Below are 70,972 nucleotides of genomic sequence, written 5' to 3' on the forward strand. Positions count from 1 at the left end.
TAAAGATGTGAAAGAGCGGAGGGCCAATGAGCTCATCCCTGCAGGAATCAACTGGAAACACACCCGCTCCGGGGGGTATTTCCTATGTGCAGTTATATTGTGAAATCTGGCTTTTAGCCAGCTTGTAACCCATTTCACGTGTGGCATGTTCGTGGCACATTAATCTCAATTTTTAATCAAAATATGACCTTGGCCAAGTCACTTACATACCCGGAGCGTTAGGGCTGCATCTGTTTTAGGGGATTAAGGTGTTGTTGCCTGGTAGGGTATTGTAAGGAAAAAAATGTTAACAATGGTAAGTTGCTCACAGGCTGGGGTGAGAGACAAAACTGGGATTGCTAGTGCTGCCGAATGAGAAGATGCTTCATCACTGCAGCTAGGTCGATACTAGCCCCTTCTTTTTTGACAGGGGCATGGTAATGAGCGAGGTCGGAAGATGCTAATGAGGAACTGCTATGAATATGCAGCTTCTCATTAGCATAATGGTGGCTGTGGCAATTCGAAACTGCTGCTTTCGAATTGGGTGCCACCCATGTAGATGGGGGCCTTCCGAAAGGACCCCTCAGTCTCCAAAAGCTCCTTATGCCTAAAACCAAATAGGAAGAAGGGGCTTTCAAAGACTGGGGGCGTGATTTCGAAAGGCTTCTGTCTACACAGGCAGCACACGATTCAAAAGTGGCACTTGCAAATTGCCACAGCCGCCATTATGCTAATGAGAAGCTGCATATTCACGGAAGTGCCTCATTAGCATCTTCTGACCTCACTCATTACCATGCCCCTGTTGACAAGAAGGGGCTAGTGTAGACATGGCCTAAGAGTAATAAATATCCTCTGTCCAGGCTGTCCTGGAAACCAAGTGCTTGAGCAGCCATCCAGGAGAGAATCAGGTGACCGGCAGAGCACCCACAGCTTCTCATAGCCAGCAGCGTGTGTTTCTACTGGCGGTGCGCATTGTCATATGCCTCAGTGCACATAACAAAATTTATTCTCCACGTGGATAGCTAAAAAAAATAGAGGGACCATTTCCTGTGACGCAAAGGTCTCTTTTGACAAAGGCTTGTGTGTCCTTTCCCTTGGGTTCAGATGCTTCAAAGAGGTAACAATCTCTGTGTTACATTAGGAGCCTCTGGAAATTTAGACCTGTCTCTTGCATATGACCGAATTCTGCCCTCCATCACCCTGGTGTTAGCCTAAAGCAGCTTTGCTAATGGTATGGGAGTTACCCAGAAGCTGTACCTCTGTCCTCCCCGCCTCACCCCAGCCCCCATGCAGTTGTTTTCTGAGCCTGTATTTCAACACCACTTGATTGTGGGAGCTGCTTTGTGTTCCAGCCAAAGCTGTAAAAACATCACCCAGCTGAGAAAATGAGGGAAGACAAATATCACAGACAAGTGCCTTATTATAGTGTGTGAACAGCTTCCAAAAGAACTCTGGACAACGTGCTCACTACCGAGAGATTAGGGGCTGTGTGCTTTTCTTACTGCAGTGATTATACATTTCTCATGGAACTGGAAGGGACCCTGAGAGGTCATCGAGTCCAGTGATGGGGAAGAGGTCTCTGGCCACTGAACCCTGGTGTTCGCTCAAAACCCCTATTCAGGACAGCCTAGAATCCCCAGGTGAAATCAAGGGGATGCAAGCATTTCAAGTTAAGCTGAGAACAATGCAGACCTCTGGAGAGAATGTGGCCACCTCCTTTAGGAGCCTCAAAGGGATCTGACTGCTTTTAAAATCTGCTCAGTCCTGGACTTGCTACCTGATTTCACACAACATCCGCTATCCAACATGGGGTGTAATGGGCAGAACTGCTGAACAGACCACGGCCCTGCCAGCTGATGCTTTGGCATACTAGAGCTAAAGGAAATCACAGGGGCTGGTTAGAGCGGAGAACTGGGACTGTAGCTAATACCACCACAAGGTGTGCACAGAATGACCATTTTACTCCTGGTTTCTTTCCCATTTATTATACCCTACCCAAGCTCTGTTTTAAAAGAGAAAGTTATTAAGGCAAGTGTGCTTATGGATGGGCCTGGGAATCATGTAAATCCCTGACAGCCAGAGCTTTATCTTCAGGAAGCACACAGGCACATGCAGCTGCTGAAACATAAGTGACAATGGAAACAATAGATCTCCTCTGCCACAGGCTTCCTGTGGGACTTTGTGCCAGTCACTTAGCCTGTCTGGGCCTCAGTAGTCCCAGCTGTATGGTGGGGATAACAGCACTGAGAGAGTAGGGAATTTAAAGATTTGGAGGCACTTTAAGATCTGCTGATGAAAAACAAAATATAAAAGCCTTAGTCCTTAGCAATACGGGGCCTTCCATTGGACGGTCTCCAGGAGGGCACTTGGCTTGCCTAGCAAACTGTACCCCAACACCTCCCATGCGAGGCTGCTTGTTATTATTACTCTTTTGCAACAGGGTTGGGGGAACCCAAGGCACAGAAAATTGAAAGCCAAAGTCAGTGGGAGCTCAGTCCACCTGGATTCCAAACCTCAGAGACCCCTAAAGTCAGGCACCATGTGTCTGTATATATCTTTCCCCAGACCACCCAGGGAGCCCCCAGCGCTGCTAGGAACTGAACCCAGGAGTCCCACCATGCCAGCCCCTCCTGTAAATCTCATCACCCCCCCAGGGCCTCAATCTTTTTGTCTTCTAAAAAACTCCTGGCGTAGCCGCCTTCCCTCTCCAAGGTGTCTTCCAGACACAGAGATGCAAATATTTATCCATACTTGGAATTGCAAAGTGAAGGCTGACTAAGCCTTCCCAGACACTCAACCTGTCCTGCGGACACCTGGCTGGAATTAATCAGCAGAGGCAAACACTGAGGGTGACTGAAGGCCTTATTAGCCTTTCACATTGAATGCCAAGGTCACTGCAGTGTTTAACTGAGGCACCTTTTTAAAAGGTTTCTGTTATCGGTAGCTGGGAATCCCTGAGTAAGGAACACTTTCCCTGCATAAGCACATCAGCCAGTGGCCAGTAATATGCACTGCTCCTCTGAGGTCTGGAAGACGCACCATGCCAGAGTTACCTATGATAATTCACAGTAATGATCATTATATAAAACACTCTGGCCCGATTCAGGAAAGGCCTCGTGCACGTGCTCTGAATGGCACATTGCAAGAGATCCTGAGGCTTTCCCACAAGAAGTGACACGTTACAGAAGACCTGATGTGGGAGGAGGTCCATAATCACAGACCAAAGCACAAATTTTCCCGTGTGGCTCAATGGGGAATAAAACAAAAACCTTAGTGGCCATATATGGGTGGCTACAAATGGCTGGGACTGACCATTAAGGAAAGAGTGACTAGAACAGCGAAAGCCAGAGCGAGTTTGAAGGCGATGGAGGAGATCTGGAAAAGCAAAGCGATTAGCGCAGGAACAAAGCGGAGCATCTTGAAAACATGTGTATTCAGCAGCATGTTGTACGGATGTGAGACGTGGGTGATAATGAAAGATTCGAAGAGAAGGCTATGAGAATAGGGTGGATGCAGAAGGTCACCAAGGAGGAATTATACAGAAAGATACAGGCAACAGAGAACCTACGGCAGAAGGTTATACAACACGGGTTATAGCTAGTCAGGCATATTTGTGGAATGAATGACTAACAAAAAATCAAGACCATGGTGTTTGGCAGAATGGACGGTTCGAATAGGAGAGGCAGAACCTACTGAGAATGGGTAGATGCTATAGTAGATTGGTGCAGAGCTGGTGTACAGAGACTAAGCCACTCTGCACCGGACAGGGAAAGATGGAAGGACATAGTGAGGGAGGCATCAGACACCAATGGGCACTGAGCCCACGGTTGTTGTTGATGATGATGTTGATCAGACTTTGGAGAGTAGAGGATCCCTGCCACAAAGATATCATGTGCCTGCAGCAGCTCAAGGAACGCCCATCTCCTTCAGCCTCCTAGATCCAAGAGAGGAGGGATGGCCTGGAACTCCTGAGAGAACCCACCACAGGGAATCTGGACACTGATCAAACAGCATGGCAAAGAGGCAGGAGTTCCACCCAGAAGAGAGGGTGGTGGGGGGGCCTTCCAGGACCAGGAAGGTGGTGAGGCCTGGAGCTTTTCTAGATGACCTGTCCAGAGGCCACAAGGGGCTCAGTCCTAGCAAACATTGCATGTGACCCTCGGGAAGAAGTGGTGCTGGGGAAGTTCCCAGGGTCTGTTACAAGCCAAGACAGGAAAGGCAGAAAAGGTGGCAGACACACCCCTGTAAAAGGGAACCTGGCATCAGAGGGCATCTGTAGGGGAAGGTGCCACATCAAAAGGGCAGTTCAGTGCTACTGATAGCAATTCGGGAGCTTCTGAGTAGCGAATGGTCAGGGCCATCCTTTTGAATTCGGGTGCCCTATGCAGCCCAAGCACTGGGAGTGGGGAGCAACTTTTGGGGGGTGGGTGGGTGGGGGGTTGGCTGTGCTCAAGGCTGGGGGGGCAGCAGCTGTGGGGCAAGAACAGGACAGGGAGGCTGGTGGAGCACCAGGCAAAAGGAGGAGCGGTGCAGCCTGCCAGAGCTGCAGGCTGGGAGGCGTAGCTGAGAGTGCGGGGGTAGATCGGGTCCACTGGAGCTGTGGGGCAGTCAGAGCAGAGCTGGGGGCGGGGGGATTGGGCCACTGGGACTGGGAAGCAGAGCGAGAGGCTGGGAGATTGGATCACTGGGGCTAAGAGGTGGAGAGGAAACCAGGGGATGGGGCTGGCTGAGGCAGGACTGTGCTCTGGCCATGCTAGGCACATGCAGGTTCAGCGTAGGTACCCCCGATTCGGGGCCAAGTGGAGCCCCAAAGTTTGCAGTGCCCGACAGAGCTGCGTGCTCCGTGTGCGCCAAGGGAAGGCCCTGCAATTAGTGTAGGCTGAAACCAGCCGATTTTCATGTAGACTTCAATAAGAGCAGTGCTCTGCCCTCAGGCCTACCAATGGGGGACAGACGCACAGGGGCAAGGGGCTCCGGCTGCTGCCACTGCCGAAGCAAAAACAGTGGCAGCCGGTGCTCTGGGCCCCTTTGAAATGCTGCACCAGTGCTGCTCAGCATGGCTGTAAAGCCGGGGAGTGGGGCTGCACCATGCTACCTGCTCTTGGCCCTGCCAATTCCAGGGCACAGAGCCAGACCCCCCCTCCCACCTTGCCCCCAGGCCTGCAATGGTTGTCAGCCCCACCAGCTGCCCTGCTCCGATTCCTGTCCACTGCCCAGAATGGATTAATTCTTCAGCTTTAACTCGTGTTAGTGGTGTGGGGAGGCCCTCGGTAGAAGACACAACATTTGAAATGTCAGTGGGACCCTCCCTTTCGAGTCACGCCTTTGGGCCTTCCGGGGCACCAGCCACATTTTAGCCCATGAGCATTGCTCAGAGTGTGGTGAGCAGCTGCTTGTTTCTTAGTCCCCGTTGGACAACTCCTGGCAGATGCTAGTGAAAAATCCAAGGAGCAAGCTTTATTGGGATGACTTGGAAGCATGTCTGCATCAAGTGAGAGACAGAATACCCTGGATTCTCATTGGGAAGAAGAAGGAATTATGAAATCATAAATGGGCAAGAGGTAGTAATGGCCATGACTTAAGACCACACAACCAGGGAGGTCATTGCTGGGTCTGAGAGGTTGGAATAGACTTATTCCACATTTTTCTTTAGTTGCAACATCTCTAACCAATTTCTCTATACCTTGGTGTGTCCTCCCAGATCTGACTTTGCACTCACCCAGCACTTTAGAGTCCAGAGCCTTATGGAGAACTCCAGGCAGTGTGAAGAATGAAGTCCATTATTTATTTATGAATTATTGATTGCATGCATGCTCTACAAATAGTGACCATTACTGAGTAGGAATCAAATCTGCCCCTAAACCTTCCAAAGCCCTTTCCATTTAGTACGTGAGCCCTTATCCTTGTGCAAGGGTATCACCTCGTTACATCAGGGCTTCACAGCCTGGGGAGTAAATTAGGCTTCTTCTGGGCTGGTTGAAAAATAAGGGACCTCTCTGGCTGAGCATGTGTAGGCAGCCATGGAATATAATCACAGCCTGTACTTCCCCTTGGAGACCCCATCTTGCAGCCATCAGCTGTTTGGCTGAGGAGAAGCGGTCGGGATATCTTTCATGTTAGGGTGGGAGGGGTCATTTGAGTGTTTCTAGCTCTGTCACGTGTACTCTCACCTGGCTTTTGTTACCACAGTGTCTGAACTCCTCACCATTTCTTACACCAGCCTGGTGACTAACACACCAGCCTGGTGACGTCCTACTAGCTCCATTTTACAAAGGGATCACTGAGGATCTCACAGAAATTCCTTCATGGAGCATGGAACTGGCTGCCTCACTCTGAAGCTAATGCTCTACCCGCGAGATCCTATTTTCCCTCAGATCCCACCTCTTCACTCTGTTCCTCCCTCCAGGGCTCAGCAAAAACCCACAGTGTCACACCAGGGCCAGGGACTAGAGCCCAAGGCTGGGGAAGCAGTAGGAGGCAGCGTATGGAGAACAGGAAAGCCAAGGAAAAGGATGGAGAACTGGAAGGGGCTGGGGTGATGGGCTGGATGAAAGAGGGCAGAAGCTAAAATGGAGGAAGGGGGGAAAGAAGAATAAATTGCTTCTGGGGGGGTTGTGGAATCTCCATTGCTGGAGATATTTAAGAGCAGGTTAGATAGACATCTAGCATGTCTAGACCAGCAGTGTCCAATACGTTCACCACTCACCACGTGTGGCGAACAGGATGCTGTGTTGTGGCAAATAAGGCTCTGGAGCTGCAGGTGGCTCTTGGAGCCTTTAAATGCAGCTCCTTCTGGCCGTGTCTACAAGTGCACGCTACTTCGAAGTAGTGGCGCCAACTTCGAAATAGCGCCCGTCACGGCTACACGTGTTGGGCGCTATTTCGAAGTTGAAATCGACGTTAGGCGGTGAGACGTCGAACTCGCTAACCCCATGAGGGGATGGGAATAGCTCCCTACTTCGAAGTTGAACGTCGAAGTAGGGCACGTGTAGACGATCTGCATCCCGCAACATCGAAATAGCGGGGTCCGCCATGGCGGCCATCAGCTGAGGGGTTGAGAGACACTCTCTCTCCAGCCCCTGCGGGGCTCTATGGTCATCGTGTGCAGCAGCCCTTAGCCCAGGGCTTCTGGCTGCTGCTGCCACAGCTGGGGATCCATGCTGCATGCACAGGGTCTGCAACTAGTTGTCGGCTCTGTGGATCTTGTGTTGTTTAGTGAAACTGTGTTTGGGAGGGGGCCCTTTAAGGGAGTGGCTTGCTGTTGAGTCTGCCCTGTGACCCTGTCTGCAGCTGTTCCTGGCACCCTTATTTCGATGTGTGCTACTTTGGCATGTAGACGTTCCCTCGCAGCGCCTATTTCGATGTGGTGCTGCCCAACGTCGAAGTTGAACGTCGACGTTGCCAGCCCTGGAGGACGTGTAGACATTATGTCGCTACATCGAAATAAGCTATTTCGATGTAGCGTGCACGTGTAGACGTAGCCTCTGAGAGCTGCCCGTGAGGCCTGCAGTACGCCTACTCCATGCACCCCACTGCTTGGCGGGAGAAGCGCGAGACAGCAGTGACAGCGGTGGATCCAGCGGCAGTGCCGGTGAGTCGACGATATTAAATTAGAATGGGGGCAGGGGCTCTGGGAGCCTGTGGGGGCATTTCTTTAGACAGGGGAGTTCCCGGCTCTGGGGGAGGGCATTCAGTTAGAGCAGGGGGAGGGTGGTGATGGCCTGGGGAAAATATGGAAAGACAACAACCACAAGTGTGGCAATCTTTGAATAGCTATTGGACGCCATTGGTCTGGACGGTGCTGGTCCCGCCAAGAAGGCAGGGGACTGGACTTGATGACCTCTCAAGGTCCCTTCCAGTTCTACAAAAACAACAAGAAGTCCTGTGCCACCTTGTAGACAAACAGATGTTTTGGATTTTTTTTGACACAGTGGGTCTTTGCCCACCAAAGCTTGTGCTCCAAAAAAATCTGTTGACCTGGAAGTTGCCACAGGTAGAAGTCCCCATGGCTAACCCCAGAGATGACAGACAGCAGAGACAACCAGCCACTGCCGCCGGGACAGGTGATAACAACAAACAGACCCAGGAGTTCAGACCCCGAACAGCACATGTCACTCCATCCCAGGCCAGTTGTGACGGACTGAGACACCCACCTGCCAGGCACTTCTACCTACTGGGGCGACCCCTCTGAGACTTCCAGTTCTAGTGTTCCAGGATTCTATGAAGGGTAGAGGAATCGGGGTGGGATGCCAGAGGGAAGAAAGGCCTGTGGGGGGATGCAGGAAGGTAGTTGGAGGAAGGACCCTCCCAGCCTTTCTGCATCCTCCTTTTGACTTTGCCCTCCCCATGGGAGCAGAGTGCAACCAAGGCCCGGCACAACAGGATGGATGGAACGGAAGGTTTGTGCTCCTGGCTCAGGTCAGTTCAGTCTAACAAACAGCTGCCTGGTTCTCTGTCCAGGGCTGGATTAAAGAGCGTCACACGATGAGTCTCAACTCAACACAAGCGATACGAGTTGGCCCCATGACAGAACAGGCAGGCCTGGCTGGTGGGTGTCTCAGTCAGTCACAACCGGCCCGGGATGGAGTGACACGTGCTGTTTGGGATCTGAACTCCTGGGTCTATTTGTTGTTATCACCTGTCCTGGAGGCAGTGGCAGGTTGTCTCTGCTGTCTGTCATCTCCGGGGTTAGCCAGGGGCACACCTACCTTCCCCCTCAACAAGGGAGACCCATGAGGAGATGTCATGCTAACTGAACCTTTACCACTCTTCGGCCAGACACAGGGAGACCGAGACCGAGGCAAAGATGGAAGAAACCCCACCAGATCTGGGGATGGGGAAAACCCTAGGAATCCCCCATTATTGTAACAAGAACCAACAGCTAACTAGTCACTACCGACCAGGCCACAACCCAGAATGCTTTGTGGCACATGGCCTCTTCTCCCCACTCAGCCAACACCAGGGGAGACATCCATGTCTGCACGTTGGGAAGAGATGACCAGTGTGACCCCATTCCTCTTGCTGTGTATTTTCTTACTCAGAAAGGGCAAACAGGCAGCAAGCAGGGGGCAGATGGGGCTGCTGCTAAGCACCAGAGCCAAGGAAGCGGCTGGAGCTAGCCCGGTTGTTTATGAGAACTATCCAGCCATGTGATACAAATTGGGCCAGGCAGAGCCCCAGGGTCATGAGCTATTTAGCTTGATATAAACAACAGAGCCCAGGTCAGGACTGTAACCTCTCCAAAATGCCTTTGCTCCTTTGCCGTGTGCCCTTCGGAAGGATCCAAAGCTTATCAGGGGAAAATCCTCCTCTGTCCAATCTCCTCCCCCGAAAATTTCTGCACCAAAACATGAACCTTCCTCACACAGCAGGACTTACTCCCATATAAGCTGAGGGAGGAGCTCTGTGTTCCCACCCACCCCTTTTGGGGGTGCACCTGGTACCCCAGTGGCCTGCACCATGTGCCATCATTTACACCAGAGCATGGTAAATGAAAAAGAAGATTAAATCATGGCCATTTGGATAGGAGGCTGAGGGATCTGGGCTTATTTAGTTTGCAGAAGAGAAGAGTGAGAGGTAATTTGACAGCAGCCTTCAACTTCCTGAAGGGGGGCTCTAAAGAGGATGGAGAGAGGCTGTTCTCAGTAGTGATGGGTGGCAGAATGAGGATCAATGGTCTGAAGTTATTGGGGGAGATGTAGTTTGGATATTAGGAAAAACTATTTCCCCAAGAGGGTGGTGAAGCACTGGAATGTGCTACCGAGAGAGGTGGTGGAATCTCCATCCCTGGAGGTTTTTAAGTCCTGGCTGGACAAAGCCCTGGATCGGATGATTTAGTTGGATTGGTCCTGCTTTTTTAGGTAGGGGGCTGGACTTGATGACCTCCGGAGGTCTCTTCCAGCCTTAGAATTCTCTGCTAATACATTAAACCATACTTGTACTGGTGCAAATGACAGCACAAGGTGCAGGGTTATGGGAAGTCGGGACTCAAAGGGCAGGATGGTGGTAATTGGGGCCCAGGCAGAAGGACCATGAACAAGGGGTCCGGGGGTGGGCTGTTTTGAGGACACCATGTGATGTATTAAGTCCTTCACCCTGTCACTCGCTTACTATACCCTGTCAGTACGTTCCTCTTCCCTGTCACTTCTGGATATTCTAGACTAAGGCGCCCTTATCGTGGAGGGCAGATACTGCATGAGTGGGTTAAACAGCAGGGTTGCCTGAGAATGCCTCGTATGAGCCCAAACAGGGAGAGGAAATAGACCCCAGGACAGAGACACACTTCTGGTTTCAGCTGAGCTAGTCTTGGCACAGTCCTGATCCTGCCTGCCATGAGGGATCTACGAGTGGGCTTCATTGGAGGCCTCTGAACCACTGGGCACCAGTTTTCTTCAGCAATCACCGCAACCCGGCCCACCCGCTGCACGCACAACTCCAGCTTCCCTGCTGTGTCTGGTCTAAGCCGTTTCCCTGGGCCGGATTCTCTCTCCAGCCCCCATACATTGAGGGGCATCCTGTGGGACTTCTCCACCTGTCATGATTGTTAAGATGAAACTCTGCCCATCACCTCGGCATCGCACCGGAGAAATGCCACCATCAAAAATCCTCAGCCTCCTGCTTTAAAATAGTTCCTGTGATAGCAGGCACAGGGCAAGTTTGAGGGGCCCAGGTGCACCCCTGCTCCAGGAGGAATTCAGCACCAGCACTTGCTGGGTGTATCTAGACTAGAGAGTCACCTCTGATTCCAGAGCCAGAAGGGGCCATTCTGATAACCTCGTGGGGCCTCTTGCATAGCTCAGGCAAAGAACTGCTCCAGACAATTCTCTCTCACCTTAGCCTAGGAGAGGAGTCTGTAGCCTGCAGCTCCAGCGCTGCATGAGGCTCTTTAAGGATTTCTTTGTGGCTCCCGATGCTATAATTGCAAAGTAAAAAAAAAAACCTAAAAAAAGGCTCCCCTGATTATTTTCGATTTCTTGGTAAATGCCTAAAAGCCGAGCAATGAACAACTCCTATCTGAGTAGCCAAGAGTGTGTGATCTCGAAACGTTAGATAGTTCCCCCTTTAATATGTGCAGTGCGTTGTGGGATGTGTGTGTGTGTGTGTGTGTGTGTGTGTGTGTGTGTGTGTGTGCGTGCGCACGTGCACACGCTGTTCTTAAAATAGGGGTTACAAAAAGTGTGGGTTGAGATTTATTAAGGACTGTCTCGCATTCCCATGCATTGCCGCGCTTGAATTGTTGTTTGTTTTTTTTTTTGTTTTTTTTTTTACCAAATCCGGAAAAAATATCTCTTCTTGCTCTTTTGGTTGCCAACCCCTGACCTAGGACAAGACTGGGCATGGCTGCACTGCAAACTTGCCATCATGCGCCATGGGCTGGGGAGGCGCGGGGAGAGCACATGCCAAGATTCACAGCACCAATGCAAAGGGGATGGGTCAGAGCGAGCTTGCCAGCCTTTTCCAGGGACTGAAAGCAGGAATCCAGCAACTCCCACAGCCCAGCTAGCGCTGGAAAGCTGCCCTCTTTGCTTCAGGCTGTGGCCTGCATCCCGACTGCAGTGCCATCATGGGCCCCACACAGCGTTCCCTCGACTTCTTCCATTCTGAGGGGGGAATAAATTTTATTATGTGCACCAAGACATGTGCAGATGTGCACCGTCAGTACACAGACACGCCGCCAAATGCGAGTGCTCTGCTAATCAGCCTGAGCAGCAACAAAATCTCTCCTGTGGGCCTGCCCAAGCGCTCAGCTTACAGGGATCCCCCACTGAGCCAGGAGTTAAAGCAGATTCTTTGGGAGGAAGGAGCACAGAGCATGTGGGCCAGAGCCTCCAACTCTCACGAGATATCCTTGAGACCCTCTTCCAGCACCCCCTGTGCGGAAGAAGTGGGGCCCATTCAAATCCTCCTGGGGAGGTGAACTGATTCCAAGCTCCCCCATTCCTCTGCTTCAGTTCTCCAGCCAGAGCAGTGATTCAGCTTTGGGATTTTAATCTTAGTTTTACAACGGTAGGGAGCCCCCCGTACTGGGAAAAGGTCCCATTTTCTAGATTCATCTGCCTTTAAAAGAACCATCAAGATTTCAGGAAAAAACTACCAGCCTCTACTTTGAGCCTCTGTTTATGCTACAATATAAATATCTTGTGTGGTTCTCTCCAACTTTCCGCTTGGCCTTCCCAAGAAGCCGCTAAGTGGGAGGCTTCTGATAATGTCCTGGAATCACGGGGGCCGGGCAGTGGGGGACACGCTAAGGAAGTTGAGAAACGATCTGCATTTCACCAAGAAGAGACAGTCAGGGCTGTGGCATCCCCGGCCTCGGATCTCCCTCCTCGTCCCACACGCATTCTGCGGGGTTCCGCTGCGTTTTTCTCCCTAAGCCTCCCGGGAGAGGTTTTTAATAGCCGTGGGAGGTGCGGGGAACCAATCAGAAACCAACTGGAGCTTGGCCACATTCCTCGGAAGAAGCTCCTGCCTGACAACTCCCTCCAGCTCTTCCCCAGAGGCCTCACAATGTGGCAACTGCCCCGGATTCAACTCGGCACGACTTTGGCCCTGGGCAGATCCAGCCTGATTGCTTGTTGTTACTCATCAGAAACCTGAGCCTCCAGGAAATGCTCTGGAGACAAACCCCCACATGCACACACCACCTCTTTGTTCCTCGTCCCCCTCACAGCTGGGTCATGGAGCCCACCAGGGAGCGTGTGTTACATTTCCTGCTCCGGCCCAGTGCAGCTCCCAGCTGAGTCTTCACTCGTTAGCTCCAGCAGCTCACCCGTTTAGCACTGGATTCCCCCGGCTCAGTCCCTGGGAGAGCACTGACCCATGCGGGGTACAAGGAGGAGGGTTGAAGGGGCAAAGGTAGAAATGGGGAAAGGAAGGAAGAAAATGGGACTGACAGACACCTACTCATGGGCTGGCTGAGGGGGAGCGGAGGAACATCAATGGAGCCAACGCTAAAGAACAAGGATGAGAAGGGTTAAAGGTTAGAAGAAGAGGCAGCGAGTGGCTCCATTCCTATATCCATCGTCCATCCCAGGCTGCCTCAGGGGCCCCTGAAGACCCCAGCCTTTATCAAACGACACCTCCTGTGAAAGCCGGAGGCCCCCAGAACTAGGGAGCCTGACCATTTTTTAGGCTAGAGACCTCGAAGTACCAGGAACGACTTTGAGGCCCACAGACGCCTTTCACACCACTAATGGCTTTCAGCTACTGCCCCCCAGGGCTGGAAGAGGCAGGCCTGTCCTCTTAAAAACCTCCCCCCGCCTCACAGGAAAGAAACCTCCCAAGATGAAGGGGAAGATGCTGCCTCCAGGAGGCTACAGGGTTTCCCACATGTTTATTCTGTGGTTTTGAGAGCTGCCAAGGGCAAAGAGGGATGCATGGAGGTTGGTGTATATTAATTACATGCCCAACAGCAACACCCCTGTTTGTTTATTGGCATGTAACATCCTAACACATCCCATATGGTACTTTGCCAGCATCCATCCATTGCCTGCCAGGCCCTTATTAGTCAGCACCAACAACTGCTTGGGCCTGGCTATGCTGCATTACTAACACAGCCACGTTGTTTGTCCCTCTCGAATTTATGTCTGGCCACGGCAGCACATTGCTGGGGATCTGTGAACAAACTCGCTCTCCCTAGCCAGGCCTGCCTGGCACCATCCGCTGTTGGGTGAAACATGCTCACACTTTTCCCAGGCTGTTTCACCCTGCTTCTTGGGCAACAAATTCCATCTTGGGGCAGAATCCACACTGCACAGGTAGGTTGGAAGGAGGTAGTCGGGGAGGAGGGATTCGCTATATATGGTCCAAATCTTCCTGGATTAAACACCTCACAACAATCACAATGTACACAAGCTTCAGGAGGGGAATTCCTAGCCTTACATCCATCTTCTAACCAGTCACATTTCATTTAGGCCAGGCCCTTTGGAAAAAGCTGTGGTGTTCAGAGGATCGGCTCTAGCCTTGGATGCGAGAACTAGGAGCAAAGTTGGTTTTCCCAGCCTGCAAAAATTTGAGATTGAGATTTGTCTTCATCCTAAAGCAAGTCCAAAATATGAAATCTTGAAAGCTGTCATGAAATCAGGGGGGAAAAAAAAGAGATTTCAGCTGAGGTCAATTGAAACATTTCTTTCAGTTAATTTCAAAGTGTTTCATTATGGTCATGATCTTCTTTAAACTTGCAGTTGCTTTTTGTACATTTTTTTTTTTACTATAATTGTCTTAAATTACCAGGCCAAAAAAAAAACGTCATTACAAACCAGAAAACTGGAACATTTGTGTTCTGGAAATGTCCAAAGCTGGGATATTTTAAGCATTTGTTTTCGTATCAAATAACTCATCAAAACCAGCTCCTCTCTCCCCCCCACCCTCTGTTCCCCACCCTCCAGTTTTGGTTTCAATGCTTCTGTAGTTTCTGACAAAGAAGAGCTCCTGGCTAGGGGATTATTCTCCCATCTTCCCTTTGCTGCACTGAATGTGACAGCTGCTAGCAATGCTGGCGCAGACAAGAGGAAAGTGATGGAAAGAACTATTTCTTCTGCAGCAGCTTTCATCAAGCCATCAGTCAAGCTAATGGGGGTAATTGCAGAGTTGCTAGCTCATAAGACTTATGATAATATCCCCAGAGGGGGAGGGGATATATTAAGTCCCTGGGTTTCTCCTTTTTTTTTTTTTCGCCTCCAAAGTTAAAGGCATAACCCCACCTATTTTGGAATGCATGAGGCTGGTAGCATTCAACTCGCAGTGCTGCTGATTGCTGTGATGTTTACCATAAGTTGCATGAGAGCTGTTGTTTCTCTTAAAGCCTCAGCTCCAGGAATCCTGTGAACATGCAAGAATCTCAGCTTGCATTTTGAATGAAGTTTCTGTCCCTCGAGGTCACATAGAAAGGCTGGAAACATGCCCACAGTGCACCTTCCAGGCTCAAACTACAGAATCGAGCTTGGCTTCTGACTTTTCTTTGTACCTTTAGGATCAGCAATTTTGTGTTCACTTGCTGGGGCCTTTCTCAACCTCCTTTTCCGCTCTGTGCTACTCAGACCAGAGGCCCTTTGAGCTGGTTGAAAAATGCACAGTGTTTTGGTGAGATTTTGAGAAGTGTTTGTGGCTTTTGGGGGCGGGAGGTTCCCCACATTGTCCTCCAAAATTTGATTTGGTTGCTGGGCCACCTTTCCAAAGATGTTTGGTTGCTGGGCCGCTTTCCCAAAGAGGCCACTAGGAAGAGGAGCTGTTTGAGCCCGGCGGATAAGCATGCACACTTTACATTCAGAACTGTCCCCCTGCCCTCCAACTCCAGGATGCTGGTCCCAGCCCCATTTGTTTGGAGACCTATTTAAAATAACATGAAAATCCCCAGGACTCACTACTCAATGGTCCAGGCCTTAAAGCAGCAATGAGCAACCTACAACTCATCAGAGTAATGCACTCGTGGATCAGGAGATATTTTGCTGACATTGACTGTCCACAGGCAACTTCACTCCATCCTCCCCTCCTGCTGCAGCGCTCAGTGGCCGGGAAGAATGAACCACAGCCAATGAGAGCTGTGGGAAGGACTGGGCCACAAGGATGTGCTAGCTACCGCTTCCCACTTTCATTGAGCAGGAATGGCAAATTGTAGTCACTGGGAACTGCATGGGTCCTGATGTGCCTGTGCACAAAAGGTCTTGTGGATTAGCCTGTTGGCCTGGGTGCAGCCTGCCGGCCACAGGTTGCCCACCACTGCCTTCTGGGTATGTCTACGCTACAGGTGTCTGCAGCTAAGATTCATCTACAGGTTCAACCTCTTAAATCTGGAATTCTCTCATCTGGCAACATCCATCATCCGGCATGAGCGCAGATGTTGCAGGACCAGTGAGTCCCGGGGCTGCGGCAGGGCCTGTATCAGCGGAGCAGGGACTGGGGCCAGAGCAATGGCCGGCAGCCTGGCTCAGGCCAGACCTGGAGTCCCTGCTGGCCCTGCTGCAGCTGAGGGGTGGGTAGAGCCGCTGCTGGAGTGAAGAGCTGGGGTCACCCCGCCAAGACCCCACAGGAGGAGGGAGCAGAAGCCAGTGAGCCCCAGTGACTAGAGAACCAGTAGTGAGCGCTGTGGCCCCACTGGTTGGGGAACTGGTTGGGGAGCAGTTGGACTGGGAAGCTGGGGAGCCGGCAGGAAGCCAGTGAGGGAACCATAGGCCGGGAGCCAGCTGGGGAGCTGTGGGGCCAGGAGCAGCCAGGGAACTGCGGCCACAGACAGCCAGCCACAGCAGTCGGGCAGCCAGCAGGAATTCTGCAAAGTGGACAAGAGGGGAGCCCAGACGGCATTGACCACCCCTCATCTGGAAAAATCCCTCCTCCGGGACTGGTCAGGTCCCAAGGGGGCCAGACGAGAGAGGTGCCGCCTGTGCTGTATATTTTAGCGAGTTTGCGCATCAGCCTGCGTGTCCGTTTGTTCAAGAACTCCTCCCAACAGCAACAAGTAGGACCACCGGATTTGGCAGGCAGCTTCCTCTTAGCATAACCTAAAGCGAGGTCAGGGTGAGGTTGTGCCAGGACAAGGGGACGTGCCTGGAATGTGATTGCTTCTCACCGAATGGAAAGGGAGGGGAGTGGGGGGCAGGGACAGTTATACTCACCAATGAACCACAGCGGGCACCAAACACTGGGTACAGTTAGATCCCAGAATGCCCACAGCAGAGCAGCAAGCACCCCAGATCCAGGAAGCTGGTGCTAGCCAGCAGCACTGCCCCTGCCACCCCTGCTAGCCGCAGGGTAAAAATGGGGAGCGGCTCCATGCTCCCCACTGCCTGGGCTGGCCACGCTGGGCTGGCCACGCTGTCTTGAGCTCCCAGCCCCCTGCCCTGAGCAAGGACTCGAGCAATACCAAGTAAATCCTCTGGGGTGGGGGCGCTATAAAATTGCAATGTACATGTTTAGGCTCAGGTTGGAGTGTGGGCTCAGGGGTTCTGCCCACCTCACTGGGACTCAGAGCCCCGAGCCACGGCCGTCTACCACGCAACTGTCCAGCCCTGCAGTTCAAGCTTGAGTCAGCTGATGGGTGGTTTTTGCAGTATAGACTTAACTCTCAGCGAATCATCCCAGGGGCACTGGGTGAAATGCTGGTAGCTTTGATCTCCTGGTGCAGTGTGACCCCTTCAGGCCAATCTACCGCTACACAATTTTGTTCAGGAGGAGAGTTTTTTTATTTTAAGATTCCTTTCCAAACGGCTTTTGAATTAGGGCACACTGACCTCTGTTGGCTCTAGAGCAAAACCGTGCATTTGTCAGCAGTTCAGAATCCTCCTGTGATTCTGCCACTGATCCCAGGGCAAACGGAACTGCTTTAAAACCAGCAAAAATTCAATAACAGCTATTTATTATATCTCCGGCCTAAGGCCTGAATGCTGCCACTCTGTATAAGACAGAACAAAGACAACATATTTAAAAGCATCGCCACGAAAACCGAAGCTGAGTATTCACTATTGTGCCTCACTTGTACAGAACTGCAAATCCAACCTCTCTCAACAGTAATTCAAAGAGACAAAATAAACTAGCCCTAAAGCTGACATGGACCATGCCCTTAGTTTAGAGAGATCACAGTTTTAGTTGTGCAAAAAAGTCCCTAAACTCTATTTCCAGCGTATCTGAGCAGCTCACAAACTTGCTGTGAGATGGGCAGTACCACAGATGGTAAACTGAGGCACCAAGGCTCAGGATCAGATTTTTTAAAAAGGTTTTTCCTCTTCCAGTGAGAAGCCCGATGCAGAGGTTGCCAGCTGCCACCTTCCAATTTTCCCAGCCATGACAGAGCAGTTAACTCCGCCCTTCTTTAGAGAGCAGTCCAGCTGACCACATGTCTGACATAACTGGCTAACTCTATTCCTCTGCCTGCTATCTTGCCTGATAGCAGCAACACTAAGAGTAAGTTGCCCTGTAAACAGCAAGCTTTGTGTCGCCAGAAGGATGTAATTTAGGCTCCTAAATAATAATTTCCATCAATGACTACATATTGCACTTTTAACCAGTAAATCACAAAGTGCTTCACAACATCCCTTTGAGGTAGAGAAGCCCTCACAGCCCCACTTTGCAAAAATACAATAAGCTAAGTGACTTACCCAGGGCCATCCATGAAGTCTGTGGCAGAGAAGGAAATGGCATCCAAGGACTGAACGACGAAGTTCAAGACTAACACCTGAACTAGACTTTTTGTTTGGTGACCAGAATGGTGTGTGTATAGCTCTCTGAAATGCAGGACGTCCCAGGTGTGTAGATTTTTACTTTGTGGGAGATTTCGCTCTTTCAAAGTTTCCCGCAAACCAGAAAATCTTCCCAGGAATTTGTTTCAAAACTAGGGATGTGATGCGTCCAAACCAAGCAAGGCTGGGGGGATGGCAGGGAGCTTGCAAGCCAGGAAAGCCTCAATTTGAGCTAGAATCCCAGGTGCCCTTCTGCAGAGCACCACGTACAGCCAGCACTCTAATTTCTTAGGCTCCAGGTTCGATGGCAGGGAGCCTAGAAGCCCTGGCATAATGGTGTGACCTTGAGCACATCATGCAGGTTTATCTACAGGCAGGAGTTCTGCTCTAGTTATGCTGGTAGAGTTAAAGCAGTAGCACAAGCCCCCAGCGTGGACAGAGTTACACTGATATAAAGGTGTGAGCTGGTGGAATCTCCCCAGCCCCAGGGGGTTGGCAGTGGATCATTAATTAGGTATCTTGGCCCTCTGGCTAAGCTCTAGATCCCACCACACTGAGTTCACCAAGAACTTTCCACGATGAGTTGACCCCCGCAGGAGAAATACAGAAGCCAGTGAGAATGTGGGAGGACTTGCAAAAGGAATGCATCAGTGCCACTGGGTGAGCCCGGCCCTTTGAGAAGGGCAAGGCAGAACACCCAGCGCTTGCCAGCTCAATCCCACTGGGGCTAACTGTGCGCTCATCCATCTCACCAAAAATGTGCAAATCTGTGGTTTTTATGTCTGTGTATTCACATGGATTTCCTGATTCATAACGTTTTTACATTCTACAAACTTATTGTCTTACACGTAGAATCACAGAAGCATAGAGTTCTAGGGCTGGAAGGGGGTCCTTGAGTCCAGCCCCCTGCCCAAAGCAGGATCAACCCCAACTAAATCATCCCAGCCAGGACTATGTCAAGCCAGGACTTAGAAACCTCTAGGGATGGGGATTCCACCACCTCCCTAGGTAACACATTCCAGTGCTTCACTGCCCTCCTGGGGAAATTATTTTTCCTACTATCCAGCCTACACCTCTCCCTCTGTAACTTCAGACCATTGCTCCTTTTCCTGTCATCCCTCACTACTGCGAACAGCCTCCCTCCACCCTCTTTTGAGCCCCCTTTCAGGAAGTTGAAGGCTGCTATCAAATCACCCCTCACTCATCTCTTCTGCAAACTAAATAAGCCCAGATCACTCAGCCTCTCCTCATCGGTCATGTGCTCCAGCCCCTGAATCACCATGCCGAAAGGGTTGTGTTTTCATATGAACATAACCAAAATTTCCACCGCCTTGGATTACATTAGACAGGTTGGGGGACCCTGCTAACTGCAGGGACACAAAGTAGGGCCCAATGTAATAAGTTTGCTTGCTCCTGTCCTAGCGAGTAGGGGAGACAGATCAGGCTGGTGAAAGCAGCAGGTGAGCGGTGGAGTCACCTGCATACTTCCCCAGGCCAAAGAGGACTGACGGCTGTCCCCTGTAACTGTCTGCTGACTCTCTGGGCTGGGCAGCTAAAGCCAGTGTAGGCTGAAGTCTGGGTAATGATGGAGGGGTGAGTTCTAGACTCATACCTGGCAAGGAAATAGGGTAGAGAAGCCCCCGAGCTGGAAAGCAGCAGAGCCGTATCTGAAAGCCAGAGGTGTAGGGAGAGATGCTGGAGCCTGACTTGGCATCATGCCTTGGAAGAGTGACTGTGCTGGGGAAATCTGGACTACAGGTGGGAGAATGTATGTGAGAATTAAGCCCATAAAGGGCTATTTATACTTGGAAACTTGCTGGAGGTCCTTGGGACTCCAGAACCAGAGAGCAAACTGAGGAAAGCACGAGGCAGAGCAGGCATGCAGGTGATCAGCCCCAGCAAGCACCCACGAGAGGGAAATCAAGGCAGGGATTACTTTGCAGCCCTCCCCGCAACAATCAGAATCTACACCCAAAGCCTTTAGTCCCATTCTCCCAGGAGATCTTTTACTTTTCAGGCAAATCCAAAACTTCCCAGGGACGCAGCCCCCAGCCTGTGTCCAACTTTCCCCGTATCCACTACCTTCCCCCCATACACCCCCGGATGATCACTTCCTCACTTCCTCCCCGTATCCACTACCTTCCCCTTTCAGGCACTGCTGTTCTCCAGTCTTCCAGGCTAATGATACCACTACCACGAACAATCAGGGTCTGTTTATATTATAGACCCCCTGATTTATCCCACTTCCAGCAGCCACAGAAAGGATTTAATTGGAGTCAGAACCTGGATTTTTTTTTTCTTTCCTCACGTGACTGTCACACCAGTACGACTTATTGCTCTGTACGACGAGGAGCACGTTTCATCTATGTAAGGCATTAGTGTACTGCATCCACAGAAGTACATCCATGTTGAACCCCTCTAATCTGGAACTCTTTCAGCTGGCAAACTCTGTAATCCAGCATGATTTGAGTTAGCCAGACGTGCACTTATCATGGGTGCGGCCAAGTTTCTTGCAGTCCCATGAAGTTTGTTTGCAGCCATCAGTCCTGGCTCTCAGTGTTCAGGGCTGGTATTTAGCCGTAATTTGCTCCTAAATATCTTCTAAGAGCCCACTAAGCAGTGGAAGTTTGGTAATGTGCTAGAAAATATTGACCTCCCGTGGTCTGGCAAATTCCCTCATCCAGCACTGGTCAGGTCCCGACGGTGCTGGACGAGAGAGGTTGAACCGTAGTGGTATATTTAGCAAAAATCAAAGCCCTAACTGCCATTATACCAATATAAAATCAGTCCCCCCACCTGCAATGGGAATAACACTGCCCTACCTCACAGGGGTGTTGCGAGATTAGCGATTGGGAGATGCTGTGGTGATGGGAGCCAGATAAGTCCTTGAGGCAGAGAGACTGAAATTCACAAACCCCAGGTCCCCAGCTCTCACCTAGATTAAAGCCCAGAGCCTGCAAACATAGGTGCCTACAGGAAGCATTACTCACGGCCCCCTCATGGCCAGCGAGCAAAGGTAGCATCTGCATCAGCATTCACAGAATCAGGGCCTGAAATAAAGTCCAGGTGAAATTAAAACACTTAAAGTTTATTGCTCCCTTTTTATTTTGGTTTTGATTTTGATGCACAGCGATTTGAAAAGTGAATGGCTCTGTTGTCTCAGCAAAGGGATTTAAGTTATTTTGACCCTGCAAACAAGGTGGGGCTGATGAAATCCAGGATCACGCATTTTAGCAAATGACCAACTTCATGGGCGGAGGGTCTAGCAGGCAATTCACCCACTGTCACCCTGCTCCTCTGGGGACTGTACTGCAGGGCTCACCGGCTCCCTGGAGCTCCAGTCTGAGGGTGGGCTGCAGCCACACCACCTGCCAGCTGCCTGATGCTCCGGAGCCTTGCAATGCAGGGCTCGGGGCCAATGAACCTGTTGTGGGAGCCGGGGCCTTGGGCAGGAAGCGGTGGGTGCGAGTGCTTCTCCAAAACCTAGGGTCACTCGCCCCCCAGCCTGGATCCAAGGCCAAGCAAGCATAACAGAGCCCATAGCTAAGCCAGTAGATGGCATTCCTAAGCTGTGCACGAGGCTTCGATTGCCACAAAATAGTAAGAGAGGGAAATGTTCCTTGCAGAGAAGCAAAGAGGGATATGCTCCTCTTGGCTGGATGCTCCCACACCAGCCATGATCAGCAATGTCTAAGCTGGCCTGTTCTAAAATGCCCAGGTTGTCCCAGTCTGACCTGGGGAAGTAGTACTTAGGGAGTGGGTTGTGGGCCTTTAAATAGGGTGGGAGCTTCCTGGTCTTCTGCAGAAGCCACCAAAACCCATCCAGGCACTGTTGTGCATGTGTAACGGGGCCTAGTACAGCAAACTTGTGGCTACCACAGGGAGTGTTTGTGGGTGGAACCCAGCTGTGCTGTAATTAATACTGTGTAAAGAGCCAAGCTGCATCAGACAGACACCTGCTTCTCAGGTGGCCCTCACATCGCTCTTCAAGACGAGCTCCTCCTGCAAAGCCTGTCAGTCATGAGCTCCTGCAAGATGGCTGCCCCCAGGCCTCCAACTCACCCCTGCCCCTCTCCCATGGGCAGGTGAGATGCAACCCAGGGAAGCCCCCAGTCCAGCAGGACTCCAGAGCCATGCACGGTGGGGCGGGCGCCAAACCCAAGCAAAGAGCAGGAGGGGTCAGGGCATGGCAAGGAGGTAGAGAGCCTGCCCAGCTCGTCTTTGGCATCCTGCCCCAACAACATCCCACCGCTCCTAATGGAGCCGTGATAACGCTGCTCTCCTCAGACCCATGTGCAAGGGCTTGGGGGCGGGGGACCAGAGATGCTCAGCAGTTCCAGCTGTGTGTTTGGTAAGGAGAGAGGAGCAGGAGGGCCGATCTCGGACTATAAAGCTTGAATGTATGCGCTGGATGCAAGTCGCTGGGAGCCTGTCCATGAGCTGTGGGACCAGAACCACCTTCTTGTCCTGTGCCTGTATTGCTCCAGGACCCTTCAGGGATGCACATAATCAGCAGTAGTAATAATTAATCAGTGGACGTATATAGGGCAGCAGTAACGCCTGACATGCAACCCAGCAGGTCCTGGAAACCTGGGGACAGTTCCCCAAAGCAGGCTGGCACAAGCAGGGATTCTCACAGGCACCTAAAGGAATCGGACGCCTGCTTCTCACTGACAGGGCTTTGGGCACACTAGGATCTTCAGCTGGTGCCATTTCCACTTGCCACCCTCTCTGGCTGCATCTGCATGGATTTGTCTTCCACTTTCCCCCTTGCTCGGAGCTGATTCTTTTCACCTCCTCCACAGCCCTCTGGGGCTCTACACTTTCCCCAGAGCCCCCCTAGACAGCCCCACTCCAGCTCCTAGCAACAAGGAGTGCCCTTTGTCCCGGGGGCAGAGAGATGCCATGAGAAAGAGGACACACTGTTAGCCTGGTCCAGAGAACCTGCCTTTCCTGAGCCAGTGATGCTCTATATGAAACAGCTCTGCCCCACCCCTCTCTTCCTGGGCTGGATCCTGCCAGGGCCTGAAGATGCTCAGGGAGCCAGAGAAGAGGCTGTGGAGATATTTGCTGACCCCTATCCAATCAGAGGAGCAGCAGCCCTGGAAAGGAGGGTACTTTACGTTGCTAGCTCTCCCCCCCGCACACACACCCGCCCATCCCCACCCCTCCTTTCCCGGCACACAAAAGCGGTGCAATTAGCTGTCTTAAGGGAGCAGGGGCTTAGCCAGCTGAGAGCTGCAAATCATCGAATGCCTCCGCGGCAGAGCAAGCAGCGGTGGCAGCACCAGTAATAAGCGAGTACAAAGAGCTGCCGTCCATTTCTGAAGCGAAAGGCCAGCTCCTGCACTGACGACCAGCTCTGATGCAGCTCCCCGGCCCCCAGCTGCGACAGCCTTGCCCGGCGGGATTTTTATTCCAGTCCTGGGTGTCCTAAGGAGCCCCCTGCTACCGGAGGAGGAATGCCAAGCTGGCAGACAGCAGAGATCGTCTTTGTTCCCCAGTAGCAAGAGGAAATCCACAGGCGGTAAGTACAAGGCGCATCCATGCTCCCATTCCGCTGGGGATGGGGTTGACAATGGAGGCACAGGCTGTAGCTTGGGAGGGGGGTTGATTTTCTCCATGATGCTGTGAAGGGGTTGTGGCTGGAAGGGTTGCATGCCCGGGATCTGGGCCGTTGCTTGTTCCTACATGCCAGGGAATTAGCCGTGGTACAAATAGGCTCCTTTCCTGGGCAGAGCAGCTGGCAGCGCACCAGGGTAAAGAAAAATATGTAATGCAGGAGGCGCCACATGGGCAGAAGGAGAGGGGAGGAGAACGCAGTAACCCTTCACCACACAGCTCCCCGCTGGCCTCCCCCGGGCCTGGCTCCCACCTCTGACAGCATCCACAGGACATCCGAAGGCAGCGTTGCCGTAGCAACCCTTAGAGCTTCACCCCCTTGAAGCGGTAGGTAGACAGAACCTCGTCTCCTGCTCATTCATCATCATGGAGGCCCCCTTCGGGGAAGCTGAGCCTCCTTGGGCAGTGGGAGAGCGTTGGCGCTCCCCAGAGTGGGCCAGAGGAGCAGCTCTGGCTGTAGCAGAGTCACTCCAGGTTTACACGGACATAACGGAGACTGGGAACTGGCCTGGTGGGTTAAAAACATGTTCCAATTTAGCCAGTCCCCGAGTCCAGGGACATCTGATTTCTCCATTGCCCATCGGAAGGTTCGTGCGCCTTTCCTGCTGGCTGCTCTTGGTGCAAGGGTGTCACCTCAGCTATACAGCTCTGGCAGTGACCGTACAGAGATGGGCCTGGTCCCGCTCCCTTTAAATTCAGCTGCCATGGAGTACAATGGGAGTGGGATCTGACCGACCGAGGAGACCCTGGGGCCTGGCTAACGGATCTGACAGCATGTGGTCCTGATGCTCAGTGCTTGCACACTCGCAATTCCTAGTGACTTCCTCTAGTGCTTTAGGCGTGCAAGGAACCCAGGAGCAGGCCCTGGATATGATGGGCGTGATACTCACTGACCGCCGGTGTAGAGAGATCACAAAGTGAGTCAGCCACAGGCCATCTGAAATCCCCAGAGCACCCCCGTGGCTGGAATGTTGCTGAGAAGTAGCTGTGTTGCTCCTGGTTCTGCATTCACGTTCACCAGCGTGAATGAGGCGTGACTGCACTGAGGTCAGCGGAGTTGCCCTCAGACAAGCCATACAAGTGCAGCTGTGGGTTCGATGTCCGTTTTTAGAAAAACAGGACCCAGAACATGTGACAAATGCCACATGACTAATGTGTATTGCCTGAGTGAAACAGCTCCAGCATCTTCCTCCCAGAAGGCCTTGCTCCTGGGCTGGCTTACCACAGCCTTCCTTTCTGAATGCGAGGGGTTATTGGGGTTCCAGGCCAGAGTATCCCCCAGAAATTTCTCTGTGCAACACACAATGTTAACATCCACAGGAGACAGGAAAATGCAAACAGGTGCCACAGATCCCACGTTTTCGCCCCTGACGCCGGTATTGAATTTCCATTGGCCATTGTGTCGGTTAACGTCAATATTGCTAGTGTGGCAGAATACAAGCTGAGGGGTGAGTCTGTACACCCCACAACTGAGGGTACTGCTCAGCACTAGATTCTCAAGGGGTGATCCTTAGCAGTTTGGGGCCATCACATCTTATGCAGAGCCCGTGCTCCAGGCCCTGCCGACTTGCTTATGTCCAGGGGTGTCCGTATCTCCACACGCCGTGCCCACAGGCTCAATTTCTATAAAGTCACCGTGTTGGACATAGGAAGGGTGAACAGTCATGTCAGAGCTGAACACCTCACACACACCCCGACCCATGTCTGCAGCTAAGTCTTCCAAATGGCATCTGCCGTTGGAACAGATCATATCAAAACCCTGGATGCCCACATGCCTCAGTTTCCAGGGGGCTGAGAACAGGCTGCAGTTCCGGGCAGCTGGAGCATTATGCTTCACAGCCAGCTTGTTGCCAAAGCTGCTATCTCCCCTGTTCCAGACGCATGCATCCGACAAAGTGGGTCTTTGCCCACGAAACCTGATGCTCCAAAATATCTGTTAGTCTATAAGGTGCCACAGGACTTATTGTTGTGTTCCAGACCGAATCCCTTGGCAGCTGAAACCCGGTGCTGCCAGCATCTGTCCCAGGGTGCAATGGGCACCACCGAAGCCACGCTGCGGATGGAGAACGTGGATGTGAAGGAGGAGTGGCAAGATGACGACTTTCCCAGGTCTGTTCAGGCGGAGCAGCGGCTAAAGGCCAGGGCGGGTTTTACTGGGGAGCACTAGGATAACACAGCAAAGCTCCGGTGCCCCGTCGTTCCGAGAACAGGGGCTTTGCAGGGATGGCTTGAAGCCCTTTTTGAAATGAGTGGGTGGCCGTAATCTCCTGTCAGGATCGCACCCCTTGGGCACTCAGAGACCTGGGGTGGGGCCCAGCGGCCAGGGGCTCGCTAGCTAGCCATGCCTCCTGCGCCCATCCAGCCTCTCCTCAAAGCAGCTCTGCAGACCTTTCCCTGAGCAGCGCTTACTCAAGAGAGCAGCCCTCCAATGGCACGATTGAAGTCAGTGGGACTATTTGTGCCAGTAACTAGGAGTTACAGGATCAGGTCCTACCGGCTACTCCCCACCCCTCCCTGACCTCTGGCCTGTCAGAGCCAAGTAGAGCAGGACAGAGCTGCAACCACTCACTCCCGACGGGAAATTTTGCTCCTGGCCCCTAGCACACAACCCGTCTCTCCAAGCTCCAGGCTTCAGCCTCGACCCACCACCTGGCGACCCCCCTGTGTGTCGCTGGGGACACCGCTCTCCTCCAGGCTGGGATGGCAGCTGGAACGGCTGAATGGGGAGAAGCGGTGGTGCCCGACTGCTGTGAGGACACCTTTCAAGCCACCAGCTGCAGCGGAATTCCCACGGCTGGTGCTACAGCCACCCTGTGTTCCTAGGACAGTGGGCCTGCTATGCAAGTCAGGCTGCTCAGTGTGGTACCCTGGCAAGGCCAACTGCTGTAGTCAGAGGCCTCCTGTCCGCCTTTGTCGCTGGCTGATGAGCTTAGCTCTGTTCTGGCAAGGCCCAGCTGCAGGGCTAATCTGAGCCCCTCTGTCTGCAGCCGGTGGTACGCGGCTCGTGTTTGATTGCATGTCATCCTCCCCACACACAAGAACGAGACTCCATCAGGCATTTGTGTTTATTTCAGAGAGGGCTGGCTGCCAACACGGCAAAGAGCATGGGGAAGCACACCAGCCCTGAGCCAGAGACCTGCTGCAGGACTGGACAGCAGCCACCACACCCCCAAATGCTCGGCTTTCTACTACAGAGACATATAGCAGAACTAGATTCCCCTCCGGGCTCAATCCCACCCCACACCCCCACGTTGTGCTAGGTGCTGTATGAACACAGTGGCCAGTCTTCTGAGCACCAGTGCCATGCACTCACCGCTAGACCACACTGAGCAGACGTCACAAGGCTCCCTTTTTTTGGTTGCAGCAAACTCATTCTCTAATAACCACAACTTAGCACTTCTACTGTAAACTCTTTCATATCCAGCACTTTAACCAATAGTAAATTTTAGTTACGTTTTCCACAAGCACGGTATAGGGAAAGTGAATGTAAATAAATACAGCAAATACCGTTTAAGTTTACAATACTACTGTTGTTGGTAGATAAAGTACTCGGCATACATTTTAGTTTGTTTCTTAATATCTAATCTTGTTTTTCTTTAGTGTTATGCATTGCTAGGTATACCTCTCTGTTATCTGGATAAGTGATTATTCCTCTTTATACGGCTTTGGTGAGGCCACATCTGGAGTACTGTGTCCAGTTCTGGGCTTCCATTTATAGGAAGGATGTGGATACACTGGAGAGGGGCCAGCGGAGGGCGACCAAAAGAATTAGGGGGCTGAACCATATGACTTATGAAGAAAGGTTGAGGGAACTGGGACTGTTTAGTGTGCAGAAGAGAAGACTGAGGGGGGACTTGATAACAGCCTTCAGCTTACTGAAGGGAGGCTGCAAAGAGGCTGGAGAGAGGCTGTTCACAGTGGTCACGGATGGCAGAACACGGAACAACGGTCTCAAGTTGTGGTTGGAAAGGTCCAGGTTGAACATTAGGAAAAACTTTTTCACTAGGAGGATGGTGAAGCATTGGAATGGTCTCCCCAGGGAAGCAGTGGAGTCTCCATCCCTGGAGGTGTTTAAGTCTCGCCTCGACAAAGCGCTGGCAGGGCTGATCTGGTGGGTTTGGTCCTGCTTAGAGCAGGGGGCTGGACTCAGTGGCTTTTTTAGGTCTCTTCCAGCTCTATTGTTCTATGATTCTATGATCCAGACTATTTGAATATCTGGCAACCTCCCAGTCGCGGGGCTGCTGGATAGGAAAGCGTTCGCTGTACTAGGTTTCACCCCTCGATCTCAAGATGGGTTGGTACCCTGGGGTTCCATTTCACAGGACAGGAAACTAAAGAAGAAAGAGCAGAGGTGACATAACTCAGACAAGGCAAGAAATCAGCACAGGTGTCCTGAGTGTCAGCTCCCCTCCTGCTCCCTGGTCGCGCCACTAAACCATACTCCCCGCCTCTTGCAACAGGGGAAACCTTTCGTGTTCACCTGCAAGGTACACAACACCTAACTGCGCCAGTCACTTGCCCACCTGAGCGCATGGCTGGGCCGTCAGAATTTAGCTGGCGTTGGACAATTTATTTAAAGTTATTTTCACCCTCCAGACAACTCCTTTCTGGTGGCCTTTGAGCCTCATCCTGCTGCTGGGTGAAGTGCTGAGCAGTTGTAGTTGCTCAGCTGCAGTTAACCCACCTGGCCGCACCTGGGTGGGCTGCGGCTGCAAAGATCCCAGCTGAGCGAAGTGAATGTAACGCCTTGCAAAGGGCAGGGTGTGAACATCCCCTGCAGGCAGCCGGTTCATGGGGTGAATTTTCTGTTCTCTGGCAGCAAGGGGAAGGGAGCTACCTCCCTGCTGCATCACTGGGCTGATCCCTGTCCTCCAGGCTAGGAATGACCCCCTCCCTCCCTGACGGTTTAATCTCCTGGCTACAGTCTGTCTCAGCTGTTTGTGTGACTCCAGCCCTGTGATGCTGTAGTGATGCCAGAGGGAGGGTGTGGGAGCATGCTCATTGTGTCTCTAGCTTCCATCTAATCACAGCACAGAGAGGCTCAGGCTGTGTGCGCTGGAGAGCAGGGGCCTTATGTGATGAAACTGGCCATCATATGATCAGGACAGAGCAAAATGGTGGTCCATGGCCCTGAGAAAAGCAGCTGTATTCAGGAAACTCCAGAAAAGGGAAAGACTCGTAAGCTAGCTGTGTGGGAAAGGAAATCCAAAGGAGGAGGGCTGTACCCTGGGAACCAGGAGCTAGCAGGTAAGGAGGACCCCCTCCGTCCGACCTGTAGGGAGATTCCATTGCTAAATGGAAATGATCTGAAATCCCCCATCAGGATGATAAACCTCTGAGTCACAGGAAATGAGTATTCTGATACACACAAGCCAGGTGGCATTTTTCTGACGGTGCATCACCCGAGGGTCAGATCGTGATCAAATAACCAAGCAGGGGGTTGGGGGGAGAGAAGAAAGAAAGAAAAAGAAAATGAATTTGCATGTGTGTGTCTCCATCTGTTCTCTGTGGATCTTTTGCACCGATATAGGAATATTCTTATTTCATAGAATCACAGACTCATAGAATCCGAGGGCTGGAAGGGACTGCAGGAGGTCACCAAGTCCAGCCCCCTGCCCAAAGCAGGATCAACCCCAACTAAATCATCCCAGCCAGGACTTTGTCAAGCTGGGACTTAAAAATCTCTAGGGATGGAGATTCTACCACCTCTCTCGGTAGCACATTCCAGTGCTTCACTTCTCGGGGAAATAATTTTTCCTGATATCCAACCTACACCTCCCGCTCTGTAAGTCCAGACCACTGCTCCTTATTCTGCCATCCATCACTACAGAGAACAGCCTCTCTCCATCCTCTTTAGAAGCCCACTTCAGCATGCCTGCCTGCCTGTGCTGGACCTTAGAGGCAGGGCCGCTGTGCCTTTAATCAGAACTCAGACACAATATACAACAACCCAGCTCCACGGGGATTATCTCTTCATCTAAATATTTATAGCCGTTAGATAACTTGACAGGCGTGTCAGTGCAGAAGGGCGTCTCTGGAGGGCATGTAGGTCTATCCTCCTGGCTAGAATGAATCAGGTAAACCATCTACTGGGTTGCTCTAAAATTGGCCCATTCTCTGGGGCTCAGTCCCTGAGTTTCCAGTGCTTCGTACCACAGCTTCTAGCAAGCACTGGTTAGTGAAGCACCAGTTGCAGTCTGGGTTTAGACAGAGGGGTAAGGCACACAGCCTGCAGTTTGGTACAGCACGAGGAACTTCAGAATAAGGAGCATTCTCTGCCAGTGTAGCTCAGCCGGGCAGACAACATGGGGAGAATGTGGCTTAACGTGTGGGCCAGATTCTGAGCTCACTTACAGCAGTGTGGATCCACTGGCTTCCTCGAAATGAAACAGGACTTTGCACCGGTGGGAGTGAGAGCAGGATCTGGCCCTGTCACTTGCCTCTGAGAGCAAAGCTTTCCTTTACACTGGGGTTTCTGACCCTCCTGCTAGGAGCAAGGGACCTGCTAAAAATCAGAGGCTGAAACTCTTTGCCTCTGGAGCTGAGACAGTGGCATGTTTTAATTTAATTGGGGCTATGCATCTCCCAGAACTGGAAGGGGCCTCAGGAGGTCACCTAGTCCAGTCCCCTCCCTCTTGGCAGGACCAAGCACCATCCCTAACATCTATTTGCCCCAATCCCTAACTGGCCTCCTCAAGGATTGAGCTCACAATGCTGTGTTTAGCAGGCTAATACTCAAGCCACTGAGCTACCCCTCCCCCTATCCTGCATAGTACAGGGAGTGGGAGCACTGGTCCTTTACTCCCCAAGACAGGGCTGTAAACTCCTGTGTGGTGAAATGTCAAGGTAGCTAAGAAGGCTAACAGCACATTAGGGTGCATGAGGAGGAGCATTGCCAGCAGATCTAGAGAAGTTATTATTCCCCACTATTTGGCACTGGTGAGGCCTCATCTGGAGTATTGCATCCAGTTCTGGGGCCCCTGGCATAGAAAGGATGTGGATACATTGGAGCAGGTCCAACAGAGGGCAACCAAAGTGACTTAGGGGGCTGAAGCACATGACCTATGAGGAAAGGCTGAGGGACTTGGTCTTATTTAGTTTGCAGAAGAGAAGAGTGAGGGGCGATTTGATAGCAGCCTTCAGCTTCCTGAAAGGGGGGCTCCAAAGAGGATGGAGAGAGGCTGTTCTCAGTAGTGAGAGGTGGCAGAACAAGGAGCAATGGCCTCAAGTTACAGAGGGAGAGGTCTAGGTTGGATATTAGGAAAAACTATTTCCCCAGGAGGTGGTGAAGCACTGGAATGCGTTACCAAGGGGCGGGGTGGAATCTCCATCCCTAGAAGTTTTTAAGTCCTGTAAGTGTGTTCTTCACATGTAATCAAGCAGCACAGCTCATTGGATTGATCACAAAGAGCAATAATTTAGTAGCTGAAACATCAAACTTGGAATTGAACAACTCCTGATATCCCAGATTCAAATCTCCATAGGTCGGGCACAGTCCTTCATCCTTCAGAGGATGTGAACATCAGTATAATAAGGGAGAGTGAGGAAGCCTCTTGGTCCTTTTGGGGAGTAAAAGAGAGATCGCTGTAGTTTCTTTGGTTAAAATATCCACTTTCCTTGATGTGTGGCTGTTCTGTCTCTGGCTACTGCCTTACACCCCAGAAGTGGCTGCACTTCATGGGATGTAATCTGGGCGTGGGTTCATATAGATACTTCCTAAAGCACCTTGGGCTACAAAATACTGTAAAATTCATGGCAGTTGATTAGGTTGTTCCCAGGCAAACCACTCATTGATTCCAGATGAGATGGACAGAACCAAACTCAACTCTTTGGCCTGGTAGTCATGCCCCGGCTGAAAGGCAGATTAGAGAATGAACTGAGAATGGGCATATTTTCCCCCGGTGCTCTCCAGAGCACCATCAAAGACCTGCTATCCATCACTGCCTGCATGGTGTGTAGCACCACCTGCCCATATGCAGATGGTCAGCGATGAAAAGTCAGCTGAGCCATAAATTCATATGTCAGTATCAAGTTTTAGCTTATAAAGCTCCTCTGACACCGAAGCCCTAGCCACCTGAAGGCCTCTTCTAGTTCTACGGCCCTGCCCAACATCTTGGTTTAGCCAACCTAAGTCTGTTGTTCTCAGTCCTTAGATTTACACTAACCCAGTCTCAGGCGAGGTCTTTTCAATCCAGAGCCCTGTGATTTGAGTCTCTCTTTCTGAGGTCCTTCACTAGCTACTTCTTGTAGATACGTCACAAGCTAAATATGAGTCAACAGTGTGATGCTGTTGCAAAAAAAGCAAACATGATTCTGGGATGCATTAACAGGTGTGTTGTGAACAAGACACGAGAAGTCATTATTCCGCTTTACTCTGCGCTGGTTAGGCCTCAGCTGGAGTATTATATCCAGTTCTGGGCACCTCAGTTCAAAAAAGATGTGGAGAAACTAGAGAGGGTCCAGAAAAGAGCAACAAGAATGATTAAAGGTCTAGAGACTGTGACCTATGAAAAAAGGTTGAAAGAATTGGGCTTGTTTAGTTTGGAAAAGAGGAGATTGAGAGGAGACATGATAGCGGTCTTCAGGTATCTAAAGGGGAGTCATGAGGAGGAAGGCGAGAACTTGTTCTCTTAGCCTCTGAGGATAGAGCAAGAGGCAACGGGCATAAACTGCAGCAAGGGAGGTTTAGGTTGGACATTAGGAAAAAGTTCCTAACTGTCAGGATGGTCAAACAGTGGAATAAATTACCAAGGGAGGTTGTGGAATCTCCATCGCTGGAGATATTTAAGAACAGGTTAGATAGATGTCTATCAGGGATGGTTTAGATAGTACTTGGTCCTGCCATTGGGCAGGGGGCTGGACTCGATGGCCTCTCGAGGTCCCTTCCAGTCCTAGTGTTCTATGATTCTATAATTCTATGTGACAGGTCCTAACTCCTTTTCTGCTCCCCTTTGGGGCCACGCTCCAGAGCTTTTTGCATTTATGACCCATCTCCTCTTCGCTCCTGGGCACCCATTCAGAACTGACCTCTTTCGCTGGGAGGTGGGTGGGAGAAGGCATTGAGTTACGGATCATTGATTCTGTCCTGCTTGGTATTGGGGTGGGTGGCTTTTTCCACATAGATTTTCAAACGAGCGGGTACCTTGTGTTTGACTGATGGGCTTGATACATATGATGGGCCCCATATGTTCAAACACAGTCGTTACAAAGCCCAGGGAGCTGGGATGAATGGATTTTAACGGTGACATGTCCCGCTAACCGTGCTCTTTTTGCCTCTGCACCTGGGCCCCTGGACCCTCGGCTGTGGCTGATTTGCAGACCCCTCCCAGAAGAGACAGGAATGGACTCCCTGGCCACAGCGGACGAGAACACGTCCTGTAAGTATATTTGCCCTCTGTGCTTAGATAAGAGTGGAGGCAAATTCCCTTCAAGTCTGGGCAAAAAATCTTGCATGGGGGGCCGATTTCAAGATCAGAGTGAGTGTGTAGGGGGGAAAAGAGGCATTTTCCCGGGTGCTGCGTGCTCCCACTGGAAATGTAGGTGCACAGCCCCTCTGAGCTATGTCCCACCCCTGCTTCCCTGTGAGAGGGACGTCCCTTGGCCTCCATCCAGCTGGCGGCCGGCTTGGGACACGGCTGCGTCCACAGCCTCAGGGAGCCGCTGCCAAGCAGAAGGGAGATTTTGACTAGTCAGACGGTCATGGATAAGCTGAGCCATGACCGGCATAATTCACTGCGTTCATAACTGCCTTCAGACTGGACTGCTCGTTGCATTTATTTGACTTGAGTTTTGCCATTCACCTGGGCTCCCCCAGAACAGAGCAGATCCAGCGGTTACACCCACTCTATGAGCAGACAGAATATTACCAGTAAGTAGCATTTGTTTAATGGGGAGACCAGGGTCAGTCCTGGATTCCAGTGCTTTTTCTGATCAGCTTTTTCAGCCAGCTCCCCGCCCTTCCCTCCAGCCAATCCCATGGCTGGGGCTGCCAAGGTGCCGGTACTCAGTACTGGCAAGTAGCAACACAAAAGAGTGCTGCTGGTTACTATCTATTATCTGCAGCGCTGTGGCAGTTAGGAGCCCTGACCTGAGCTGGGACTGGGTGCCGTACGGTGTGGTAGGCGCTGCACAGACATAAAACAAAAAGAGGGTTGGTTCAGTGGCCCCAAACATCTTTGTTCCTTCACTGTATTTTAGCAGATTAGTTTATCCTCTAAGGAGAATTTGTTCTGTTCAGCCCAGAGCTTTGGTCTCTGCAGCTTTTGCTGGGGTTGGCTACTGATAGCAGACTTCTAGGAGAAGAGAGGCATGCTGAGCTTACTAGACAAGATTTGAGAGAACAAGTGACTGGGCTAATGCCATACGTGGAAGTCAGTGGCAGAGCCAGAATGAGACCTCGGTACTTCCTTCATCACAGCCAGAGGTTTATTGTGCTGCACCATGCTGCCTCCTCTGTCAGTCAGTCAGAGACAGGGTTCCAGAAACGGAAACAGGAAAACAATCGTCAGGCTCTTAATTAAGCTCTGATATGGGATCTAGCATCGTTAGACCCCAAACCGGTCCAGTATTTTAAGAGTATTTTCAGCTGCAGTTCCCTTCTTGGCATAGACAGGGCTCTTCATGCCTCAGTTTTCCCATCTGTAAGATGGTGATAATGATTCTGACTTGTCTCCTGGGGTCTTGTAAATATCAACTAATTAACATCTATTTTGAAAAAAATGGAAGGTACTATGTTAATGCTAAGGGTTATTAACAGGATAGACTCTTGTGCCAGAGAAAATCCAAGTTTAATAATTTGCCTGGCTCAGCAAGGAAGATGGAATTCCATAGTTCTGAGTGAAGGGGATTAATTTAGTGAGCACCTACAAAGTATTTTGTATTGTATAGGGCATATGGCCTCCTTGGAACAGAGCGCTGGCAGTCAGGACACTTGTGTTCTGCTCCTGTATCGGGGCTGTGACTCACCCGCTTGCCTTGGACTCGTGTTTAACATTTCTATACCTCAACTTAACCTCCTCCCCCTTAAAATGGGGCCAAAAGCACAGGTTTTTGTTGCCCGTCTCTGGACTTTTCAAACAAGGAAAGCACTGGTTTTTTTTTTAAAAATCTGCACCATCTTTTATCGTAATCAGCCACTTCTATGAAAAGAAAATAGAGGTTAAAATTATTCAACAAAATTATTTCCTATGAACACAAAATATGTCACAAAGACAACTGAAAAATAGTTGGTTGTAGTTTTGTCGTGTCCTGATTCAAATAAATATCTATTTAGTATAGGCTGTATTACAGTCTAGGGTTGCAGACATAAGATGGACCAGAGGGGACATACTGACCATACTGTGAAGCAAAACAAAGGGAGGTAGAATTAAATAAATGTATGAAGAGAAGCACTACAATAAAATGCTTTAGTGAAATCTCTAAAATAGGAGAGAATAACCCTGCATGTTTTATATCATAGTAACAAACCTGAAGCCTATTAAAAGGACAATACTGGGAAATTCAAATTTCTCTAATCTTGGGGCATGGCTGTTTTGTTGTAATAAGAGGAAGGCTAGTATATACTAATTCCAGGAATGCTTTCTATAGGAATCTGTCACACTCCATCTTTGAAGCAGGATCAGCTTTCGAATCTGCGCTTGTTTCTTTTCAATCAGCTTTTTAATGATCTGTGAGAACAGAGCTGAGAAAGGGTGGAAGAGAAAATGGTCTAGTTTTTAAAGCCAAGGAAAGTAGTCAACTGGCTCAAAGTCAAAGTGGCAGGACATGAAAGAAAACTGTGTCTGCTGCTCACATGCAAGAATCTAGCTGGGCCAATGATCAGGACAAAGCTGTGGTTTAACTTTCCCCTTTTCTTGCAGCTCCCCCGAACACTTTGAACTTTAACGGGGCTCATCGGAAACGCAAGACACTGATAGCCCCGGAAATCAACATTTCCCTGGACCAGAGTGAGGGTTCCATCCTGTCTGATGACTTCCTGGACACGCCTGATGACCTGGACATTAACGTGGATGACATCGAAACCCCGGATGAGACGGACTCCCTGGAGTTCTTGGGCAATGGGAATGAACTGGAATGGGAAGGTAAAAGGCAAACCGAGGAAGGATTTCACTAGCCCTCAGTGCTGGGCTTGAATTAACTTCAACCCTCTTTCTTGTGACTCTGCTGGGCTGTTCCGCAGCTCTGACACCCAGCTGTCTTGCACACAGCCTCAGCTGTTGTCACTTGTCATCGCTTCAGTGAAGTCACTGGAGCTGTGAGGACTGAGACCAGGGCTGCGGCAAGGGCTGGCGTTGGTGATTCAGAAGAGCTCTTCCCGCAGAGAGGTAGCTGGCTTAGTCTGTATCTTCACAAGCCCAAACACAAGCAGTCCTATGGCACCTTAAAGGCTAACGATCTTATTTGTTAGGTGATGAGCTTTTGTGGGATAGACCCACTTCTTCAGATCCCTGTGCTAATGCTACAGTGGTGGCTCTATCTCGTAGATTAAGCACAACCCTGAGGTCCTAGCGACAGGAGTTAATAAAGAGCCTGTGCCACTTCTCACAAGAGCCACAGGTCGTTATACCCCACCTCCCTCCCTTCCCTCTCCAAATGCCAGAACACAAACATAAGAACGGCCACACTGGGTCAAGCTGATGGCCTATGTAACCCAGGATCCTGTCTTCTCTCGGGCCAGTGCCAGATGCTTGGAGGAAGTTTCATTCAATGGCTAGTTTGTAAATTGCTCTGTGGGCAATTTGTCAAGTGATCCATCCACCGTCATCCAGTCTCAGCTTCTGGCAATCAGAGGTTTAGGGAGAGACGGGATGCGGTTGTGTCACTGACTATCACTACTAGCGGCTGTTGAAGGGCCTGAACTCCAGGAAGGTATCTCGTTTGGTTTTGAATCCAGTCATACCTTTGGCTATCGCAATGTCCCCTGGCAATGAGTTCCACAGTTTGACTAGGCACTGTGTGAAATGCCTCCCTATGTCAGTTTTAAACCTGATGCCTATTAATGTCTTTGGCTGACCCCTGGCTCCAGTGTTGTGTGAAGTGGTAAATAACACTTCCCTCTTCACTTTCTCCAAGCCTGCCTCAATTTTATAGATCTCCACCATATCCCCCTGTTGTTTCTTTTCAAAACCCAGCAGCCTCAGTCTTTTTAATCTCTCTCTTATGGAAGCTGTACCAGACTCCCCCTCATTCTTGTTGCCCGTCTCTGGACTTTTTCCAATTCTACGATATCTTTTTTGAAACAAGGTGTCCCGAAATGCACTCAGTATTCAAGGTGTGCCATGGATTTACAGAGTAGAATTATGCTATTTTCAGTCTTATTATTTCTCCTTCCTAATGGTTCTTAACATCCCGCTAGCTCATCTGACTGTCAGTGCACATTGAGGAGATGTTAGTTTTTGTCTTTCGCTAATTGTTTTTTCAAATTATTTTGGGGTTTTCTAATTAAATTTTACACTTCACTTGCCAGAGTTTATGCTGCTTTCTATTTCCCTCAGTAGGACTCTCTTTTTGTCTCTGACTGCCTCTTTTACAGAGCTGCTTTGCCATGGTGGCACTTTTAGTCGTCTGACTCTTGTTGCTGTTTTTAATTGGGGGTAGACATATAGTTTGAGCCTCTGCTAATGGTATTTTTTAAAAACATTCCACACAACTTGCAGCTGTTTCGCTCTCAGGATGTTCCTCTTCGTTTCCATTAAACCAGCCTCCCTCATTTTTCTGTAGCTCCATGTCTGGAAGTTAAATGCTACTGTGGTGGGTTTCTTTGGTACTTTCCTCCCTACAAGGATGTTAAATTTAAACACATTACTGGGCAGTTCAGCTGTTTTCACCTCTTGGACCAGATCTGCGTATCACTTAGGACTGAAGAAAAGATTGCATCCCCTGTTGTATGTTCCAGGGTGAGCAACGTCAATCAGCTGCCGTTAGTGGTGTCTAGGAATTTTCTTTCTGCAGCCCATCCTGAGGTGACATGTTCTGAGACAATAGAGAGATAGCTGAAATCCCTCATTATTACAGAGTTGTCTGATTTTGTAACCTCTCTAATCTCCCTGTGCATTTTACATGAAGCCTGCTGGTCAGGTAGTCAGTGGGTTATTCCTACTGCTGTTCTCGAGATTTCTATCCATAGCAAGGGTATAGTACTTTTGAGTCATTTAAGATTTGCACTGTATTTGACTCTGGGCTTTCTTTCACACATAACACCACTCTCCAGCCAATGTGACCCACTTTGTCATTCCTGTACGTGTTGTTCCCCATAGACTCATAGAATCCTACAGCTGGAAGAGACCTCAGGAGGTCATGGAATCCAGCCCCTTGCCCAAAACAGAATCAACCCCAACTAAATCATCCCAGCCAGGGCATTGTCAAGCCGGGACTTCACAGAATCACAGGGCTGGAAGGGACCTCAGGAGGTCATCTAGTCGAGCCCCCTGCTTCAAGCAGGATCAACCCCTACTAAGTCATCCCAGCCAGGACTTAAAAACCTCAAGGGATGGAGAATCCACCACCTCTCTAGGCAACGCATTCCAATGCTTCACCACCCACCTGGTGAAGTAGTTTTTCCTAATAACTAACCTACACCTCTCCCTCTTCAACTTCAGACCATTACTCCTTGATCTGCCATCTGACACCACTGAGAACAGTTTTTCACCCTCCTTTTTAGAGCTCCCCTTCAGGAAGTTGAAGGCTGCTATTAAATCACCTCTAAGTCTTCTCTTCTGTAAACTAAACAAGCCCAAATCCCTCAGCCTATCCTCATAAGTCTTGTGCTCCAGACCCTTAATCATTTTTGTTGCCCATTTTGTTAATTAGCATTCCTAGTTCTTCCTGCTTATTTCCCATCTTCTCTCATTACTGTACAGACATCTCAGTTACGGATTTGATTGCCACCTACATTCTTTCTCCTTTTATCCCTGCTGTAATGGCCCAGGCTCTACTTAAAAACCTCTAGGAGTGGACGTTCCACCACCTCTCTAGGTAACGCATTCCAGTGGTTCACCACTCTCCTGGGGAAATAGTTTTTCCTAATATCCAACCTACACCTCTCCCTCCGTAACTTCAGACCATTGCTCCGTGTTCTGCCATCTATCACCACTGAGAAGAGCCTCTCTCCATCCTCTTTAAAGCCTCACTTCAGGAAGTTGAAGGCTGCTATCCAATTGCCCCTCAAAACAGTGTCCTGTCAACAAAACAGCCTTGTAGACACTCTGGGGCCCTTTTTGTTGACAAACAGGGCTTCTGGTTCACTGGGCAGCCCTGTTTGCAGACTTTCCAGTCAGCCGTTCTGTCAGAAGGGTGCTGGGCAGCCTGGCTCTCTCTGCCGACACAGCAGATTGCTCTTTTGATCCATTTTTATGTGCAATCTGTCGCCAGAAGTTTTGCTGGGAAATCCCTTCCGACGGTCAGTTCTGCTGACAGAGGCTTCTCATGTAGACGTGGCCTTCCTGTCCCAAACTCTTGTGCAATGTTTCTGGGCATCCAGCAGGGAATGCGTTTCAGTGATGGGTGCCCATGGCTAGGACTTGACCTGGCATAGGGTTTGTAAAGCTCAGAAGGCTCCTTTGTGAGCATATGCACTACTATATTATTACTATGGCCCCTTTTCATTTTGAGAGACAGTGGTTAGCAGTGGCAATGAGGATCTATGGGCAGTGTTTGACTCTGCAGCCTCTTTCATGGCTTATCCGTCCAATATTGGATTTGTACGGTCGATTGCAATAACCGCATGTCAGTCTATTTCCGACTTCTGGTGTCTGAGAGTTTTGCCTTCTAAGACGAAGTTCTTTTGTGTGGCTTGCACTTATACTATCGAAGGATGATGTGCCCTGTCGTAGCATTTCAGTGATGGGTTCCCATGGCTCGGACCTGACCTGGCACAGGGTTTGTAAAACTCAGAAGGTGCTTTTCTGAGCATCAGCACTAGAAGCAGTGTAAAAAGAAATTATTGTTTGTATTGTACTATGGCTAGAGCCCTGTCGAATTCACAACCCTGGAAAAAAAGCGTCACGGACCTTGAAGTCTGGTCTCCCCACAAAATCTGGGCTTGTGTGTACTTTGCCTTCTGCTGTGTGATAAACGTAAGCAAATCCAGCATCTTACAGCCTGGGGGTCCCGATGCAAAAGGGGGGTTGCTTGATTATTGTAGGGAGACCATGGTGTTGCGTCCCTTACTTCTGCCCTGCTCCTAATGGTAGTGGTGCCTTCAGATCTCAGCACCCAATTGGTGGCTGCTCTCTGCCTGCCTAGCTGTGATGTTATAACTGGGCAGGGATAGCTTAGTGGTTTGTGCATTGGCCCAGGGTTGTGAGTTCAATCCTTCAGGGGGCTGTTTAGGAATCTAGGGAAAACACTTTTTTTAAAAAAAAAGTGGTGGGGGGGTGCTTGGCCCTGCCAAGAGAGCAGGGGCTGGACTCAATGACCTCCTGAGGTCTTTTTCCGCTCTGTGAGATGTGTGTCTCCATATATTATATAGTAAGTAAGGGTGATGTGACCACCCTCCCCTGCCCACACACACAATACCTTTCCAACCCCACTAGAGTCTTATGAGTTTTCCAGGTTTGCATTTTGCTGTTTTTTAAAATAATATTCCTGTTTTCGTAATCCACGCACTCTTAATCTGGATTTTAAAGCGTGTCTACAATAAAACAATACAGCCGCACAGTGGTATTTGCGACACTAATGCCTCAGTGTGCAGACAGTCACGACAGTGATGGTAGGTGGTCACCCCCCATTGGCGTTAATCCATCTGCCTAAGAGTTACTCACTAAATACCACCCCAGGGTTACACTCATAGGTATAAAACAACAAGAAGTCCTGTGGCACCTTATAGACTAACAGATATTTTGGAGCATCAGCTGTCGTGCATCTGATGAAGCAGGTCTTTGCCCACGAAAGCTGATGCTCCAAAATATATGTTAGTCTTTAAGGTGCCACAGGACTTCTTGCTGTTTTTGAAGATACAGACTAACACGGCAACCTCTCTGGTACTTGTCACTCACAGGTATTTTATTAAATGCCACTGTTGGATGAGAGGAGAAGGGGAAGGAGGTCTCAAGCACACGCCCCCCCACACGCACTCACACGCTCCTGCTCTCAGGCACACAGACGAACTTCCATGGGTGAAGAGTTGCATAGGGGACAGCGGGTGTCTGGCTGCGGTCATGAATCTGGGGTGACCAGATGATTGCATGGCCCTCTTGTCAGCATGATCTGTTAATAGCCCTAGCGGTGGCTAGAAAACAAAGCTTACAGACAGTTATAGGCCTTATATCTGCCTTGTACTGGGCTAAGTGGAGGCTTTACGTAACAGCAGTAGGCAGGTCAGCAGAAGATTTCTTCCATCGCCCCAGCACTGTCTACACCACGGGTTAAGTCATCGGAACTGTGTTGCTTAGGGAGCATGTGGATTTTTCACAGCCTGAGAGACAGAGCTACACCGTTGTAAATTTTCAGTGCAGCCCAGCCCTTTGTTTCAGCCATGTCTAGAAAAGCACCTTAGACGTCCATCCTGGTCACCAGAGCTTTTCCCTTTCCCTCTTCCAGATGATACACCTGTGGCCACAGCCAAGAACATGCCTGGGAACAGTGCAGACCTGTTTGGGGATGGGGCGGTGGAAGACGGCAGTGCTACCAATGGGAGACTCTGGAGAACGGTTATCATCGGGGAACAGGAGCACCGCATTGACCTGCAGATGATCAAACCCTACATGAAAGTGGTGACACACGGAGGTGAGGGTTTGGAAGACCAAGGTGCTTCTGAAATGCACCAGCTTTCTGGTCTTTCTTTCCAAATGTTGTTGTTTGGGATGATAGGGCTGGAAGAGAGGTAGCAACTGGTTGCTTTGGCCCCCCGCAAGGAGAGACCACTATCGATATCGAGCATGCCAGCTCTCACACTGAGCATGGAACCACTCACATTGCTGGATTTATTTACTATTTCTTTTTCTGTTGAAAAATGCTGATTTGTCAAAACCAAAACTTCACTGGGAAGGGCCAGTTCTCAACACATTGCCCATCTGGGAAAATATAAGGAAGGAAAGTTTTGAAATTGTTGCACTGCCCTGTTTTAACATTTTTCAAGCCAAAATGTTTCCCTGGTTTGGTTCAAAACAACATTTTGTTCCACAGTATATGTTAATTTGCAGTGCACACTGAACCTCTCTAGTCTGGCACTCTCTCCTCCAGCAACATCAGTAATTCAGCATGGTTTTAGTTAGCTGGACGACCACTTATCTTGGGTATGGGCAAGTTTCCTGTGGCCCCATGACGTTTGTTTACAGCCCTGGCTCTCAGTGTTCTGTGTTGATATTTAGCTGTAATTTGCCCCTGAGTGTCTCCTATGAGCCCCATAAGCAGTGGAAGTGTTGGTGATGCCCCTGAAAGATATTGACCTCCCATGGTTTAACAGACTCGCTCAGTCAGCACCGAGGATCCCAAAGGTGCCAGACTGGAGAGGTTCAACCTGTACTATGTAAAGCACATTTTGCAAAGGTTGAAACCAAACGTTTTGCTTGACCCGACCTGGGCGTCTTGCAGATTTTTCATATGCAAAAATTTTAAGATTCTCACTTTTCACCATAAAACAGGATAAATTATCAAAAATCTTCCAGAAATGGGAAAACCATTTTCCACCCTATTCTGCTTGTCATCCTAAAATGTTCAGCTAGATCATATAAACCACAGAGGAACTAACAGCAGCAGTAGACATAGGTTCTGGTCCTCCTTAGAGATGCAAGACACCTTTAAGTTCCACTGATGACAACAGGAGCTGCAGGAGCTACACAGCTCTGAAAACCAGGCCCTGGTGTCTCCAATAGGACAACCAAATACTAAGGCACCTGATGTAGTGGACATGTTTGAAAATTCATGGCAAGCAATGAGTCTGTAGTACAGCCAGGAATGAGCTTTTGGTCCTGTGCTTTGACATCGAATCATGAGTGTAGGGGACTGGATTTGATGACCTCTTAAGGTTCCTTCCAGTTCTGTGATTTTATATTTCCCCTAAAGTCAAGGGCCCATCTATATCCGGAGACTGAACAATGAACTGATAATTCTGAATATGGGTCCCGACAGAGCATGTGGAGGTCACCTGGAAGGCTGTTGTTTTTGTGCCCTGGGTAAAATTCTCCAGGACTGGACCATATGTTGGGCTCTCTCAGTCAACAACCTCTAAATTAGTCCTTGGGAGTTTGCCAAAAATCCTCATCTGCACCCAGCGGCACCAATAGCCATCATAGGCAAGATGGGAAGGGGCCTGGCTCCCCATCCCCAGAAGGGGTGGGGCTATGGACCGAAGGGGTGGGGACAGAAGGGGTGGGGCAGTCAGCCTTCCCCACATGCCCTCAGAGCCGCACATGCACCTTGACATTTCAAAGAGGTCCAGAGGCAATTGCCCCTTTGCACGCACACGCACACGCACACGCACACGCACACGCACACGCACCCTCCCCATTGATGGGCCTGTCCACACAGCTTTATAGCACACGGCAAAACACAGTTATCTCCCAGGAAGCCCTGACCTGCCACAGCAACAGGAGCTATTGACACAATAGAGCAAACATCACATTGCATCTCACCAGGGCCATTGTCCCACCTCGCTCCTGCAGAGGCCAATGGGAGCTGTGCAACGGGTCAGGACCCCTGTCTAGAGATGGGATGGTGTTCCACAGCCCAGCATGTGCACAGGCCTCCTTGCAGAAGCCATTTGTTGTTTTCCATTACGACCCCCTGCCTCTTTCTGTCTCCCTTGAGTGGCCGTGCTGTCTCTCTCTCTCTCTCTCTCAGGGTACTATGGAGAAGGCCTCAACGCCATCATTGTCTTTGCTGCCTGCTATCTCCCAGACAGTAACCTGGCGGATTACCATTATATCATGGAGAACCTCTTCTTGTGAGTGCCTCTGCCAAACCGCAACAGATTATTGTTTTGTGGCGCCGTGGGTCAAACCCTTCTGTCTGCAGTCCCTCTCCCCTCCCAGTGCTCCTCCAGGGAAATGGGGTGGCAGCACAGAGGCTCACCCCACTCCACCCACCTGGGGTTCCTGCCACCCCAGCAGGGGTTCCAGGGCTGAGCAGGGGAAAACCCCCACACCCTGACCTCAACTCAGCGGCAGAAGTTCCAGGCAGGCTTGTGGAGCAGATCAGGGCACCCATTTGCTGGGTCCTGCAACTGGCAGGGCTGCTGCAGTGGTGTCCAAGGCAGTTTGAAACATCTTCCTCCCATCCCACAATCCATAAAGACCCAGGGGTCAGATATTCAGCTGCCAGGTTCTTTTGCCCCTTCTCCTAGCCAGAGTCACACCAGCCTGGGGAAGGCTCAGCCTGGTGGGGCTTGGAGAGGGGGTGTCGTCAAAGAAATACGGAAACCCAGCTGCATGGAGGGGTGCTCCAGCCCCTGCCACCCCACTCCAGCACTGCCTTGGATTTCCACCCAACAGGTACGTGATCAGTAGCCTGGAGCTGCTGGTGGCTGAGGACTACATGATTGTGTACCTGAACGGCGCCACGCCCCGGCGGAGGATGCCAGGCCTAGGTTGGCTGAAGAAATGCTACCAGATGATAGACAGAAGGTGAGGAGCGGCCTCTGTAGGCAGATTATTTCCATGCTCAGTCACCCACTTAAGGCACGGCCAAAATAATGCAGCATGAAAAGAGACTCTTCGCATAAAAGAGACTCAGCCGCACAGCGGTGAAGCTGATTTTAGCTCTTACGCAGCCACCTAAAGTATGTTAGGAGTGGAGGCGTACAGCGGGCTGGGACCCTGTCTGTAGAGGGTGGGACTTGAAGTGCAGAACAAGCCACAGCAGGTGAACTGCTGATCACTACAGACCTCCTTGGTATGGATCCATCCCTCCTAGCAACCAGGGGGCAAAATCAGCAGACTTGTTTCTCACCTGCTGTCATTCCACGTCTCCCACAAAGCACCAGGGCCTTGCAAAGGGATGCACAGAGAAAGCCAGGCTGCAGTGCTGCATAGGTACCAGTAGGAGGCGCTGCTGGACCTGCTTCCTCCTTACACTAGCTCAGTCCTGATTATCATCATATTCCCACTTCTCAGCCAAATGCTCCTGCATAAATACAGGGGGTCTGACAACCAGAAAACACCAGAGTGTTTTCACACTGGGCTTTGATGCTGTGGCATCCCTTCTATTGGTTATATGCCATGGGAGTACTAAATGCAGGCACGTCTAACTATACTGTCTACACTTACCAGGAGATTGACTCGGTCAGGGTCGATCTTCCGAGGTTTCATTTCACACACCTAGGGGGGTCCGCATGATACGGAACCAGCAGGGCTCGACAGTCCAACCCTGTTCACAAGGCATAAGGGAGGTCACTGGGAAAGTGTCTCCTCTCTGCCTCCCCCAGTGAGGACAGCCAGGTAAGTCAATCAGAGATATGTCAATTCCAGCGGCACAGTTGCCATAGCTGGAAATGAGGACTGAGGGTCGACTTTCAGGGCTAGTGTAGACCTGTCTTTAGAGAGAGACAGACAGATCTGGGTCTGATGAATAAAGCTCGTAAAGGAACTAAAGAGTATTGCACAAAGTGCTGCATTATAACAACTGTTGTTTCTTCCTCTTCCCCATCTCTCTCTGTTTGTACCCCCTATGCCTGCTCCCTTATACACAGATTGCAAACTCTGAGCCCAGCACTCTGTTCGTGTTCTGTGTTTGTACAGCTCCTAGCACCGTCTCTGGTAACTTAAATTAAAAAAGAATTACTTAGTCTCAGTATTTTAACCTCGCTGGTAGTAGCTGGTGTAGATCAGTTTAGCTCCACTGAGTTGAGGTTCGGGGAACACTGCAGAGAGCGATCACTTAGGGCGCCCATGGGAACAGATCATTTTGGGGAGTCCACAGCATGAAAATAATCAAAGAATTGTTGAGCTAGAGAGAACGAGTTGGCACGAGAACAGCTCTGGAGTCTTCTGGGTAGCGCACTCACTCGGGGTGGAAGATCCAGGCCCACTGCATCATGGGCTTGTGTTAATTTAGTCACAAAGGAAGAGTTTCAACAGGCAAGACTGAGGGAGTCCCCGCCTCAGAATCTCCCATAGCCAAGCACTTAGGGTGCTCACCTGGGAGATCCCTTCCCCTCTTCCCATGGGCAGGACAGGTGACCCTGGGGTCTCCCCCACCCCAAGTGAGTGTGCTAACACTGGGCTCGGAGTTACAAGAGGGGCCACGCACACATGGATTCTTGCCAAACGAGTAGGCGTTTAAAGCCAAGAGAAGGGTTTGCAGCTGAGAATCACGAGCCAAAGGAGACATCACGCACCCGAAGGGGGCAGGAGAGGGCACCACCCTCAGGGGAGCTTGGGCAAGGAGACCCCTAGAGTGCTGGCTTTTGTGATTCCCATTCTGAAGCATCTGTCTCTCCACATTGTGCAGGAGCTCAGGCCGCAAACTCAGGCTCTGTGAATCCCAGCGATTTTCTAAGCACCTCTAAGTTATGGGTCACTGTGTGTTGCCCACCTGAGACCCTGAGTCACTGCTTAGGCCTAGAACAGATTTTCTCTTTCCTCTTCCATGGGATGCGATGGAAGCCCCGTGTGGAAAACATGGCTTGGGGCAGGTGCTGAGCAATATCCTGCAGCAAACATGCCTACAACAATGAAAGGCAGCTGGACTGCGCTGTAGGAGGCCTTTTCCATCACTAATTAATGTGATTCAGTGGGCCCCATTCTGCTCAGATGTCACCCACAGACCTACTGGGTGTGGGTCACTGTCTGATGGAATGGCACCCAGACCACTTACACAGCCAAAGAAGGTGGCTCCTCTACAGCCTCAGCTGGGTGCCCACTGGCTTTTAGCTCAAACTGTAGCAGCTCTTGAACTAAGATCCCAGGTTCGAGTCCGCCTGTGGCAGTTACACAGACACCAGGGGAAATCCCCGAAATCTATAGAGTCTGCCATGGCAAGGCCCTGGTGTCTACCCTCTCCCCTCTGGTCTTTCCACAGGCTACGGAAAAACCTGAAAGCTTTGATAATCGTTCACCCTTCATGGTTCATCCGGACAGTGCTGGCTATATCCAGGCCCTTCATCAGGTGAACAAAGAATCTTCCCACCTCCCTGGGGGGTTGGAAAGGTTATTAAACCTTGCACCGATCTATACACCCAGACCCCAGCCATCCTCTCTGACCAAAAGTTATCATAGAAAGGGTGAGTTAAGTTGGAGCAGGAAAACCCCACTTTGGATGTCTGAACTGTTCACGAGCCCTGGCTAAAGAGACATCTTCATTTTGGAAGGCTGCTAATTGTTTAGGGTCTCAGCCCAGTTGCATTGAAGTCAAAGCAAAACATCAATAGACTTCAACAGGGCCTGGCTGCCTTCCCCAGGGTGTGACCATTCTAGGAAGGGGAAAGTCAGGCTAAACTCTCAACAAGCACGTGTTCTCTTTCTCTGTCAGTGTGAAATTTATCAGTAAGATCCAGTACGTTCATAGTCTGGAAGAACTGGAGCAGATGATCCCCATGGAGCACGTCCAGATTCCTGACTGCCTCCTACAGTAAGTACTCCAGCAGCCTCTTAGTTAGAATCACAGAGTCCTAGGGCTGGAAGGGACCTCAGGAGGTCATCAAGTCCCACCCCCTGCCCAAAGCAGGATCAACCCCAACTAAATCATCCCAGCCAGGACTTTGTGAAGCCGGGACTTTAAAATTTCCGGGGATGGAGATTCCACCACCTCTCTAGTTAACACATTTCAGTGCTTCACCACCCTCCTGGGGAAATAGTTTTTCCTAATATCCAACTGAGACCTCCCCCTCTGCAACTTAAGACCATTGCTCCTTGTTCTGCCTTCTGTTGCTACTGAGAACTGCCTCTCTCCAACCCCTCTTCAGGCAGTTGAAGACTTTTATCAACTCCCTCCTCACTCTTCTGTAGACTAAATAAGCCCCAATCCCTCAACCTCTCCTCATAAGCGATGTGCTCCAGACCCCTTAAAGGGAGCAACATGAGGGTTTGCCGGCGTTTTAAACGCTGGTGCTCTTGCACCTTAAGTGAGAACCACACCTCCGGACCACCAAGCTATGCACATGCAACATGGTGTGATTTTGCCACCATCCATTAGCTCCTCTCCACATGCACCTTCCTTCCGGGCTTCAGAGAGGAAGGATGGTTCTGTGATCAAGGCTTGTTATTCAGTAGGCTTGGTCCATGTTCTGTCAGGCTAAGTCCACTCGGCGGGCACTATTCCAGGATACGAAGGTATCCCAAAATGGCTGCCCGCATCTTAGCAACTTGCCTGCTGTCTCCAAACTGTTCTTGAGATAAGGGATGCGCTATTTCGGCATCCCTTGTTCGCCTCATCGCAGGAGGAGTACAAGGATGCCTCAAAAATAGAGCTTTATTTCAGCACGTGGCACCATTTAGACCAACGGTTCCCAACCTTTTCGAGACAGAGACCCATTTTGACAATTCAGTTAGACTTTGTGACACAAGGCAATTCAAAATGGGGCTGGGGGGAGGTTCTCCATTGGGAAAAATGCACATCCCCCCTTGGCTTAAACCCCTCTCAGCCCCAAACCACTCTGCCCACCTACCGCACACAAGCATGGTGCACTGCCCCTGCTGCTCCTTCACCAGGCCACTGCTGCCTTCTCTGTGCCACTCCCCTTCCTATTCCCTTTCCCCACCTGCAGTGTGGGCAGCTCCCTGCCCTGCCACGCTGAAATGGGACTCAATTTAACTGGTTTAATGGCCAGATCCCTCCTGCCAGCCATTAAACCAATTAAATTGAGTTCCATTTCAGCACGGCAGGGAAGGGCCTGGGAGATGGACGAGTGAGCACTGGCAGGAGCCACAAATGGTTCCTTAAAGAGCCACATGCAGCTTAGAGCCACCCAGCTGGCAACCCTTAGAAAATCTAATGGCGACCCATGTTTGGGTCCCGAACCCCCAGTTTAAACAGTGCCACATGCTGAAATAGCCTATTTTGAGCTTACAGAACTGTGGAGACATAGCCTCAGAGATTCCTTGCTTGGCCTGGCCTGAAATTTCCCCCTTCCTACTGGCAGGAAATGCAAGAGAGGGAGCACATTAACTCTTTGTCTTCTGGCGCCATGGCTTGGCCCAGGCTCTGTCCCCTTCAGAGGGAATGTTGCATTTTCCTGACCACAACATTTGATGACATCTGTCTTCTTGGTTGCAGGTATGAAGAAGAGAGAATCAAAGCCAGGAAAGAAAGGTAAAAAAACAGCTTTTGGGGGAAAGGGGTTTGTATTGTCCTACAAGCTTTCTTGTATGGGACTTACAGACAGCAGATTCTGCGTTCCCGATAACCCAGGTGATTGCACATCCAGAAGAGGCTTTTCTGAGAATAAAAACATCTATGTAGATGGGGTTCTTTCAGGAAAAAAAAAAACCCATTTCGAAAGGATATTTCTTCCTGAAACAAAATAGCAAAAAAGGTTCTGAAACAAAATAGGAAAAAAGGTTCTTTCCAAAACGGGTTTGGCTTTTTTTGAAGAAACCCCATCTAAATGACTGTTTTGTTTACGGAAGTGCGATCACACAAGATTATGCAAATGAGGCATGACATTTGCAAATCAGCGCTTCGTTTGCATTTTCGATCGCCCTCATTTGTATTCCACCTCTGAAAGCGGAATGCAATATAGATGTAGCCAGCGTAGTTATCAATGGTTCACAGTCACGCTGGAAGGGCAGAATGATTGGGATTCTGCAGGAATCTGTAATGGGTCTGGTTCTATTCAATATCTACATAAATGACTTGAATTGTGGAGTAGAGCAGGGATCAGCAACCACTGGCATGGCACATACACCAATTTTCATTGGTACGCGAGGTGGGACAGCAGCCCCTGCCCTCCACCCCCATGCAGCCAGGCGCTTGCTTAAAGCCAGGCTGCCTGTGGACTAAACAAAAGACCAGCTAATGCCACCAGCCACCACCTAAGCAGTAAAGGTCTGCATCTTTATTAATGAAGCTGCTGTAAGCAGCACTATTAGTGACTTTAAAAAGTATCACTCGTGCTCCGGACCATACGCAGAGGTGAAAAGGTCAAATTTCAGCACTCCAGTTTGGAAAGGTTGCTGACTCCTGAAGTAGAAGGCGCACTAATAAACGCTGTGACGAAACCAAACAGAGGGATTACAAGCCCTTTGAAAGGCAGGATCCTAATTCAAAATAATCTAGACAAGTTGCAGAAGTGGTTTGAAATAAACAAAGGATGAATTTCAATAGGGACAGCTGCGAGGTACTGCACTGAGGAAAGGCAAACCATTAGCACAAACACAACAAGGGCTACAACCGCGCAGGAAAGAGAACTGTGAACAAGGATCAGTGCATCACAAGCGCAATATGAGTCAGCACTGTAACACTTGCAAAGAAAGCAAATGTCATTCGGGGATGTCTGTAGCCAGACAGAGTCTCCCCCTTACAAGCCAGCTTGCTCGTCCCACCCCCCCCTACCGAGGAGCACACAGGGCACACAGAGAGCTCGTCGCTGCAAGCAGCCAAGACAGGCTGACGGATTCCCCTGGGTCCTAAGCAACCCAGTTTTTTACTGTTAGAGCAGGGACCTGCTAGCTCTCTGACCCACGGCCAGGCTTTTGTAACCAAACGGTTACAGTTCTTTTGTTGTGCCGGCTGTGTTGCAGTGACAAAAGGGTTAACAAAATGGTTAGGCTTGGATCTTAACTAGTTACAAGTTTATTAAGCTACAGTTATAAGCGTATGGTTACAAAAGGCTATTGTTTACTTCTTATATGCTAGCAAAGTACAGGTGTTAACAAGTTACGTTACAATCCAATACAAAGATATCTGTTACCATCTAACACAATGATATCTTGACACTAGTTACAGAGCTCTAATTCTTTAGCTGTACACAAAAAAGTCAGAGACCTAGCATAGGTGTATTTTACCCTCTCTGCGTCTCTCGATACCAGCGTAGCCAAGCTGGATCGGTCACTCAATTCCGCGGAAAGACGAATACGAGGTTGGGCGTCCCCGGTAGTGGACCTCGGGAGGCAATCACCTGACCCGACCAGCAGGTAGTTGGTGGAATGCACTCAAAGTTAGAGTTCTGCTGGACCCATCTTTTATACCCCTTTGGGTTACGTATTCTCTTTCTTATCTATGGTGCCAGATCATACTGATCTGTCTTTGTGACGCCAGTTTGTTACAAGGGCATTTCTACTTAGTTTGCACTTGTAAGACAAGAGATAAGCAATTTAGGAGTACAGGACATTCTTTTTGTGTGGGCGGGGCACTTCCCCTTCTGAGGTGATTGTGTGTGTGTGTGCATCATATCGATCAATGCCAGCTGGGGTGATTTCTTGAGGGTCGTCCCCCCATGTTGACAGTCTGGCCTGTTAGCCTTCTAGCTGTACTTTCTGCTTCTCAGGGTCACGATAAACTAGCATATCTGGGCCTCAATGAGGGCATCAAAGACTGTGCTGTCAGCAGCCATTTCCGTGCCCTGTGTGCTCCTCGGTGGGGGGTGGGGCAATGAGCAAGCTGGCTTGTAAGGGGGAGACTCTGTCTGGCTACATTCCACCCCCTGATGCACCACACTACATCCCAGAACGCAAGGTGGTGGTGATGCCAGCACCTTTTGCCCTCCTTGGGGGAAGTCTAAAAGTGCCCAATGATCCAATCAGTATGTGGGGAATCGCGGAACTGGCTAGGATCACTTGTCACTTTTAGACTTCCCCCAAGGAGGGCAAAAGGTGCTGGCATCACCACCACCTTGCGTTCTGGGATGTAGTGTGGTGCATCAGGGGGTGGCATGTAGCCAGACAGAGTCTTAGCAGGCGTGTTGTAAGAATCCTTCCAATTTGCTCAGCAAGGATAAGGCCTCCGCCGGAGGGCTGTGTTCAGGTCTGGGCACCACAATCCAGGAGAGATGGGGACAAATTCGAGAAAGTCCAGAGGAGCGCAACAAAAATGAAAAACCTGGGAAAAATGAGTTTGTTTTGTGTGGAGAAGACTGGGGGGCAGGGGAGTGGGGACATGGTAACATTATCCAAGTACATTAAAGGCTGCCTCAAGGAGGGGAAGATGACCATCTGTTTTCTTAACTACTGAGGACAAGACCAGAGCAATGGGCTCTTATTGCCGCAAGGGCAGTTTAGGTTTGACGAAAGGAAAAAAATCCTGTCTGAGTAATTAAGCTCTGGAACAAATTGCCAAGGAAAGTTGTGGCATTTCGGCATTGGAAGGCTATCAAGGACAGGTTACGCAAACGCCTGTTGAGGTTGGCCTAGATCAGGAGTTCTCAACTGATTTACCATGATAAGCTGCCTCTGCAGTTCTCTGTGTGGTAAATGGACCACATGCACATGATATACCTTTTACCTGAATGGCCCTGAGGCTGTCAGAGTGGTGGCAGATATTTGCTTGAGTTGGCCGTGTTGAGACCCACCGGTTTCAATATTTAGCCCTGCCTGGACTGGACTGGACTAGATGACCCATCCAGGTCCCTTTCAGGCCTAGGTGTCTATGATTTTAAGCGCATTTGGCAGAACAAAAAGCACAGTGCACATTTGAACTGGCCCATACCTACTTGGAAATCACGTTGGTAAAACAATCATGGACCAGAAATAGACCGGGACACTTACGAGTACAATCCAAACAGCTGAGATTTTGAAGAGCTGCGACAGCATGTTCCCAAAAAGAGATACCGACTGAAAATGGCACACAGATGCTGTCTGGCCAGCAGTGTTGACTAGGGAACATGGCTGAGAAATCTCCACCTGTCCATGGGACAGGAAATGAAAAAAAGAAGGTGAACTTCTTCAGGTCAGGCATACAGCACAATTTTTGCCCTGTTTTGCTTGGGACAATCTTCTCTAAAATACAATCTGCTGCTGCTACAATTGACAGAGCTGAACTGTCATCAGCTGACAAGCTAGCACCAGCTCCCCACTGAGGGGTAAGGGGAGCCCCAAGCCTCGCAGGCCAGATCCAGGCTAGCCAAGGCCAGATCAGGCCAGCAGGCTCCACCTGGCGGGGGGAGGACGGAAGGGGCTCTGCATGTTTCTGCTCCCCCATCCCCATCCGGCTGAGGGAATGGCAATGCAGGGAGGGGCTGGAATCTCAGCCATTGGGAGTAAGAGGGGTGGTGCCTAGGAGTGGCAGGGATCACAGAGCAATATGAGTGCCCCCGAGCTGCATCAGGTAAGCACCCCCCCATTGCCTTCATGCACCCCTCTCCCGCCCACACCTCGCTCCTGCCCCCTGTGCTCAGACCCCCACCTGCACCTGCACCTTCCCTCCCACCCAGATTCCCCATCCCCCTCCTACACCCTACCTCCCCCACACACCCCACACACCCACTCCCAGCTCACTCCTGCACCCTCCCTCTCCCACAGACCCCACACCCCATCACTAGCCTGTTCCCCAGAAGCCTCCTCCTGCACACTGAATCCCTTGGTTTGGATCCCACCCCAGAGCCTAGGGGGTGCCCACAAAATCTGCTCGGCCTGGGCCCCTGGAAGAGTTCATCTGGCCTGGGTGAAGCCCTGAACCTTGGTCCTCCTTCTCCTCTCCCCTTCCCCCCTTGGATCTGGAGCATGAGGGGAGTGAGGTGTGTCAGTCATATCAGGCCATATCAGTGAGGCTTGGTCGATTTTTTGCTTCTCATTTTAGTGTGGCCCCCGCCAGTTTTTTTGGTGTGGTCCCTGACCCAAAAACAATTCCCCTCCCCTGCTGTACAGAAAGGGAACGAGCTGCACCTGGACCAGCCCCTTTATAACCAGTACAACTGCGTCCACACTAAGGGTGTCCAATTTTGGCTATTTTGGCTTAAAAAAACAAAATAAAACAAAAATACCCCACAGCAGCACAGTGACCCCTGTTGATAGCGCTACACCAGTACAAAGCCTGGGTGCAGACCAGGACAACGGTGCGATCCTGCCCAGCCTGCATTTCTCTGCACTGCGTCCTGGAATAAAATCCTCGTTCCGTTGAAATCGATGGGACAGCTCCCACGAGGGGTGTGGTTTCACTCTGGGAATACCACATAACGGCACAGAAATAAAGTGGCCAGACTCAAGTCCAAGGCCTTCCCAAGGGGGTGTAAGACCCTGGCAACCCTGCCTCCCCCATGCCAGAGATCTGTTCCTGCCCCACACTGACCCTTGGGCCCTTCCCCTACTGGCCAGGCTAGGGATCACCTGGGGCAGGGTGCGGCCCCCCGAGGGCAGCACCAGCAGGACGACACCTCCCCTCGGGTTCCCTGCCCCCAGCCCCCACTCACCCCCTGGCACGTGCGGCAGCCTCCTGTGCTCAAGCCAGGCCCCCCAGCCCTCTGAACCCCACTTCTCGTCAGCAGTGGGAAGTAACTGCTGCGTAGAAGTGGGGCTCAGTGAGCCGGGGGGGGGGGCTGTGGAGGAGCCCAGCAGGCTGCCACGCACCCCGTGTGGTGGGGAGGGGGGTGAGAGGAACAGAGGATGCCCCCTGCTTCTGCACCTGCCAGCCACACCCTGCGCCAGGTAATCCAGGCCCCTCCCAGCCACAGGACAGCTGGGGCAGTGCTGGGGGGCTCCCAAAAGCCCAGGGCCTGGGGCAGCCACCCCTCCTCATCCTATGGACTCCAAGGCATTAGAAATTCCTTTAAAATTGCTCCAGACGATCAGACAAAAAATGTAGCAGCCTCTACCACTCACAGGCGGGAGATCAGAGCAGCAACAGCCTCAAAGGGCAAGTCACGGGAGAACAGCTGACTCGTTCGAATAACAGCTGCAAGAGCTGGACAGGTACCTAGCATGTTACATCTTCACAGCACTACACACACCACAAGGGCAAGGTTGGTCTGTTTTGAACAGGGAGAAGCGGAAAGGTCTGAATGGAGGTATTTTGATAGATTCATAGATCTAAGTCCGTAAGGAACCTTTGACAGCATCTGGTTTGACCTCCTGCAGTCACAGGTCAAAGAAAACCCCTCCCATGAGTTGCTGCATCAGGTCAAATCTTGCTGGGTGGAACTAAAGCATCTGGTTCGAAAAAGAGGTCCGGTCTTCACTTAAAAGCTGCTCCTATTGGGTGGATTGCAACCAGGGTTCCCTCTAATTTTTATCCCTCCGGGGCAGAATAAATTTTATTATGTGCACCAAGGCATGTGCGGAGGTGCACCACCGGTAGAAACACACGCTGCTGGCTGTGGGCGCTTTGCGAATCAGCTGGGCAGCCCCTGAATCTCTCCTTACAGCAAACACTGATTTCAACTTTGTTTTATCATTACAGGGCAGAGGAGAAACAAGACCCGGCAGAGAAGGAAAGGTAAAGGCCCGGAGGTTGTGGGTGAGCTGCATGCCCGTACAAAGGGACACTGCATCTCAGCTCCTGCCTTAACTGTGACCCACTCTGTTCCATTGAAAACAACTTGTGATGGTGCCGACAGTGGTTGAAAATATGGAGATAAAAGCTATGGGAGGAAATGTAGCAAATCGGCAAGAGTTTCAGGAAGCAAAGGCAGGGAACACATTTTGCTGTTACTTAGCTGGTGCTGTTTCAAGCAGAATCTGACCCTTCTGCAGAGCAGCCCACTCCTCGTATAACCAGTAATCCTATCAGGTGGGGGCTCACTCACTCAACTGCTGCCATCAAACCCCTGTCCCGCTGCACAGGATGGCTCAGGGGTGTTCACGGACCACAGTGAAGGGCAGCAGGTTAAAATGAAAGGCCCTCCTGAGTGACTGAAGCCAGGGCGCTCTGCCCCAGCCAAGCCCTGTGACTCTGCCAGGGACTCTCATCCCGAAAGAGGTAAAACTAGCAGCACAGAGTGTTGCCCTCAGGAGCTGAGAGACGATTCAGCGTTGCCGGCTTTTTAACTTCTCTAGATCGGACCCGGTGCAGGCATACCCAAACCTCCTCAACCCTGCGCCTGAGACCCCACCCCTCATTCTGCCCCTCCTCCAGAGGCCACACCCCCTATTTTGCCCCTTCTCCTGAGGCCCCACCCACTGTTCTGCCCCTTCCCCTGAGGTGCCATAGGGGGTGGGGCCTCTTCTCCTGAGACTCCCACCTCCATTCTACTCCTTCTCCTGAGGCTCCACCCCCTGTTTGCCCCTCTCTCCAGGTCTCTTTCTCTTTTCCCCACTGGATCCTTCCCCCCTCCCCCCCCCCAGCGGCTGGCCTCCCCCTGTTCTGGGGCTAGCCTGGGAGCTGCAGCCCCCGACACACAGCCCACTTGCCCATGAGATGCAGGCAGGAGGCAGTCCTGGCCGCGCAGAGAGTTGAGCCAGCAGCTCCCCAGGGTCACTGGCTTTTGGTAAAGGAGGGGCTGGCTCAGAGAACGTCACACCATTCGCCTCAAAAGGACCAGCTACACCACTCATTGACTTCAGCAGCTCCGCAAGTCTGTAGCCAAGGTGGGAATAGCCCCCAGGAGGCCTGACCCCCAGGCTGCCGCGCTAACCACTTCCCTAGCCAGGCTTGGCATCCAGTCAGCACATCTGACTGGACCCTCCTACAGGTTCCCTTTTGACTGGGCTTTCCAGCTGAAAACCGGACACCTAGGAAGATTTTGGGAGAAAGAGAACAGGCTTTTTGGGTCTCTGGGGCCCCAGCAGGGAAGCGAGAGCGAGGCGCCAGGGGTTGTCCGAAGCCAGAAGTCGTTTCAATCCCGAAGCTGCCTGCTGAGTGAAAGGGAGCCAGGTCCCTCCTCTGGCAAGCCCCCCACCCCCGCATTGCCCCCTTTTGGATCAGGACGCCCACAGTTACCTCACCGTGACACCTGAAATCAGGAAACAATTTAAAGACCCTACGAGCATGAAATTGACCAAATTGAAGTGTAAATTTGGTGGGGCCCTGGAAAGGAATAAAAGGAACTTTACAAAGCTTTATTACATCATAACCATTTCAGCCTCTGTTCTGAATAAGACTTAGCTGCTCACCTCAACCAGCGACTTTGCTCTTACCAATTCTCCCTCCCCTTTACTCCAGGAGCCAACATACACGTGTGTGTAGATCAAAACGTTAAGAGGGCGAAATGCTACGACAATCTCTTGGAAACAGGGACTTTCAGCGCAGTGGAGCGGGAACACTTAATACTGGGGTGCTGAAAGCCAGCTCCCTTACCCCTGCCTCTCCTTCAGCTGGGGGTGGGTGCAAGCCAAGAGTGGAGCCCTGGGGCAGATAGCCGGGACCCAAGGTGCAGGGGGGAAGAAGTGGAGCCCCAGCTAAAACCTGCGCACACACCCCTGGTTCCTGCGGCTGCGTTTCAGAGTGGGGCAGCCCTCTGAACATCGCACTCAAACTGTCAGCTGGTGCTATGAAGAATGAGCTTCAAACACAGCTGGGTGGTTGCCGAGCACTTTGGAATAATCCGAATGAGCAAACTTTCTCTGCCTAGCACTGGGCCCAGCTGAGTCACCCATGTTCCAGCTCCTGTTGGGGAGACTGCTGCCTTTTCTGTCCAGCGACTGTTTAAGGGTCAGCCTGGTCTTTGCTCGGTTATTGGTTCTCATCCACCTGAATGGCTTCTTAGATGTGCTCTTTAGCTGCATAGAGCTGGAAGCACCCTGTGTTCGAGGAGGGACCAGAACGTCACCCGGGTGGGCTCCTGACATGGTGTAGCAACGTTACTGTTGGATGTTGCATCACCACAATGGAAAGGGACAAATTCTGCTACTGGGTAAAGCTCTGAACTCATGGGTGCAGCTAGAAACAGAGTATGACCCTCCAGCATCACATGAAGGGCAAACGTCAGTCACCAGGATCAAAACCTCGGGACTGCGGTGGCTCCCGTTCAATTTAACCCTGAGCTTCTCTTCTCCATTCCTTCCTCCCGGATGGTGCCTGGCACTGGTGGGTGTTCTGGCTATTGTCCCACCATGTGAGATCAAACCTGGGCAACTCTGCTGCAGCTGCCTGCGTCAGCAACCCTTCCGAGGCAGAGAGACGAAATGTGACCTTTTGACCTCTGTGTACGGCCGAGGGCCGGTGATCGTTTTTAAAGTCCGCCTGGGTCTCTGCGGTCCTGCCTCACACTCCAGTGGGGGCCCTGCCCCGTGGGCTCCAGCCCGAGCCCCATGCCGTGGTGGGATGAGGCCACCATGGAGGGGTGGGGAAGGGACACCACAGCGGGGGCCCCTGCGTCCGGCCCTGTGTGCTGGGCCCATGTTCTAGCCCTGCGCTCCAGCCCCAATGGGGGCCTCAGCCCTGTGCTCCAGGGCCAATGGGGGCCCCAGCCTCGCATTCCATCGGGGACGCCAGCTCTGTGCCGTGGAAGGGGTTCTGGCTCCAGCCTGGTCCCCATGTTGCACAGGCCCCAGCTCCATGCCGCAGCAGGGCTCCAGCCCTGGCCCCAGGCCACAGCAGGGGCCCTGGCCCTGTGCTTCCGCCCCCCTCCCCTGCTGCATGGGAGGAGAGGAGGGTCAGGACTTTAGATTGGCTCACATGCCAAGAGTGGCACGCATACCGGGGGTTGCCAACCCCTGATTTAGAGCTGTAAAGGAAGGACTGGGGTGCAATGCAGAGTTGCTTTCTCACTGGAATGTTTCTCTCTCAAGCAGGCCTGTGCTGCCAAGGGAGGACCAGGAAACCAGGTTGGAATGAAATCTATTTCTAATTCCTAATTTAAACATTTGTTTTCACACTTTCTGCTGTGCAATGATCCTGCTTTACCTTCCCACAACCAAATGCTGTAATTACTCTACTGACCGAAGCAGAGGAACTGCCAAATTGGAGCCAATCCAAGGTCCGTCTAGCCCCGTGTCTTGTTTCTGATGGTAGCCCAAGTGCCAAAGGTGATAGCACATAAGGCTCTCCCTGAGCTGTAGCAGTTGGCTTAAGCCCTGAAGGACAAGGTTTAAAATCCTTTCCAGAATTGTTGTTTCCCTTAATTATGGCATCAACTGGAATACAAAGACCCTGTCTGTAGTCTGGCTGAATAAGCAGAACTATCTTCTTGAAATTAAGCTGATGTTCACCAAGGATTATGGTGCCAATCTAAAAGTTAAGTGAATCCAGCTGAGTGGCCCCGGGATGTGGGAAATCCACTCTCCTGAGTGATGAAGATGGGCAGACCTGGTCCCCCTTGTGCATACTGGGCTCGGTCAACAGGAAAATTGGGCAGGTGGATTCACTAGAGCAGTCGGAGAGCACCTCCCATTGCTCTAACTCCTCCATCACTGCACTGGAGATGCCACAAAAACATCTGCTGGAAACACAGGTGTCTTGTTGATGGCATGTACAGCAGAGAAACATGTCACCCATTTGGAAGGTTTAGAATTAGCAAGTCCCTGAGCTGCTGGATATGGATAATGGGCTTTGAATGATCTCTTGCTGCAAAAAAAGTGTCAATTATGAAATGTGGGTGATGAGCCAGGGAGCTTTTTATCTGCTCTTGCCCAATCCCAGAGACTGGGGCTAGGCCAGTAGGTGATTTGCAAGTCTGTAAGTCCCCAAGAAGTTGCCTGCATTGACTACACTTAAGGGTTGGTACCAGGAAGTACTGTAGCCAGTTAGCAATCATAGAATCCTAGGGCTGAAGGAGACCTCAGGAGGTCATTGAGTCCAGCCCCCTGTCTAAAGCAGGATCAACCCTAACTCAGTCATCCCAGCCAGGGCTTTGTCAAGCTGGGACGTAAAACCCTCCAGGGATGGAGATTCCACCATCTCTCTAGGTAACGCATTCCAGTGCTTCACCACCCTCCTGGTGAAGTAGTTTTTCCTAACATCCAATTTAGAACTCCCCCACTGTAACTTGAGCAATATGCCATTAGCCTTCAGGGCTGGAAGGGCACACTGTTAGCTGATATCCAGCCTCTCCATCTACTGTAATACCCAGGTCCTTTTCTGCTGGACTGCTACTTAGCCAGTCGGTCCCCAGCCTGTAACAATGGTTGGGATTCTTCCTTCCCAAGCACAGGACTCTGCACTTGTCCTTGTTGAAGCTCATCAGATTTCTTTTGGCCCAATCCTCCAATTTGTCTAGGTCACTCTGGATCCTTTCCCTCCCCGCCAGTGTAGCTACCTGTCCCCCTAGTAGTTAGATGCTCATTAGCACCAGGGTAATACAACTGGCCAAAGGAAACAAACATCCACCTCTAAAAGTCTAAGAGAAAACATGTGTAATGTTTAAAAAGTGCAATAGTTGGGATTTGCAGTGCATAACTGGAATGCATAGATGGCATCACAGAACTTCTCTAAGGTCAACGTGAAGGCTGAGCATACCACCCTTACTCAGATGGGTAGACCATAGACAACAATGGGACTATATGCACGAAATAAAGATTACTTTGAGCAAGTAAGTAAGGCTTTGCTGTTTGGAACCTCTAGTACTTCCTGGAGCAAATTGCCCATTGAAATTAAGAGGAGTTGTGGCAAAGAAATCCCTTTGTGATGTAACCCGATGCATTTGGTCTGCAGAATTTTATGGAGGGTTAAACTCACATGTACCTTTGGGATGCTCGGCTATTTGGCTTGCAAGGCATAAGATTTATTACTACAGTTTGCCTTCTAAAAATGTTGCTGTCTCTCTCTCCCCTCCTAGCATGTCATGAATGGACATAAAGAACGAACGGAACTGAAAAAGAATACAGCCTGGCAGTCACCCTCTGTAAATGCCCTTCCTGGTATAAGATCTTGTCATCTTCTCATTCCAACTCCTGTAAGATCAAGGAACCTTCCTCCCCTGTCTCAAAGATTCAGAGCCCTTTAAAGCTTCAGGAAACTTTTTATTTGAAGAAAGAATAAGCCAATAAGAGCACTTTCTAGAACAGGCTCCGCTCCCTGTTTGGATGATGGTCTGTGGGGAGAGATAAGTAATGCAAACATACAATATTTCCTCTTAGTGCATAAATATCCTCCCTACTCCATTACAGCTGCCTGCCCAAAAGAAGAGGTCTATTTTTTTTAAATTTATAACCCCTTTCCCTAACTTGCTGCTGGCCAGCACCTTGCAGTTTTGCTTTTAATTGCACATCAGTTTCCTAATGAAGCCAAGGCCCTTCGTTAGCTAACTCGGAAACGGCAAAGACCAAGTTTTCATTCCTTTCGGAGAAGGCAGCTGCTTCTTCCCGTAGATGTTGAACGTCCAGTGACCTTTGGCTGACCCATTTCCCCCACCTCTGGCTCTTGCACCTCAGAACGTCCTTGCTGGTCCAGCTCAACAGTAACTCATGTTGAAACTTACCTATGAGTGAGTACAATGTTTAATTTCTCCTGTCCCTCTTCAGAAGGCTCTCACAGATAAAGGACTATACTCTGAAAGTCGGCTCCCCTATCTTGGTTGCCACCTTAGCCAGAATCGTTCTATAAGTACCTTCTGATGGCACAGCTCAAAGACCCACCTAGTCCTATGAAGGATTCTTCAAGACCGGAAAGTTTTTCACACCTCTTCTTTACACAGATGGACAATCGTCACCATTTATACCTCCTATTGCAAAAACAAGCTGCTAAGTATTGGAAATGTTCCTACATTCTCTTCCCGGGTGCTGAGAGTTTTGTCAGAACGAAGGGCAAATCGCAGCATGAGCAGCACACATCAAGGTTGGGTATCTCGCAAATATGAAGATGGGGAACTGTATGGGCATTCAGGGGCTCAGTTCTGACATGATGCAGACGTGGGATCAGGACTTTCAAACATGGTTTGGGCACTCATGAGGATTTTTAACAAGCATTCGTCTGACAATGTTATTTGTAAACCCCTGTCTTAGCCCAGGGTCAGCCTATGCAAACAAACAGTCTCATACATGCACCAGGGGGAATCCCAGATGGATGAGTTCTGCAGCTGAAGAATTAAAATAGGCAAGAGACATTTTAACACGGGTATCCTTGATGGAGCTTGTGTGCAGGGCCCCACCAGCCCAACTATTAATTACCATTTGAAATTGATACCACTTCACTCAGCAGGAGGGCAAATGCTAGCACCAGAGACATTCCAGGGTTTAATAATGTCTCATGTTCTGCATGTTTCTCCTATACTGCGGGCAGCAGGTATATAGTGGAATGCATGACTCTTCAATCACGGATTTATTTACTGAGCAGAGGCATGCATGGAAAGAGAGGAAAACAGCACTGATAGCATTAACTGCAAGAAGCAGAGGATCTTGGTGCTCTGTCTTACAGCCATGTTAAAAAGAAGTAACAGTTCATTGGCCAAGCCTTCCTGAATCCACATGACTTCCTGGAAATTGCAGTCATAGCCAGTCATAGAATTCTAGGGCTGTAAGGGACCTCAGGAGGTCAACCCCAACTCATCATCCCAGCTATGAGAATGTCAAGCCAGGACTTAAAAACCTCAAGGGATGGAGATTCCACCATCTCTCTCAGTAACACATTCCAGTTGCCGGCTGTGGAGATGGGAGTTCTGCGCTACAAGCAAAAGAACGCAGCACTTCAGTTTTTTGGAGTTTGGGCTTTATGCTAAATGAGAAAAGAAAAGATTGTCAGTAAAAAAAATACCAAAAACTCGGCAGTCACTTAGTTCTACAGCAAGAAGCTATGAAAATTATCAGACTCTGTAAAGGTTTATCTGGTCCACAAAGGGGTGTATGCTCTCACAAACAGACTGACCCAAAACCCTTTGGCCTCACACTCCCATTGACATCAAGGAACTTTGGGGTAGTCTCAGAGTTAATTGTTACGGAAGATGTAAATTCCCCATTCCTATTAGAAGTTCACAGCCTGGACTTTTCTTTTCCGTTTGAGAATGCTTTCCTGCATCTCATTGGCAGTCAAGAGTGCAATAAACTGTCTAATTTTGGAGAACAGAAGGGAATTGCAAAGTCACTTTGACAGAACATTAGTGAAATGTCTGAAATCCAAACCTAGAAACCTCTATCTCATCTACAGTAGCTTAATACTTCAGCAAAAATGTTCACACCATCCCTGTCTGTGGAACAGCGTTATTCTGGTAGACATGCTGCTGGAGGGAAGAGGAACCCAGATTTATCTTTAATCCTGGGACTTTGAGAACTAAAACAAAACTGATTGTGAATAGTAACCTCAATGGGAGAACTTTTTAAAGGAAAAATATAGGACACCATCGTTTGCAACGTTAGCAGAGAAATCACAGAAAGTATGGGCCTAGAAATGGAAGTGTTAGTACTTTTAGAGGCAGGTCCTCCATATGTTTCAAGATATTAAAATGCACCTCATCTACTTCATTTGTACATACAGGAAATGGAGAACATCAGTGTGAATTTCCTAAAATTAACTAATTGTTCAATACTTACACTTTGCGATAGAGCGCTCTTTAAACAGGGTATCACAGAGTTTTTTAAAATGTGCAGAGAGATTTTCCTGCTTCCCAGAGGAGGTCTGTAAGGGTGTATTCAATGTGAATGAAACAGACTTTGCTTGAGAAAAAATGAAGCAGAGGATACATGAAGTGCTGTCAAACGCGCCAAGTGAATTTAAAAAAAAATAGGCCAAAAAGTATCAATAACATCCTTCATTTGTAGTGATTTTAGTTGATTGCTTGCGACCATTGTAGCTACCAAAGTTTGAAATGAAACTGTACCATTCAAGCTGGCAGTGTCCCTTTATCAAAGTATGTGGTCATAGATCAAAGATGGGGTATTGACTGCCTTGGGAGATTTTAAATGTTTTTTATACATCAGTAAAATACAATATTGGAAGGAAATAGCGAGGGAGGCATCGGACACCAATGGACGCTGTGCCCATGGTGGTTTATGATGATGATGAAAATACAAAATCCATAGACTGCAAACATGTCAACACAAAATGAGGAACATTCATTTTTAAAAAGAGCAATACAGGCCAGATTTGACTCTCAGTGAAGACAATAGAAAGACTCTGTGAATTTCAAGAAGGGTTGCATTTGACTGGCCAAGAGAAAGAATTGGAATAGTGGGCAAAGTGCCAGGAGATCTGGTATAACCGCATAGGCTGGGAACCGTCAACCAGTTATTGAAAAATGACAACAAAAGATACTTTACGAAAGAAGTAACGCTTCAGAAAGTGCCATTATCTGGCACAGTCATACTTCTAAGGTAGTTGGAGGCATTGAACGTACCTGGGCATCATAGCCTAACTGAGGTGCAGCTATAGGCTGTAAGTGGCTGGCCATATGGTATCGTTTAATGCCACGTCTGGGGGTCACTACAGTTAGTGGCGTTGTTCGAAGCCTTTGGTGTGCTTGTTTCTCTGCATCTGACTAACACTCCACTATTACTCAATGCTGGAGAAACATGTTGATTTTAATCACAATATTATTTTCCCAGGCAAAATGGAACAGTCATTCAACAAGAGGGTTGCGCATGGATGTGATGGTGCTCTGCAGAATACAAACTGAAAAGAGGCTTGAGGGGCAGGCCAATAGATTTCCTTGCCATGGACTTAAAGGGATGTGACGGGGATGACTTTAATGCCTTGTCTATACCAGGAGGAGGTCAGTGGTGTAGTTGAACTGATATAGTTAGATGGACAAAAGCCCCTATTAGTGTGTCTGCAGGTTTTGCCAGTTCCCCAGACGATATCAGCTAGCGGAGCAGAAGCCCCGTTTCGTGGTATAACTGCATTTGTTGGTATAAAAATGCAAAAATAGCACAATGACTATACCAGAAGAGTTTCTGGGACAGACCTGGCCTCATAAAGAGCCTCTGAAGAATAGCTATTTTGGCTTCTGGTTGCTCTGTATGATACCAAATAGCAGGCAGTATCAAACATGTTTTCCTGGATGAGGCAACTCCTGGAGTCCACTGCATATATGGAGAGTCATGCATATCCACAGATATGGGGGAGTGTCCAGGCAGGCCCCTGCACTACTGGCAGGGAAAGGACATAAGAAGCTCCATCCTAAATCTCCGTGCAGGATGGGCCGAGAGCTGGCCCTGCCTGGCTACCTTCCTCCTCCACCTGGTGGATCCCCGGCCCCAGGTCCCTGCTGCCCCTGAACCCCAGCCTCTGCTGCCCTTTACCTGTGTTCCCTGTAAGCTGAGCTCTTGGGCAGCCCCCCTGGAAAAATTCAGGTGCCACCCAACAGATTAGCAGCCAGCAGCATGTGTTTCTTCTGGTGGTGCATGTCCACACATACATACCACGGTCCTCAGAACAAAACCTATTCTGCCCTGGATGGAAGAGTTAGCGGGAACCTTGCCCCCAGCCCCTGTTTTCATGAGACCTGCCTCTTCCCTGCTCCTCTCTGCGCCTTCCCCACCCACCTCCAGAAGATTTCTCATGCAGATGCAGGTAAAATCTAGATCACAGATGGGATGAAGAGCTGAAACTGGGGGATGCAGATCCATGTTTTTCTGTCCATGGAGGTCTCTATGTATGGGAATGATTCACATACTGAATCTGTCCTAAGCAACATTTTTGACGGAGGGAAAGTTGATTTGATATCGGTGGCACTGCCTGAGGGAATAGCACCGAGGTATTCCACTCCCAGCAATTTGTGGTTGAATTCTCCCACCCATGCCATAGAAAACCATGAACTATGTAATCAGTGTCTGGCCTTTGTATAGAGCTAGTTATAGAGTGGCGTTTACAACACCCTAATTCAGTGTTTAATATATTTGTGCATATTCCTTCAAGTCCATTAAAGTCAATGGGAGCCTTTTCTTTGACTTCAATGGACTTTGGATCAGGGACATTGCCAAGGAAACCGAAGGCAGTAGAATCAGGTGATTCATCCTTCTGTACTGTGGTATTTTTTCAGGGGTTAAGCAGCAGTCAACAGGGAAATGCAGTCAAATTACTGTGTGCTGGTATTGTTAGAATGTGTCCAAATTTGGGGCTTTCCAATGGTTTTTGTTCTGGTGCACACAGCACAGAAAGTAGAATGGACAGAGTCTCTGATTGAATCAAGTTAAAAAATTGATTCAATTTCTTCTCCACAGTACTGTGTAAATCCGAGTGACCAATTGGCACATACCCCCATAGTGGCTTTTTCGATTTTTTTTTTCCCCAAAGACACTCTGCTTAGAAATGAGCTGTCTGTACATAGCAGATAAAGTCAATATTCCGAAGCATTAAAGTTCTGAAAAGCAACACTCCTCTATTTCATCTTCCTGGGTAGAAAAAAAAAAAACAGAGTGAAGACAAGAATGATTGTTTTAAATTGATGTCGGAGAAATACACAGGCAAGATTGCTTTAAAAATGCAGACTCACTTTTTCTTCAGTATTTCCATACTCGCTGGCAATCCAAAATAGAGCATGCTACTGTTAAAGTGAATTTTAAAGTCACCATAAGAGGTGATTATAATCAGTCTCAGTTTTCTTCCTTTTCAGTGGGCCCACCAAACCACACCTACCTGTAAAAATGTGTGAAAATGGCATTTTCTAAAGTGTTTGTATGTAGGTGGTTTATGGTAGAAGACATAGATTATTGTTAATGACGTCCTTTTTTTTTTTTTGGCTTTGTATTATGCCATACAAATCTGTGGATATTTAATTAAAACCAGAATGACCCTTAAATGAAAATGCCTCTCCCTACATGTTGTGTGCATCTAATTTCACTAAGAGATGAAATCAAATATTCATAGGACCAGAGAACACTAGAACTGGAAGGAACCTCAGGAGGTCACCAAGTCCAGTCCCCTGTGTTCACAGCAGGGCCAAGCCCCATCTCAGTTCCCAACCTTTTCAAAACAGGGACCCATTTTGACAATTCAGTAAGACTTTGTGGCCCAAGGAGATTCAAAACAGGTGGGGAGGAAGGAGGGATGTTCTCCCCTGGGAAAAAATATTTTTATTCATCTTGATTCTGTTTTACCCCCCTTGAACAATTTTACACCCCGTGAAAATTTCATCTGGATCCGCCCTGGCAACATACATATAAAATGTGTATCATTGAAAATAAATAAAATAATTAATATGTATTCTAAGGTGGGGGGACCTTGGCAGCCCTGCGGCTGGGAGCTGGTTGGCCATGGAGCCCCAGCCAGCAGCGCCAGCCCCCAGATCCCATGTGAGGGTTTGGAGGGAACCCTTGCAGCCCCCCGGCTGGACCCCAGCTGGGGTGCAGAACCCTAGCCAACAGCAGCACCCATGGGATCCCGGCCAGGGGTGCAGAGGGAACCCCTGCAGCCCCACAGCTGAGAGCCAGATGGGGTGCAGAGCTCTGATCAGCTCTCAGACCCCTGCTTCTCCCCATCCCTGGGGTTAAACCTTTCTAGCACCCCCCCGACCCCTTCCAATCTCACAGGGAGTTCTGTCCTGCCACTGTTGACCCCCCACTGCTCCTTTGCTAGGCCCCTGCCACCTCCTTCTCTGCCTGGTTCTCACCAGCCCTTCCACTCCTTTCCCCAACTTGAAGCATGGGCAGTTCCCTGCTATGCAGCACTTAAATGGGACTCAATCTAATTGGTTTCAGGGTAGGTTCCAATTAAATCGAGTTCCATTTCAGCACCGCAGGGCAGGCACTGGCAGTCGAGGAGGAGTCAGGTGGCAGCTAAGGAGCTGCAAATGGCTCCTTAAGAGCCATGTGTGGCTCAGAGCCACCCAGCTGGCAACCCTTTTCAAATTTAGTGGCAACCCACCTTTGGGTCGCGACCCATAGGTTGGGAATCCCTCTAGATTATCCTGGACAGATGTTTATCTAACCTGCTCTTAAATAGCACCAATGATGGAGGCTCCACAACCTACCTAGGCAATTTATTCCAGTGCTTAACCATCCAGACAGTTAGGAAGTTTTTCCTAATGTCCAACCTAAATCTCCCATTGCTTTTTGTTCTATCATCAGAGGTTAAGGAGACTTTTTTTTCTCCCTTTCCTTGTAACACCCTTTTAGATACTTGCACTAAATGTAAAAACAGATCAACAAAAATCTCAGTTTCTTTGAATTAAGAACCATTTCCCCCAATAATACACGTCCCAAAGTGTCAGATCTCCAAGAAGGAGGCTGCAAGGCGACTCTCAAACTGCTCTAACTAAAAATATAGTAACTTTCCTTAAATATTGTATTTGATAGTCAAACATGTCTCTTTATATTAAGCTTCAGAAGAGAGTGATGGGAAAACTGTTCTATACACTGTGTAACACCTCCTTTGTCTGGGAAACCCCAGTCCTGGCCTAGGGGTGACTTGTGCAAACCACACATTATTTTGCAATCGTCCATATGTAACTTGAGAGGCACTGAGACCACTGACAAGGGAGAGTGAAGTCTCTGCTTTACAGCCTTGGCTCGGAGCCAGCTGGCTTTTAGCTCATGCGGATGAGCACATGGTCTTACCCCCTAAGGTCACAGCTTCAGTCCCTCCTGTGACAACCTGGGTTTGTAGGCCCAGACATACGTAGAAATATATCATTGAGATGGGCAAGAGTCCTATTCTTAAAAGGTCAAATTCTGATTATGTTTCTATTGCCCGGGAAGTACCATACACAAAATACTAGACAAGCAGCTGCTGCAATGATCAGTGCAGTGTAAAAGCCCAGCAAGAATCCTTCTCTTCTTCCTTCTCTAAGCTGCAGAGCATGGGTGATGCCTCTCCACAACCTTTAACGTAACCCAGGCATTGCAGTAGTGTCTGAGCACACCGCATTCTCCTTCAGCTAGTCCTTCCACAGGGGAATTCCCTTGGTAAGGCCCCACCTCGCAACTACCCACAAGATGTGACTTACACATGTTCAGTAATACCCAGCATGCAGTGCAGTGGGACTGCAACAAAGTGAAGAAGAAAGAGACTGAATTTGCCTACCAATCAGCTAACTAAAAATCAGCGGCGCTAAGTTTTTACTTGTGTAGACAAAGCCTTACAAGGCCAGGAATCATTCAATGAGTTTTTAAAATATATCCTTCTACTGGTTCCATAAAAAGCACAAAGGGATACACCAGCTATGGGAATTAAAACACGGAATTTTTCTCACTGTTCAAAACAGATGAGGGTTAAGTGTGTTTTATGTGCGGTTAGCATCAGATTGAGCTGAAAAAAGATCATTTGAAACGATCTCCAGTTAATAGCAGCTTCTCTCTCTCTCTTTTTTTAAAAAAAAACCCTGACCTGAAGAGGCCCCCAGTTTCTTATACCTGCAGAAGCCTCTGGTTCTCACATTTCATTTGAGGACTGAGAAAGCAGGTAGGGCCTTTGGTAAGATGAAATCTGCAACCAAGCTGCAATCTTCACTCACATTGAATAGCACATATTCCAGTGTGCAGTCCAATTCAGGTCAACTCCCCTGCGTAAGTGCTACCCAAAAGGAGTAAATTTTGCAGAAGCAGGCACTGAGCAAGGCAGCTCATAGAACAGTCCAAGAGTCTGTCAACATGGAAGTAATAAGTCCCAAACGGGTCCGTTAAGCCAACACGCCTGTCCCAAAAAAGCTTCAAGCCGTGGTCATCCCACATGATTTAATCACCTTCTCCTTTGGTTGTCTTCAAAACGTTCCTCAAAATATTATAGGCAGCATCCTGAGCTGACTGGGAAATGTTTAGACATGCAAGAGAAATACATTCACCATTACAAACCTCCCTCACTACCTCAGAAGTCCCTGTGGAAATGGAAAAAGAGGTGACATTCTCCCCCTGCCCATTACTAACTTAGGTAAAGAGCTATAAATAACACAGCTGGCAAGGACCAGTGCCTCTGAGGGATACAAAACAGGTGCAGCGGCAACGCACGTGACCCAGCTGCCAAGACCAGGACTAAGCCCAGCCTCTAGTCTAAAGTATCACATCTCATGACAGTCATAGTGCTTTCCCATCACCCTGTGGAGCATGAAAAGGCCAGGGGAGGAGGGTGGAAGGTCACTGCAGCAGTGGGGTATAAATTAAAGGCACACGCCTTTTTTCCCTCAATGAAACAGTAAAGCAACTTGCTAGGCATTGCCAAGAGGCTGGATACAGGCCCTGGATTAGGGAAAGACAGGAGCAGGAATAGCTTTGGTCCAGCTTAATTTGCATCATTTCTGCTTGCCAAGCCAAGTTTCTTCCCTTCCCATTCCTGCCAAGGACACAACTCCAGGAAGATGAAATACATCATAGGTATTGGGGGGTAAGTTGCTAGGCGATATTGCATTTGTTTCCTGCTTCTTATTCTTGTTGCCTGCAGCATGCCCTGAGGTGTGGCGATCATATGTAGTTTTATATGGTAACAAAGCAGGGACCCAAATAAAGCAAAACCTAGCATGAATGTCTCCTCGCTCTAGATCAAGCTTGTTTGATTGCACATGGAATGTGCTGCAGGTACAGATTGTCATAGAAATAAAGGGAACTCCCTAAAGCCAGAAAACCTCTCTCTTTGCTGTGATTTCTAAGTAGGTTTGGATGACCGAATGAGGCTTTCGGTCCAGTGGGAGATTTTAAGTGTCCCGCTGCAAAGCATGGGGGGCCAGTTGACAGAAAAGCTTCTGGAAATGGATCCAAGAAAAGAGGCTCTTTTTTCCCTCCGCTCCAAGGCTGTGTCTATGCTACAAAAACAACTTGTCAGAGTCTTGGCTGGGATGATTTAGGTAGGGTTGGTCCTGCTTTGGGCAGGAGGCTGGACTTGATGACCTCCTGAGGTCCCTTCCAGCCCTGGGATTCTAAGATTCTGTGAGACCTCCAGAACGAGGTGATTGTGGGGGACTGAGCCTCTGCGAGTGCTGGTTGTCATGGGCCTTGCAAGCAACAGCAGCTGAGGATGGGGTTTATATGGCATGAAAAAAGCAGGTGATGGTGTAAAGCTCTGGGAAGAAAAGTTGGAAGCCAGGACATTCAGCCCTCATGGGTCACCCTCCTGCAAGGAGGAAAATCCCTCTGGCTTGGGAGACAGCTATGTGGGAACCTGGGAGTCTGAATCTAGCTCTGTCCCAGCTTAAGACTCATTCACAGGCAGGGAGAGAGAGATTCCCTCCACTGGGATCATTTTTAAGTGTCTGTTTAAAGCATTTTCCTCTTGCAGCAGAGTTTTTCAAGTCTCAAGGATCTTAGCTGTATCAGTCAAAGTGTTTTAAATCCCACATATATGCTCCAGCAATACCAACAAGAAGACATTTGAAATCTATGATTTGGGGTGCACACATTGAAAGGTGCTCAGCTGAGAGAGCCCCAAATGAGTGGATCTCTGGGAGATCCCCATGCGTGTTCCTTGTTCACAATCCCACGATTTTAAAGATGGGGAGATACTTTAAGCAAGCAACTTTGCCCCTGCCAGGGTGAAGCCACAGGGGACTAAAGTGATTTGAGGGCTCTCAGTGCAACACACATAGCAGAGACATTGGGTCCCAACAAGGGAGCAATTTAACTTGAGGTTTAATATAACTCTGCACCCCCCCATGTGAGAATGAGAGAAACAACCTGCGGGACAGAGGGATCTTCCCATGGCAGGAGGGGTCCCTGACCTTGGCTCTG

General features: G+C 49.9%; 2 protein-coding genes across 2 annotated transcripts in view; both read left to right on the forward strand.

The window, feature by feature from the left end:
- The first annotated feature begins 29,010 nt into the window (after positions 1-29,010).
- On the forward strand, positions 29,011-60,264 carry ATCAY (ATCAY kinesin light chain interacting caytaxin). Its single transcript, XM_074978270.1, has 12 exons — positions 29,011-29,018; positions 33,090-33,148; positions 35,630-35,851; positions 41,310-41,495; positions 43,551-43,653; positions 44,201-44,332; positions 46,728-46,814; positions 47,178-47,276; positions 48,921-48,956; positions 54,975-55,010; positions 58,247-58,279; positions 60,229-60,264. The coding sequence occupies exons 2-12, from the start codon at positions 33,112-33,114 to the stop codon at positions 60,236-60,238; spliced, it is 981 nt and encodes a 326-aa protein (XP_074834371.1). The 5' UTR covers positions 29,011-29,018; positions 33,090-33,111; the 3' UTR covers positions 60,239-60,264.
- Positions 60,265-69,433: 9,169 nt separating this feature from the next.
- NMRK2 (nicotinamide riboside kinase 2) overlaps positions 69,434-70,972 on the forward strand; it is a 13,238-nt gene continuing 11,699 nt past the window's right edge. Inside the window, exon 1 of the mRNA XM_074978271.1 lies at positions 69,434-69,635. Within this exon, the coding sequence (XP_074834372.1) occupies positions 69,610-69,635 (26 nt within the window). The 5' untranslated portion in view covers positions 69,434-69,609. The remainder of the gene's footprint in view (positions 69,636-70,972) is intronic.

The sequence above is a fragment of the Carettochelys insculpta genome, chromosome 27 (assembly GCF_033958435.1).
Source record: "Carettochelys insculpta isolate YL-2023 chromosome 27, ASM3395843v1, whole genome shotgun sequence".
NCBI lineage: Eukaryota > Metazoa > Chordata > Testudines > Carettochelyidae > Carettochelys > Carettochelys insculpta.

What these genes read in the sequence shown, in the direction of transcription:
- ATCAY (XM_074978270.1), top strand. Translation starts at nt 33,112, where the DNA reads ATGGACTCCCTGGCCACAGCGGACGAGAACACGTCCT. An exon ending in GAATGAACTGGAATGGGAAG is followed by an intron (nt 35,852 to 41,309) that starts GTAAAAGGCAAA and finishes TCCCTCTTCCAG; the next exon opens with ATGATACACCTGTGGCCACA. An exon ending in TACCAGATGATAGACAGAAG is followed by an intron (nt 44,333 to 46,727) that starts GTGAGGAGCGGC and finishes GTCTTTCCACAG; the next exon opens with GCTACGGAAAAACCTGAAAG.